Below are 72,089 nucleotides of genomic sequence, written 5' to 3'. Positions count from 1 at the left end.
TTTCTATGATTTGAACCACTCCTCTGAGTCCAGTTTAAGTTTCCGATGCTTCACTTCAGGTTTACTGTATCCGTTGGACCTTCTTATTGACGATGAAACACAGAAATTGCATCCGAATTTAATACAAAAGGCAGAATGCCGACTTAAGTACCAGAGGACAGACACTCTCACTTTCTTTGATTTGAACCTCTCCTGTGATTCCAGTTTTAGATTCCAATGCTTCACTTCAGGTTTTCTTTATCCCTTGGACCTTCTTCTTCACGATGAAATACAGAAATTGCATCCGAATTTAATACAAAAGGCACAATGCCGACTTAAGTACAAGAGGACTGACACTCTAATTTTCTATGATTTGAACCTCACCTGTGAGCCCACTTTTAGATTCCGATGCTTCACTTCAGGTTTACTGTATACCTTGGACCTTCTTATTGACGATGAAACACAGAAATTGCATCCGAATTTATTACAAAAGGCACAATGCCGACTTAAGTACAAGAGGACTGACACTCTAACTTTCTATGATATGAACCTCTCCTGTGAGTACAATTTTAGATTCCGATGCTTCACTTCAGGTTTACTTCATCCCTTGGACCTTCTTATTGACGATGAAACACAGAAATTGCATCCGAATTTAACACAAATCGCACAATGCCGACTTAAGTACTAGAGGACTGACACTCAAACGTTCTATGATTTGAACCTCTCCTGTGAGACCAAATTTTGATTCCGATGCTTCACTTCAGGTTTACTGTATCCCTTGGACCTTCTTATTGACGATGAAAGACAGAAATTGCATCCGAATTTAATACAAAAGGCACAATGCCGACTTAAGTACAAGAGGACTGACACTCTAACTTTCTCTGTTTTGAACCTCTCCTGTGAGTCCAGTTTTAGATTCCGATGCTTCACTTCAGGTTTACTGTATCCCTTGGAACTTCTTATTGACGATGAAAAACAGAAATTGCATCGGAATTAAATACAAAAGGCACAATGCCGACTTAAGTACAAGAAGACTGCCTCTTCTTACTGTCTATGTTTTGAACATTTCCTGTCACACTTGTTTTAGATTCCAAAGCTTCACTTCATGTTTACTGTATCCCTAGGACCTAGTTATTTACTTTGAAATACAGAGATCACATCGAAATTGAGTACAAAAGGCACAATGCCGACTTAAGTATAAGAAGACTGACTCTTCTTACATTCTATGATTTGCACCTTTCCTGTGAGACCTGTTTTAGATTCCGATGCATCACTTCCGGTTTACTGTATCCCGTGGACCTTCTTATTGATGATGAAGCACAGAAATTGCATCGGAATTTAAAAAAAAATGCACAATGATGACCTAAGTACAAGAAGACTGACTCCTCTTTCTGTCTATTTTTTGAACCTTTCCGGTGAGACCAGTTTTTGATTCCGCTGCTTCACTTCAAGTTTATTGTATTCCTTGGCCCTTCTTATTGACGACGAAACACAGAAATAGCATCGGAACTAAATACAAAGGCACAATGATAACTTATGTACAAGAAGACTGACTCGTCTTACATTCTATGATTTGAGCCTTTCCTGTGAGACCAGTTTTAGATATCGAAGCTTCACTTCAGGTTTACTGTATCCCTGGGATCTTCTTATTGACGATGAAACAGGTAAATATCGGAATTAAATACAAAAGGCACAATGCCGACTTAGGTACAAGAAATGGCTTCGGAAGCAAATACAAAAGGCACAATGCCTTCTCAAGTACAAGAAGACTGACTCTTCTTACATACTATGATTTGAACCTTTCCTGCGAGACCAGTTTTAGATTCCGATGCATCACTTCAGGTTTAATGTATCCCTTGGACCTTCTTATTGACGATGAAACACAGAAATTGCATCGGAATTAAATACAAAAGACACAAGGCCGACTTAAGTACAAGAAGACTGACTCTTCATACTGTCTATGATTTGAACCTTTCCATTGAACCAGTTTTAGATTCCGATGCCTCACTTCAGGTTTACTGTATCCCTTGGACCTTCTTATTGACGATGAAACACAGAAATTGCATCCGAATTTAATGCAAAAGGCACAATGCCGACTTAAGTACAAAAGGACTGACACTCTAACTATCTATGATTTGAACCTCTCCTGTGAGTCCAGTTTTACATCCGATGCTTGACTTCAGGTTTGCAGTATACCTCGGACCTTCTTATTGACGATGAAACACAGATATTGCATCCGAATTTAATACAAAAGGCACAATGCTGACTTAAGTACAAGAGGACTGACACTCTAACTTTCTATGATTTGAACCACTCCTCTGAGTCCAGTTTAAGTTTCCGATGCTTCACTTCAGGTTTACTGTATCCCTTGGACCTTCTTATTGACGATGAAACACAGAAATTGCATCCGAATTTAATACAAAAGGCAGAATGCCGACTTAAGTACAAGAGGACTGACACTCTAACTTTCTTTGATTTGAACCTCTCCTGTGATTCCAGTTTTAGATTCCAATGCTTCACTTCAGGTTTACTGTATACCTTGGACCTCCTTATTAACGATGAAACACAGAAATTGCATCCGAATTTATTACAAAAGGCACAATGCCGACTTAAGTACAAGAGGACTGACACTCTAACTTTCTATGATATGAATCTCTCCTGTGAGTCGAATTTTAGATTCCGATGCTTCACTTCAGGTTTACTGCATCCCTTGGACCTTCTTATTGACGATGAAACACAGAAATTGCACCCGAATTTAATACAACAGGCACAATTCCGACTTAAGTACAAGAGGACTGACACTCTAACTTTCTATGATTTGAACCACTCCTGTGAGTCCAGTTATAGATTCCGATCCTTCACGTCAGGTTTACTGTATCCCTTCGACCTTCTTATTGACGATGAAACACAGAAATTGCATCCGAATTTAATACAACAGGCACAATGCCGACTTAAGTACAAGGGGACTGACACTCTAACTTTCTACGATTTGAACCACTCCTGTGAGTCCAGTTATAGATTCCGATCCTTCACGTCAGGTGTACTGTATCCCTTCGACCTTCTTATTGACGATGAAACACAGAAATTGCATCCGAATTTAATACAAAAGGCACAATGCCGACTTAAGTTCAAGAGGACTGACACTCAAACTTTCTATGATTTGAACCTCACCTGTGAGTCCAGTTATAGATTTCAATGCTTCACTTCAGGTTTACTGAATCCCTTGTACCTTCTTATTGACAATGAGACACAGAAATTGGATCCGAATTTAATACAAAAGTCACAATGCCGACTTAAGTACAAGAGGATTGACACTCTAAGTTTCTCTGATTTGAACCTCTCCTGTGCGTCCAGTTTTAGATTCCGATGCCTCACTTCAGGTTTACTGTATCCCTTGGACCTTCTTATTGACGATGAAGCACAGAAATTGCATCCGATTTTAATACAAAAGGCACAATGCCGACTTAAGTACAAAAGGACTGACACTCTAATTTTCTATGATTTGAACCTCTCCTGTGAGTCCAGTTTTAGATATCGAAGCTTCACTTCAGGTTTAATGTATCCCTTGGACCTTCTTACTGACGATGAAACACAGAAATTGCATCGGAATTAAATACAAAAGACACAAGGCCGGCTTAAGTACAAGAAGACTGACTCTTCTTACTGTCTATGATTTGAACCTTTCCATTGAGACCAATTTTAGATTCCGATGCCTCACTACAGGTTAACTGTATCCCTTGGACCTTCTTATTGACGATGAAACACAGAAATTGCACCCGAATTTAATACAATAGGCACAATGCCGACTTAAGTACAAAAGGACTGACACTCTAACTATCTATGATTTGAACCTCTCCTGTGAGTCCAGTTTTACATTCCGATGCTTGACTTCAGGTTTGCAGTATACCTCGGACCTTCTTATTGACGATGAAACACAGATATTACATCCGAATTTAATACAAAAGGCACAATGCTGACTTAAGTACAAGAGGACTGACACTCTAACTTTCTGTGATTTGAACCACTCCTGTGAGTCCAGTTTAAGATTCCGATGCTTCACTTCAGGTTTACTGTATCCCTTCGACCTTCTTACTGACGATGAAACACAGAAATTGCATCCGAATTTAATACAAAAGGCACAATGCCGACTTAAGTACAAGAGGACTGACACTCTAACTTTCTATGATTTAAACCTCTCCTGTGAGTCCAGTTTTAGATTCCGATGCTTCACTTCTGGTTTACTGTATCCCTTGGACGTTCTTATTGACGATGAAACACAGAAATTGCATCCGAATTTAATACAAAAGGCACAATGCCGACTTAAGTACAAGAGGACTGACACTCTAACTTTCTCTGTTTTGAACCTCTCCTGTGAGTCCAGTTTTAGATTCCGATGCTTCACTTCAGGTTTACTGTATCCCTTGGACCTTCTTATTGACGATGAAACACAGAAATTGCATCCGAATTTAACACAAATTGCACAATGCCGACTTAAGTACTAGAGGACTGACACTCAAACGTTCTATGATTTGAACCTCTCCTGTGAGTCCAGATTTAGATTCCGATGCTTCACTTCAGGTTTACTGTATCCCTTGGACCTTCTTATTGACGATGAAACACAGAAATTGCATCCGAATTTAATACAAAAGACACAATGAAGACTTAAGTACAAGAGGACTGACACTCTAACTTTCTCTGTTTTGAACCTCTCCTGTGAGTCCAGTTTTAGATTCCGATGCTTCACTTCAGGTTTACTGTATCCCTTGGACCTTCTTATTGACGATGAAAAACAGAAATTCCATCGGAATTAAATACAAAAGGCACAATGCCGACTTAAGTACAAGAAGACTGCCTCTTCTTACTGTCTATGTTTTGAACATTTCCTGTCACACTTGTTTTAGATTCCAAAGCTTCACTTCAAGTTTACTGTATCCCTAGGACCTACTTATTTACTTTGAAATACAGAGATCACATCGTAATTAAATACAAAAGGCACAATGCCGACTTAAGTATAAGAGGACTGACTCTTCTTACATTCTATGATTTGCACCTTTCCTGTGAGACCTGTTTTAGATTCCGATGCTTCACTTCCGGTTTACTTTATCCCGTGGACCTTCTTATTGATAATGAAGCACAGAAATTGCATCGGAATTTAAAAAAAAAAGCACAATGATGACCTAAGTACAAGAAGACTGACTCCTCTTTCTGTCTATTTTTTGAACCCTTCCGGTGAGACCAGTTTTTGATTCCGCTGCTTCACTTCAAGTTTATTGTATTCGTTGGCCCTTCTTATTGACGATGAAACACAGAAATACCATCGGAATTAAATACAAAGGCACAATGATAACTTATGTACAAGAAGACTGACTCGTCTTACATTCTATGATTTGAGCCTTTCCTGTGAGACCAGTATTAGATATCGAAGCTTCACTTCAGGTTTACTGTATCCCTGGGATCTTCTTATTGACGATGAAACAGATAAATATCGGAATTAAATACAAAAGGCACAATGCCGACTTAGGTACAAGAAAAGGCTTCGGAATTAAATACAAAAGGCACAATGCCTTCTTCAGTACTGAGCCTTTCCTGTGAGACCAGTATTAGATATCGAAGCTTCACTTCAGGTTTACTGTATCCCTGGGATCTTCTTATTGACGATGAAACAGATAAATATCGGAATTAAATACAAAAGGCACAATGCCGACTTAGGTACAAGAAAAGGCTTCGGAATTAAATACAAAAGGCACAATGCCTTCTTAAGTACAAGAAGACTGACTCTTCTTATATACTATGATTTGAACCTTTCCTGCGAGACCAGTTTTAGATTCCGATGCATCACTTCAGGTTTAATGTATCCCTTGGACCTTCTTATTGACGATGAAACACAGAAATTGCATCGGAATTAAATACAAAAGACACAAGGCCGTCTTAAGTACAAGAAGACTGACTCTTCATACTGTCTATGATTTGAACCTTTCCATTGAACCAATTTTAGATTCCGATGCCTCACTTCTGGTTTACTGTATCCCTTGGACCTTCTTATTGACGATGAAACACAGAAATTGCATCCCAATTTAATACAAAAGGCACAATGCCGACTTAAGTACAAAAGTACTGACACTCTTACTATCTATGATTTGAACCTCTCCTGTGAGTCCAGTTTTACATTCCGATGCTTGACTTCTGGTTTGCAGTATTCCTCGGACCTTCTTATTGACGATGAAACACAGATATTGCATCCGAATTTAATACAAAAGGCACAATGCTGACTTAAGTACAAGAGGACTGACACTCTAACTTTCTATGATTTGAACCACTCCTGTGAGTCCAGTTTAACATTCCGATGCTTCACTTCAGGTTTACTGTATCCCTTGGACCTTCTTATTGACGATAAAACACAGAAATTGCATCAGAATTTAATACCAAAGGCAGAATGCCGACTTAAGTACAAGAGGACTGACACTCTAACGTTCTTTGATTTGAACCTCTCCTGTGATTCCAGTTTTAGATTCCAATGCTTCACTTCAGGTTTACTGTATACCTTGGACCTCCTTATTGACGATGAAACACAGAAATTGCTTCCGAATTTATTACAAAAGGCACAATGCCGACATAAGTACAAGAGGACTGACACTCTAACTTTCTATGATATGAATCTCTCCTGTGAGTCGAATTTTAGATTCCGATGCTTCACTTCAGGTTTACTGCATCCCTAGGACCTTCTTATTGATGATGAAACACAGAAATTGCACCCGAATTTAATACAACAGGCACAATTCCGACTTAAGTACAAGAGGACTGACACTCTAACTTTCTATGATTTGAACCACTCCTGTGAGTCCAGTTATAGATTCCGATCCTTCACGTCAGGTTTACTGTATCCCTTCGACCTTCTTATTGACGATGAAACACAGAAATTGCATCCGAATTTAATACAACAGGCACAATGCCGACTTAAGTACAAGAGGACTGACACTCTAACTTTCTATGATTTGAACCACTCCTGTGAGTCCAGTTATAGATTCCGAACCTTCACGTCAGGTGTACTGTATCCCTTCGACCTTCTTATTGACGATGAAACACAGAAATTGCATCCGAATTTAATACAAAAGGCACAATGCCGACTTAAGTACAAGAGGACTGACACTCAAACTTTCTATGATTTGAACCTCACCTGTGAGTCCAGTTATAGATTTCGATGCTTCACTTCAGGTTTACTGAATCCCTTGTACCTTCTTATTGACAATGAAACACAGAAATTGCATCCGAATTTAATACAAAAGTCACAATGCCGACTTAAGTACAAGAGGATTGACACTCTAAGTTTCTCTGATTTGAACCTCTCCTGTGCGTCCAGTTTTAGATTCCGATGCCTCACTTCAGGTTTACTGTATCCCTTGGAGCTTCTTATTGACGATGAAGCACAGAAATTGCATCCGATTTTAATACAAAAGGCACAATGCCGACTTAAGTACAAAGGAACTGACACTCTAATTTTCTATGATATGAACCTCTCCTGTGAGTCTAGTTTTAGATGCCGAGGCTTCACTTCAGGTTTACTGTATCCCTTGGACCTTCTTATTGACGATGAAACACAGAAATTGCATCCGAATTTAATACAAAAGGCACAATGCCGACTTAAGTACAAGAGGACTGACACTCTAACTTTCTATGATTTGAACCTCTCCTGTGAGTCCAGTTTTAGTTTCCGATGCTTCACTTCAGTTTCACTGTATCCCTTGGACCTTCTTATTGACAATGAAACACAGAAATTGCATCCGAATTTAATACAAAAGGCACAATGCCGACTTAAGTACAAGAGGACTGACACTCTAACATTCTATGATTCGAATCACTCCTGTGAGTCCAGTTTTTGATTCCGATGCTTAACTTCCGGTTTACTGTATCCCTTGGACCTTCTTATTGAGGATGAAACACAGAAATTGCATCCGAATTTAATACAAAAGGCACAATGCCGACTTAAGTACAAGAGGACTGACACTCTAACTTTCTCTGTTTTGAACCTCTCCTGTGAGTCCAGTTTTAGATTCCGATGCTTCACTTCAGGTTTACTGTATCCGTTGGACCTTCTTATTGACGATGATGCACAGAAATTGCATCCGATTTTAATACAAAAGTCACAATGCCGACTTCAGTACAAGAGGACTAACACTCTAACTTTCTATGATTTGAACCTCTCCTGTGAGGCCAGTTTCAGATGCCGTGGCTTCACTTCAGGTTTACTGTATCCCTTGGACCTTCTTATTGACGATGAAAAAACAGAAATTGCATCGGAATTAAATACAAAAGGCACAATGCCGACTTAAGTACAAGAAGACTGCCTCTTCTTACTCTCTATCTTTTGAACATTTCCTGTCACACCTGTTTTAGATTCCAAAGCTACACTTCAAGTTTACTGTATCCCTAGGACTTTCTTATTTACTTTGAAATACAGAGATCACATCGTAATTAAATACAAAAGGCACAATGCCGACTTAACTACAAGAGGACTGACTCTTCTTACATTCCATGATTTGCACCTTTCCTGTGAGACCTGTTTTAGATTCCGATGCTTCACTTCCGGTTTACTGTATCCCGTGGACCTTCTTATTAATGATGAACCACAGAAATTGCATCGGAATTAAAAAAAATGCACAATGATGACCTAAGTACAAGAAGACTGACTCCTCTTTCAGTCTATTTTTTGAACCTTTCCGTTGAGACCAGTTTTTGATTCCGCTGCTTCATTTCAAGTTCACTGTATTCCTTGGCCCTTCTTATTGACGATGAAACACAGAAATAGCATCGGAATTAAATACAAAGGCACAATGATAACTTACGTACAAGAGGACTGACTCGTCTTACATTCTATGATTTGAGCCTTTCCTGTGAGACCAGTTTTAGATATCGAAGCTTCACTTCAGTGTTATTATATCCCTGGGATCTTCTTATTGACGATGAAACAGATAAATATCGGAATTAAATACAAAAGGCACAATGCCGACTTAGATACAAGAAATGGCTTCGGAATTAAATACAAAATGCACAATGCCTTCTTAAGTACATGAAGACTGACTCTTCTTACATTCTATGATTTGAACCTTTCCTGCGAGACCAGTTTTAGATTCCGATGCATCACTTCAGGTTTAATGTATCCCTTGGACCTTCTTATTGACGATGAAACACAGAAATTGCATCGGAAATAAATACAAAAGACACAAGGCCGACTTACGTACAAGAAGACTGACTCTTCATACTGTCTATGATTTGAACCTTTCCATTGAACCAGTTTTAGATTCCGATGCCTCACTTCAGGTTTACTGTATTCCTTGGACCTTCTTATTGACGATGAAACACAGAAATTGCATCCGAATTTAATACAAAAGGCACAATGCCGACTTAAGTACAAAAGGACTGACACTCTAACTATCTATGATTTGAACCTCTCCTGTGAGTCCAGTTTTACATTCCGATGCTTGACTTCAGGTTTGCAGTATACCTCGGACCTTCTTAATGACGATGAAACACAGATATTGCATCCGAATTTAATACAAAAGGCACAATGCTGACTTAAGTACAAGAGGACTGACACTCTAACTTTCTATGATTTGAACCACTCCTCTGAGTCCAGTTTAAGATTCCGATGCTTCACTTCAGGTTTACTGTATCCCTTGGACCTTCTTATTCACGATGAAACACAGAAATTGCATCCGAATTTAATACAAAAGGCACAATGCCGACTTAAGTACAAGAGGACTGATACTCTAACTTTCTTTGATTTAAACCTCTCCTGTGATTCCAGTTTTAGATTCCAATGCTTCACTTCAGGTTTACTGTATACCTTGGACCTCCTTATTGACGATGAAACACAGAAATTGCATCCGAAATTATTACAAAAGGCACAATGCCGACTTAAGTACAAGAGGACTGACACTCTAACTTTCTATGATTTGAACCACTCCTGTGAGTCCAGTTATAGATTCCGATCCTTCACGTCAGGTTTACTGTATCCCTTCGACCTTCTTATTGACGATGAAACACAGAAATTGCATCCGAATTTAATACAACAGGCACAATGCCGACTTAAGTACAAGGGGACTGACACTCTAACTTTCTATGATTTGAACCACTCCTGTGAGTCCAGTTATAGATTCCGATCCTTCACGTCAGGTGTACTGTATCCCTTCGACCATCTTATTGACGATGAAACACAGAAATTGCATCCGAATTTAATACAAAAGGCACAATGCCGACTTAAGTACTAGAGGACTGACACTCAAACTTTCTATGATTTGAACCTCACCTGTGAGTCCAGTTATAGATTTCAATGCTTCACTTCAGGTTTACTGAATCCCTTGTACCTTCTTATAACAATGAAACACAGAAATTGGATCCGAATTTAATACACAAGTCACAATGCCGACTTAAGTACAAGAGGATTGAGACTCTAAGTTTCTCTGATTTGAACCTCTCCTGTGCGTCCAGTTTTAGATTCCGATGCCTCACTTCAGGTTTACTGTATCCCTTGGACCTTCTTATTGACGATGAAGCACAGCAATTGCATCCGATTTTAATACAAAAGGCACAATGCCGACTTAAGTACAAAAGGACTGACACTCTAATTTTCTATGATTTGAACCTCTCCTGTGAGTCCAGTTTTAGATATCGAAGCTTCACTTCAGATTTAATGTATCCCTTGGACCTTCTTATTGACGATGAAACACAGAAATTGCATCGGAATTAAATACAAAAGACACAAGGCCGGCTTAAGTACAAGAAGACTGACTCTTCTTACTGTCTATGATTTGAACCTTTCCATTGAGACCAATTTTAGATTCCGATGCCTCACTACAGGTTAACTGTATCCCTTGGACCTTCTTATTGACGATGAAACACAGAAATTGCACCCGAATTTAATACAATAGGCACAATGCCGACTTAAGTACAAAAGGACTGACACTCTAACTATCTATGATTTGAACCTCTCCTGTGAGTCCAGTTTTACATTCCGATGCTTGACTTCAGGTTTGCAGTATACCTCGGACCTGCTTATTGACGATGAAACACAGATATTACATCCGAATTTAATACAAAAGGCACAATGCTGACTTAAGTACAAGAGGACTGACACTCTAACTTTCTATGATTTGAACCACTCCTGTGAGTCCAGTTTAAGATTCCGATGCTTCACTTCAGGTTTACTGTATCCCTTCGACCTTCTTACTGACGATGAAACACAGAAATTGCATCCGAATTTAATACAAAAGGCACAATGCCGACTTAAGTACAAGAGGACTGACACTCTAAATTTCTATGATTTAAACCTCTCCTGTGAGTCCAGTTTTAGATTCCAATGCTTCACTTCAGGTTTACTGTATCCCTTGGACGTTCTTATTGACGATGAAACACAGAAATTGCATCCGAATTTAATACAAAAGGCACAATGCCGACTTAAGTACAAGAGGACTGACACTCTAACTTTCTCTGTTTTGAACCTCTCCTGTGAGTCCAGTTTTAGATTCCGATGCTTCACTTCCGGTTTACTTTATCCCGTGGACCTTCTTATTGATAATGAAGCACAGAAATTGCATCGGAATTTAAAAAAAAAAGCACAATGATGACCTAAGTACAAGAAGACTGACTCCTCTTTCTGTCTATTTTTTGAACCTTTCCGGTGAGACCAGTTTTTGATTCCGCTGCTTCACTTCAAGTTTATTGTTTTCGTTGGCCCTTCTTATTGACGATGAAACACAGAAATACCATCGGAATTAAATACAAAGGCACAATGATAACTTATGTACAAGAAGACTGACTCGTCTTACATTCTATGATTTGAGCCTTTCCTGTAAGACCAGTATTAGATATCGAAGCTTCACTTCAGGTTTACTGTATCCCTGGGATCTTCTTATTGACGATGAAACAGATAAATATCGGACTTAAATACAAAAGGCACAATGCCGACTTAGGTACAAGAAATGGCTTCGGAATTAAATACAAAAGGCACAATGCCTTCTTAAGTACAGGAAGACTGACTCTTCTTACATACTATGATTTGAACCTTTCCTGCGAGACCAGTTTTAGATTCCGATGCATCACTTCAGGTTTAATGTATCCCTTGGACCTTCTTATTGACGATGAAACACAGAAATTGCATCGGAATTAAATACAAAAGACACAACATGCCGACTTAAGTACAAGAAGACTGACTCTTCATACTGTCTATGATTTGAACCTTTCCATTGAACCAATTTTAGATTCCGATGCCTCACTTCTGGTTTACTGTATCCCTTGGACCTTCTTATTGACGATGAAACACAGAAATTGCATCCCAATTTAATACAAAAGGCACAATGCCGACTTAAGTACAAAAGTACTGATACTCTAACTATCTATGATTTGAACCTCTCCTGTGAGTCCAGTTTTACATTCCGATGCTTGACTTCAGGTTTGCAGTATACCTCGGACCTTCTTATTGACGACGAAACACAGATATTGCATCCGAATTTAATACAAAAGGCACAATGCTGACTTAAGTACAAGAGGACTGACACTCAAACTTTCTATGATTTGAACCACTCCTGTGAGTCCAGTTTAACATTCCGATGCTTCACTTCAGGTTTACTGTATCCCTTGGACCTTCTTATTGACGATAAAACACAGAAATTGCATCCGAATTTAATACCAAAGGCAGAATGACGACTTAAGTACAAGAGGACTGACACTCTAACTTTCTTTGATTTGAACCTCTCCTGTGATTCCAGTTTTAGATTCCAATGCTTCACTTCAGGTTTACTGTATACCTTGGACCTCCTTATTGACGATGAAACACAGAAATTGCATCCCAATTTATTACAAAAGGCACAATGCCGACATAAGTACAAGAGGACTGACACTCTAACTTTCTATGATATGAATCTCTCCTGTGAGTCGAATTTTAGATTCCGATGCTTCACTTCAGGTTTACTGTATCCCTTCGACCTTCTTATTGACGATGAAACACAGAAATTGCATCCGAATTTAATACAACAGGCACAATGCCGACTTAAGTACAAGAGGACTGACACTCTAACTTTCTATGATTTGAACCACTCCTGTGAGTCCAGTTATAGATTCCGATCCTTCACGTCAGGTGTACTGTATCCCTTCGACCTTCTTTTTGACGATGAAACACAGAAATTGCATCCGAATTTAATACAAAAGGCACAATGCCGACTTAAGTACAAGAGGACTGACACTCAAACTTTCTATGATTTGAACCTCACCTGTGAGTCCAGTTATAGATTTCGATGCTTCACTTCAGGTTTACTGAATCCCTTGTACCTTCTTATTGACAATGAAACACAGAAATTGCATCCGAATTTAATGCAAAAGTCACAATGCCGACTTAAGCACAAGAGGATTGACACCCTAAGTTTCTCTGATATGAACCTCTCCTGTGCGTCCAGTTTTAGATTCCGATGCCTACTTCAGGTTTACTGTATCCCTTGGAGCTTCTTATTGACGATGAAGCACAGAAATTGCATCCGATTTTAATACAAAAGGCACAATGCCGACTTAAGTACAAAAGAACTGACACTCTAATTTTCTATGGTATGAACCTCTCCTGTGAGTCTAGTTTTAGATGCCGAGGCTTCACTTCAGGTTTACTGTATCCCTTGGACCTTCTTATTGACGATGAAACACAGAAATTGCATCCGAATTTAATACAAAAGGCACAATGCCGACTTAAGTACAAGAGGACTGACACTCTAATTTTTTATGATTTGAACCTCTCCTGTGAGTCCAGTTTTAGATTCCGATGCTTCACTTCAGTTTCACTGTATCCCTTGGACCTTCTTATTGACAATGAAACACAGAAATTGCATCCGAATTTAATACAAAAGGAACAATGCCGACTTAAGTACAAGAGGACTGACACTCTAACTTTCTATGATTCGAATCACTCCTGTGAGTCGAGTTTTTGATTCCGATGCTTAACTTCCGGTTTACTGTATCCCTTGGACCTTCTTATTGAGGATGAAACACAGAAATTGCATCCGAATTTAGTACAAAACGCACAATGCCGACTTAAGTACAAGAGGACTGACACTCTAACTTTCTCTGTTTTGAACCTCTCCTGTGAGTCCAGTTTTAGATTCCGATGCTTCACTTCAGGTATACTGTATCCGTTGGACCTTCTTATTGACGATGATGCACAGAAATTGCATCCGATTTTAATACAAAAGTCACAATGCCGACTTCAGTACAAGAGGACTGAAACTCTAACTTTTTATGATTTGAACCTCTCCTGTGAGGCCAGTTTCAGATGCCGTGGCTTCACTTCAGGTTTACTGTATCCCTTGGACCTTCTTATTGACGATGAAAAAACAGAAATTGCATCGGAATTAAATACAAAAGGCACAATGCCGACTTAAGTACAAGAAGACTGCCTCTTCTTACTCTCTATCTTTTGAACATTTCCTGTCACACCTGTTTTAGATTCCAAAGCTGCACTTCAAGTTTACTGTATCCCTAGGACTTTCATATTTACTTTGAAATACAGAGATCACATCGTAATTAAATACAAAAGGCACAATGCCGACTTAAGTACAAGAGGACTGACTCTTCTTACATTCCATGATTTGCACCTTTCCGATGAGTCCAGTTTTTGATTCCGCTGCTTCATTTCAAGTTTACTGTATTCCTTGGCCCTTCTTATTGACGATGAAACACAGAAATAACATCGGAATTAAATACAAAGGCACAATGATAACTTATGTACAAGAGGACTGACTCGTCTTACATTCTGTGATTTGAGCCTTTCCTGTGAGACCAGTTTTAGATATCGAAGCTTCACTTCAGGTTTACTATATCCCTGGGATCTTCTTAGTGACGATGAAACAGATAAATATCGGAATTAAATACAAAAGGCACAATGCCGACTTAGATACAAGAAATGGCTTCGGAATTAAATACAAAATGCACAATGCCTGCTTAAGTACATGAAGACTGACTCTTCTTACATTCTATGATTTGAACCTTTCCTGCGAGACCAGTTTTAGATTCCGATGCATCACTTCAGGTTTAATGTATCCCTTGGACCTTCTTATTGACGATGAAACACAGAAATTGCATCGGAAATAAATACAAAAGACACAAGGCCGACTTAAGTACAAGAAGACTGACTCTTCTTACTGTCTATGGTTTGAACCTTTCCATTGAGACCAATTTTAGATTCCGATGCCTCACTTCAGGTTTACTGTATCCCTTGGACCTTATTATTGACGATGAAACACAGAAATTGCATCCGAATTTAATACAAAAGGCACAATGCCGACTTAAGTACAAAAGGACTGACTCTCTAACTATCTATGATTTGAACCTCTCCTGTGAGTCCAGTTTGACATTCCGATGCTTGACTTCAGGTTTGCAGTATACCTCGGACCTTCTTATTGACGATGAAACACAGATATTGCATCCGAATTTAATACAAAAAGCACAATGCCGACTTAAGTAAAAGAGGACTGACACTCTAACTTTCTATGATTTGAACCACTCCTGTGAGTCCAGTTTAAGAATCCGATGCTTCACTTCAGGTTTACTGTATACCTTGGACCTTCTTATTGACGATGAAACACAGAAATTGCATCCGAATTTAATACAAAAGGCACAATGCCGACTTAAGTACAAGAGGACTGACACTCTAACTTTCTATGATTAGAACCTCTCCTGTGAGTACAATTTTAGATTCCGATGCTTCACTTCAGGTTTACTGCATCCCTTACACCTTCTTATTGACGATGAAACACAGATATTGCATCCGAACTTAATACAAAAGGCACAATGCCGACTTAAGTACAAGAGGACTGACACTCTCACTTTCTATGATTTGAACCACTCCTGTGAGTCCAGTTTAAGATTCCGATGCTTCACTTCAGGTTTACTGTATCCCTTGGACCTTCTTATTGACGATGATGCACAGAAATTGCATCCGTTTTTAATACAAAAGTCACAATGCCGACTTCAGTACAAGAGGACTGACACTCTAACTTTCTATGATTTGAACCTCTAATGTGAGGCCAGTTTCAGATGCCGAGGCTTCACTTCAGGTTTACTGTATCCCTTGGACATTCTTGTTGACGATGAAAAACAGAAATTGCATCGGAATTAAATACAAAAGGCACAATGCCGACTTAAGTACAAGAAGACTGCCTCTTCTTACTCTCTATCTTTTGAACATTTCCTGTCACACCTGTTTTAGATTCCAAAGCTTCACTTAAAGTTTACTGTATCCCTAGGACTTTCTTATTTACTTTGAAATACAGAGATCACATCGTAATTAAACACAAAAGGCACAATGCCGACTTAAGTACAAGAGGACTGACTCTTCTTACATTCTATGAATAGCACCTTTCCCGTGAGACCTGTTTTAGATTCCGATGCTTCACTTCCGGTTTACTGTATCCCGTGGACTTTCTTATTGATGATGAAGCACAGAAATTGCATCGGAATTAAAAAAAATGCACAATGATGACCTAAGTACAAGAAGAATGACTCCTCTTTCAGTCTATTTTTTGAACCTTTGCGATGAGACCAGTTTTTGATTCCGCTGCTTCACTTCAAGTTTACTGTATTCCTTGGCCCTTCTTATTGACGATGAAATACAGAAATAGCATCGGAATTAAATACAAAGGCACAATGATAACTTATGTACAAGAGGACTGACTAGTCTTACATTCTATGATTTGAGCCTTTCCTGTGAGACCAGTTTCAGATATCGAAGCTTCACTTCAGTTTTACTATATCCCTGGGATCTTCTTATTGATGATGAAACAGATAAATATCGGAATTAAATACAAAAGGCACAATGCCGACTTAGGTACAAGAAATGGCTTCGGAATTAAATACAAAAGGCACAATGCCTTCTTAAGCACAAGAAGACTGACTCTTCTTACATTCTATGATTTGAACCTTTCCTGCGAGACCAGTTTTAGATTCCGATGCATCACTTCAGGTTTAATGTATCCCTTGGACCTTCTTATTGACGATGAAACACAGAAATTGCATCGGAAATAAATACAAAAGACACAAGGCCGACTTAAGTACAAGAAGACTGACTCTTCTTACTGTCTATGGTTTGAACCTTTCCATTGAGACCAATTTTAGATTCCGATGCCTCACTTCAGGTTTACTGTATCCCTTGGACCTTCTTATTGACGATGAAACACAGAAATTGCATCTGAATTTAATACAAAAGCCACAATGCCGACTTAAGTACAAAAGGACTGACTCTCTAACTATCTATGATTTGAACCTCTCCTGTGAGTCCAGTTTTACATTCCGATGCTTGATTTCAGGTTTGCAGTATACCTCGGACCTTCTTATTGACGATGAAACACAGATATTGCATCCGAATTTAATACAAACGGCACAATGGCGACTTAAGTAAAAGAGGACTGACTCTCTAACTTTCTATGATTTGAACCACTCCTTTGAGTCCAGTTTAAGATTCCGATGCTTCACTTCAGGTTTACTGTATACCTTGGACCTTCTTATTGACGATGAAACACAGAAATTGCATCCGAATTTATTACAAAAGGCACAATGCCGACTTAAGTACAAGAGGGCTGACTATCTAACTTTCTATGATATGAACCTCTCCTGTGAGTACAATTATAGATTCCGATGCTTCACTTCAGGTTTACTCCATCCCTTGGACCTTCTTACTGACGATGAAACACAGAAATTGCATCAGAATTTAATACAAAAGGCACAATGCCGACTTAAGTACAAGAGGACTGACACTCTAACTTTTTATGATTTGAACCACTCATGTGAGTCCAGTTATACATTCCGATGCTTCACTTCAGGTTTACTGTATCCCTTGGACCTTCTTATTGACGATGAAACACAGAAATTGCATCAGAATTTAATACAAAAGGCACAATGCCCACTTAAGTACAGGAGGACTGACACTCAAACTTTCTATGATTTGAACCTCACCTGTGAGTCCAGTTTTATATTTCGATGCTTCACTTCAGGTTTACTGAATCCCTTGTACATTCTTATTGACAATGAAACACAGAAATTGCATCCGAATTTAATACAAAAGGCACATTACCGACTTAAGTACAAGAGGACTGACACTCTAAGTTTCTCTGATTTGAACCTCTCCTGTGAGTCCAGTTTTAGATTCCGATGCTTCACTTCAGGTTTACTGTATCCCTTGGACCTTCTTATTGACGATGAAGCACAGAAATTGCATCCGATTTTAATATAAAAGGCACAATGCCGACTTAAGTACAAAAGGACTGACACTCTAATTTTCTATGATTTGAACCTCTTCTGTGAGTCCAGTTTTAGATGCCGAGGCTTCACTTCAGGTTTACTGTATCCCTTGGACCCTCTTATTATCGATGAAACACAGAAATGGCATCCGAATTTAATACAAAAGGCAAAATGCTGACTTAAGTACAAGAGGACTGACACTCTAACTTTCTATGATTTGAAACCACTTCTGTGAGTCCCGTGTTAGATTCCGATGCTTCACTTCAGGTTTACTGTATCCCTTGGACCTTCTTATAAACGATGAAACACAGAAATTACATCCGAATTTAATACAAAAGGCACAATGCCGACCTAAGTACAAGAGGACTGACACTCTAAATTTCTATGATTTGAACCTCTCCTGTGAGTCCAGTTTTAGATTCCGATGCTTCACTTCAGGTTTACTGTATCCCTTGGACCTTCTTATTGACGATGAAACACAGAAACTGTATCCGAATTTAATACAAAAGGCACAATGCCGACTTAAGTACAAGAGGACTGACACTCTAACTTTCTATGGTTTAAACCTCTCCTGTGAGTCCAGTTTTAGATTCCGATGCTTCACTTCAGGTTTACTGTATCCCTTGGACCTTCTTATTGACGATGAAACACAGAAATTGCATCCGAATTTAATACAAAAGGCACAATGCCGACTTAAGTACAAGAGGACTGACACTCTGGCACTCTAACTTTCTTTGATTTGAACCTGTCCTGTGATTCCAGTTATAGATTCCGATGCTTCACTTCAGGTTTTCTGTATCCCTTGGACCTTCTTATTGACGATGAAACACAGAAATTGCATCCGAATTTAATACAAAAGGCACAATGCCGACTTAAGTACAAGAGGACTGACACTCTAACTTTCTATGATTTAAACCTCACCTGTGAGTTCAGTTTAAGAATCCTATGCTTCACTTCAGGTTTACTGTATACCTTGGACCTTCTTATTGACGATGAAACACAGAAATTGCATCCGAATTTAATACAAAAGGCACAATGCCGACTTAAGTACAAGAGGACTGACACTCTAACTTTCTATGATAAGAATCTCTCCTGTGAGTACAATTTTAGATTCCGATGCTTCACTTCAGGTTTACTGCATCCCTTACACCTTCTTATTGACGATGAAACACAGATATTGCATCCGAATTTAATACAAAAGGCACAATGCCGACTTAAGTACAAGAGGACTGACACTCTAACTTTCTATGATTTGAACCACTCCTGTGAGTCCAGTTTAAGATTCCGATGCTTCACTTCAGGTTTACTGTATCCCTTGGACCTTCTTATTGACGATGAAACACAGAAATTGCATCCAAATTTAATACAAAATGCACAATGCCGACATAAGTACAAGAGGACTGACACTCTAACTTTCTATGATTTGAACCTCACCTGTGAGTCCAGTTTTAGATTCCGATGCTTCACTTCAGGTTTATTGTATATCTTGGACCTTCCTATTGACGATGAAACACAGAAATTGCATCCGAATTTATTACAAGAGGCACAATAACGACTTAAGTACAAGAGGACTGACACTCTAACATTCCATGATATGAACCTCTCCTGTGAGTACAATTTTAGATTCCGATGCTTCACTTCAGGTTTACTGCATCCCTTGGACCTTCTTATTGTGGATGAAACACAGAAATTGCATCCGAATTTAATACAACAGGCACAATGCCGACTTAAGTACAAGAGGACTGACACTCTAACTTTTTATGATTTTAACCACTCCTGTGAGTCCAGTTATAGATTCCGATGCTTCACTTCAGGGTTTACTGTATCCCTTGGACCTTCTTATTGACGATGAAACACAGAAATTGCATCCGAATTTAATACAAAATGCACAATGCCCACTTAAGTACAAGAGGACTGACACTCAAACTTTCTATGATTTGAACCTCAGCTGTGAGTCCAGGTTTAGATTTTGATGCTTCACTTCAGGTTTACTGAATTCCTTGTACCTTCTTATTGACAATGAAACACAGAAATTGCATCTGAATTTAATACAAAAGGCACATTGCCGACTTAAGTACAAGAGGACTGACACTCAAAGTTTCTAGGATTTGAACCACTCCTGTGAGTCCCGTGTTAGATTCCGATGCTTCACTTCAGGTTTACTGTATCCCTTGGACCTTCTTATATACGATGAAACACAGAAATTACATCCGAATTTAATACAAAACGCACAATGCCGACCTAAGTACAAGTGGACTGACACTCTGACACTCTAACTTTCTTTGATTTGAACCTCTCCTGTGATTCCAGTTGTAGATTCCGATGCTTCACTTCAGGTTTTCTGTATCGCTTGGACCTTCTTATTTACGATGAAACACAGAAATTGCATCCGAATTTAATACAAAAGGCACAATGCCGACTTAAGTACAAGAGGACTGACACTCTAACTCTCTATGATTTGAACCTCACCTGTGAGTCCAGTTTAAGATTCCGATGCTTCACTTCAGGTTTACTGTATAACTTGGACCTTCTTATTGACGATGAAACACAGAAATTGCATCCGAATTTAATACAAAAGGCACAATGCCGACTTAAGTACAAGAGGACTGACACTCTAACTTTCTATGATAAGAACCTCTCCTGTGAGTACAATTTTAGATTCCGATGCTTCACTTCAGGTTTTCTGCATCCCTTACACCTTCTTATTGACGATGAAACACAGATATTGCATCCGAATTTAATACAAAAGGCACAATGCCGACTTAAGTACAAGAGGACTGACACTCTAACTTTCTATGATTTGAACCACTCCTGTGAGCCCAGTTTAAGATTCCGATGCTTCACTTCAGGTTTACTGTATCCCTTGGACCTTCTTATTGACGATGAAACACAGAAATTGCATCCGAATTTAATACAAAAGGCACAATGCCGACTTAAGTACAAGAGGACTGACACTCTAACTTTCTATGATTTGAACCTCACCTGTGAGTCCAGTTTTAGATTCCGATGCATCACTTCAGGTTTATTGTATATCTTGGACCTTCTTATTGACGATGAAACACAGAAATTGCACCCGAATTTATTACAAAAGGCACAATGCCGACTTAAGTACAAGAGGACTGACACTCTAACATTCCATGATATGAACCTCTCCTGTGAGTACAATTTTAGATTCCGATGCTTCACTTCAGGTTTACTGCATCCCTTGGACCTTCTTGTTGACGATGAAACACAGATATTGCATCCGAATTAAATACAACAGGCACAATGCCGACTGAAGTACAAGAGGACTGACACTCTAACTTTCTATGATTTGAACCACTACTGTGAGTCCAGTTATAGCTTCCGATGTTTCACTTCAGGTTTACTGTATCCCTTCGACCTTCTTATTGACGATGAAACACAGAAATTACATCCGAATTTAATACAAAAGGCACAATGCCGACTTAAGTACAAGAGGACTGACACTCAAACTTTCTATGATTTGAACCTCACCTGTGAGTCCAGTTTTAGATTTCGATGCTTCACTTCAGGTTTACTGAATCCCTTGTACCTTCTTATTGACAATGAAACACAGAAATTGCATCCGAATTTAATACAAAAGGCACAATGCCGACTTAAGTACAAGAATACTGACACTCTAAGTTTCTCTGATTTGAACCTTTCCTGTGAGTCCAGTTTTAGATGCCGAGGCTTCACTTCAGGTTTACTGCATCCCTTGGACCTTCTTATTGTCGATGAAACACAGAAATTGCATCCGAATTTAATACAAAAGGCACAATGCTGACTTAAGTACAAGAGGACTGACACTCTAACTTTCTATGATTTGAACCACACCCGTGAGTCCCGTGTTAGATTCCGATACTTCACTTCAGGTTTACTGTATCCCTTGGACCTTCTTATAAACGATGAAACACAGAAATTACATCCGAATTTAATACAAAATGCACAATGCCGACCTTAGTACAAGAGGACTGACACTATAACTTTCTATGATTTGAACCTCTCCTGTGAGTCCAGTTTTAGATTGCGATGCTTCACTTCAGGTTTACTGTATCCCTTGGACCTTCTTATTGACGATGAAACACAGAAACTGCATCAGAATTTAATACAAAAGGCACAATGCCGACTTAAGTACAAGAGGACTGACACTCTAACTTTCTATGGTTTAAACCTCTCCTGTGAGTCCAGTTTTAGATTCCGATGCTTCACTTCAGGTTTACTGTATCCCTTGGACCTTCTTATTGACGATGAAACACAGAAATTGCATCCGAATTTAATACAAAAGGCACAATGCCGACTTAAGTACAAGAGGACTGACACTCTAACTTTCTATGATAAGAACGTCTCCTGTGAGTTCAATTTTAGATTCCGATGCTTCACTTCAGGTTTACTGCATCCCTTACACCTTCTTATTGACGATGAAACACAGATATTGCATCTGAATTTAATACAAAAGGCACAATGCCGACTTAAGTACAAGAGGACAGACACTCTAACAATCTATGATTTGAACCACTCCTTTGAGTCCAGTTTAAGATTCCGATGCTTCACTTCAGGTTTACTGTATCCCTTGGACCTTCTTATTGACGATGAAACACAGAAATTGCATCCGAATTTAATACAAAAGGCACAATGCCGACTTAAGTACAAGATGACTGACACTCTAACTTTCTATGATTTGAACCTCACCTGTGAGTCCAGTTTTAGATTTTGATGCTTCACGTCAGGTTTATTGTATATCTTGGACCTTCCTATTGACGATGAAACACAGAAATTGCATCCAAATTAATTACAAAAGGCACAATGCCGACTTAAGTACAAGAGGACTGACACTCTAACATTCAATGATATGAACCTCTCCTGTGAGTACAATTTTAGATTCCGATGCTTCACTTCAGGTTTACTGCATCCCTTGGACTTTCTTATTGATGATGAAACACAGAAATTGCATCCAAATTTAATACAACAGGCACAATGCCGACTTAAGTACAAGAGGACTGACACTCTAACTTTTTATGATTTTAACCACTCCTGTGAGTCCAGTTATAGATTCCGATGCTTCACTTCAGGTTTACTGTATCCCTTGGACCTTCTTATTGACGATGAAACACAGAAATTGAATCCGAATTTAATACAAAAGGCACAATGCCCACTTAAGTACAAGAGGACTGACACTCAAACTTTCTATGATTTGAACCTCACCTGTGAGTCCAGTTTTAGATTTCGATGCTTCACTTCAGGTTTACTGAATCCCTTGTACCTTCTTATTGACAATGAAACACAGAAATTGCATCCGAATTTAATACAAAAGGCACAATGCTGACTTAAGTACAAGAGGACTGACACTCTAACTTTCTGTGATTTGAACCACTCCTGTGACTCCCGTGTTAGATTCCGAAGCTTCACTTCAGGTTTACTGTATCCCTTGGACCTTCTTATAAACGATGAAACACAGAAATTACATCCGAATTTAATACAAAAGGCACAATGCCGACCTAAGTACAAGAGGACTGATACTCTAACTTTCTATGATTTGAACCTCTCCTGTGAGTCCAGTTTTAGATTCCGATGCTTCACTTCAGGTTTACTATATCCCTTGGACCTTCTTATTGACGATGAAACACAGAATTTGCATCCGAATTTAATACAAAAGGCACAATGCCGACTTAAGTACAAGAGGACTGACACTCTAACTTTCTATGATTTGAACCTCTCCTGTGAGTCCAGTTTTCGATTCCGATGCTTCACTTCAGGTTAACTGTATCCCTTGGACCTTCTAATTGATGATGAAACACAGAAATTGCATCCGAATTTAATACAAAAGGCACAATTCCGACTTAAGTACAAGAGGCCTGACACTACAACTTTCTTTGATTTGAACCTCTCCTGTGATTCCAGTTTTAGATTCCGATGCTTCACTTCAGGTTTTCTGTATCCCTTGGACCTTCTTATTGACGATGAAACACCGAAATTGCATCCGAATTTAATACAAAAGGCACAATGCCGACTTAAGTACAAGAGGACTGACAATCTAACTTTCTATGATTTGAACCTCACATGTGAGTCCAGTTTAAGATTCCGATGCTTCACTTCAGGTTTACTGTATACCTTGGACCTTCTTATTGACGATGAAACACAGAAATTACATCCGAATTTAATACAAAAGGCACAATGGCGACTTAAGTACAAGAGGACTGAAACTCTAACTGTCTATGATAAGAACCTCTCCTGTGAGTACAATTTTAGATTCCGATGCTTGACTTCAGGTTTACTGCATCCCCTAAAACCTTCTTATTGACGATGAAACACAGATATTGCATCCGAATTTAATACAACTGGCACAATGCCTACTTAAGTACAAGAGGACTGACACTCTAACTTTCTATGATTTGAACCACTCCTGTGAGTCCAGTTTAAGATTCCGATGCTTCACTTCAGGTTTACTGTATCCCTTGGACCTTCTTATTGACGATGAATCACAGAAATTGCATCCGAATTTAATACAAAAGGCACAATGCCGACTTAAGTACAAGAGGACTGACACTCTAACTTTCTATGATAAGAACCTCTCCTGTGAGTACAATTTTAGATTCCGATGCTTCACTTCAGGTTTTCTGCATCCCTTACACCTTCTTATTGACGATGAAACACAGATATTGCATCCGAATTTAATACAAAAGGCACAATGCCGACTTAAGTACAAGAGGACTGACACTCTAACTTTCTATGATTTGAACCACTCCTGTGAGCCCAGTTTAAGATTCCGATGCTTCACTTCAGGTTTACTGTATCCCTTGGACCTTCTTATTGACGATGAAACACAGAAATTGCATCCGAATTTAATACAAAAGGCACAATGCCGACTTAAGTACAAGAGGACTGACACTCTAACTTTCTATGATTTGAACCTCACCTGTGAGTCCAGTTTTAGATTCCGATGCATCACTTCAGGTTTATTGTATATCTTGGACCTTCTTATTGACGATGAAACACAGAAATTGCACCCGAATTTATTACAAAAGGCACAATGCCGACTTAAGTACAAGAGGACTGACACTCTAACATTCCATGATATGAACCTCTCCTGTGAGTACAATTTTAGATTCCGATGCTTCACTTCAGGTTTACTGCATCCCTTGGACCTTCTTGTTGACGATGAAACACAGAAATTGCATCCGAATTAAATACAACAGGCACAATGCCGACTGAAGTACAAGAGGACTGACACTCTAACTTTCTATGATTTGAACCACTACTGTGAGTCCAGTTATAGCTTCCGATGTTTCACTTCAGGTTTACTGTATCCCTTCGACCTTCTTATTGACGATGAAACACAGAAATTACATCCGAATTTAATACAAAAGGCACAATGCCGACTTAAGTACAAGAGGACTGACACTCAAACTTTCTATGATTTGAACCTCACCTGTGAGTCCAGTTTTAGATTTCGATGCTTCACTTCAGGTTTACTGAATCCCTTGTACCTTCTTATTGACAATGAAACACAGAAATTGCATCCGAATTTAATACAAAAGGCACAATGCCGACTTAAGTACAAGAATACTGACACTCTAAGTTTCTCTGATTTGAACCTTTCCTGTGAGTCCAGTTTTAGATGCCGAGGCTTCACTTCAGGTTTACTGCATCCCTTGGACCTTCTTATTGTCGATGAAACACAGAAATTGCATCCGAATTTAATACAAAAGGCACAATGCTGACTTAAGTACAAGAGGACTGACACTCTAACTTTCTATGATATGAACCACACCCGTGAGTCCCGTGTTAGATTCCGATACTTCACTTCAGGTTTACTGTATCCCTTGGACCTTCTTATAAACGATGAAACACAGAAATTACATCCGAATTTAATACAAAATGCACAATGCCGACCTTAGTACAAGAGGACTGACACTATAACTTTCTATGATTTGAACCTCTCCTGTGAGTCCAGTTTTAGATTGCGATGCTTCACTTCAGGTTTACTGTATCCCTTGGACCTTCTTATTGACGATGAAACACAGAAACTGCATCAGAATTTAATACAAAAGGCACAATGCCGACTTAAGTACAAGAGGACTGACACTCTGACTTTCTATGGTTTAAACCTCTCCTGTGAGTCCAGTTTTAGATTCCGATGCTTCACTTCAGGTTTACTGTATCCTTTGGACCTTCTTATTGACGATGAAACACAGAAATTGCATCCGAATTTAATACAAAAGGCACAATGCCGACTTAAGTACAAGAGGACTGACACTCTAACTTTCTATGATAAGAACGTCTCCTGTGAGTTCAATTTTAGATTCCGATGCTTCACTTCAGGTTTACTGCATCCCTTACACCTTCTTATTGACGATGAAACACAGATATTGCATCTGAATTTAATACAAAAGGCACAATGCCGACTTAAGTACAAGAGGACAGACACTCTAACAATCTATGATTTGAACCACTCCTTTGAGTCCAGTTTAAGATTCCGATGCTTCACTTCAGGTTTACTGTATCCCTTGGACCTTCTTATTGACGATGAAACACAGAAATTGCATCCGAATTTAATACAAAAGGCACAATGCCGACTTAAGTACAAGATGACTGACACTCTAACTTTCTATGATTTGAACCTCACCTGTGAGTCCAGTTTTAGATTTTGATGCTTCACGTCAGGTTTATTGTATATCTTGGACCTTCCTATTGACGATGAAACACAGAAATTGCATCCAAATTAATTACAAAAGGCACAATGCCGACTTAAGTACAAGAGGACTGACACTCTAACATTCAATGATATGAACCTCTCCTGTGAGTACAATTTTAGATTCCGATGCTTCACTTCAGGTTTACTGCATCCCTTGGACTTTCTTATTGATGATGAAACACAGAAATTGCATCCAAATTTAATACAACAGGCACAATGCCGACTTAAGTACAAGAGGACTGACACTCTAACTTTTTATGATTTTAACCACTCCTGTGAGTCCAGTTATAGATTCCGATGCTTCACTTCAGGTTTACTGTATCCCTTGGACCTTCTTATTGACGATGAAACACAGAAATTGAATCCGAATTTAATACAAAAGGCACAATGCCCACTTAAGTACAAGAGGACTGACACTCAAACTTTCTATGATTTGAACCTCACCTGTGAGTCCAGTTTTAGATTTCGATGCTTCACTTCAGGTTTACTGAATCCCTTGTACCTACTTATTGACAATGAAACACAGAAATTGCATCCGAATTTAATACAAAAGGCACAATGCTGACTTAAGTACAAGAGGACTGACACTCTAACTTTCTGTGATTTGAACCACTCCTGTGACTCCCGTGTTAGATTCCGAAGCTTCACTTCAGGTTTACTGTATCCCTTGGACCTTCTTATAAACGATGAAACACAGAAATTACATCCGAATTTAATACAAAAGGCACAATGCCGACCTAAGTACAAGAGGACTGATACTCTAACTTTCTATGATTTGAACCTCTCCTGTGAGTCCAGTTTTAGATTCCGATGCTTCACTTCAGGTTTACTGTATCCCTTGGACCTTCTTATTGACGATGAAACACAGAATTTGCATCCGAATTTAATACAAAAGGCACAATGCCGACTTAAGTACAAGAGGACTGACACTCTAACTTTCTATGATTTGAACCTCTCCTGTGAGTCCAGTTTTCGATTCCGATGCTTCACTTCAGGTTAACTGTATCCCTTGGACCTTCTAATTGATGATGAAACACAGAAATTGCATCCGAATTTAATACAAAAGTCACAATTCCGACTTAAGTACAAGAGGCCTGACACTCCAACTTTCTTTGATTTGAACCTCTCCTGTGATTCCAGTTTTAGATTCCGATGCTTCACTTCAGGTTTTCTGTATCCCTTGGACCTTCTTATTGACGATGAAACACCGAAATTGCATCCGAATTTAATACAAAAGGCACAATGCCGACTTAAGTACAAGAGGACTGACAATCTAACTTTCTATGATTTGAACCTCACATGTGAGTCCAGTTTAAGATTCCGATGCTTCACTTCAGGTTTACTGTACACCTTGGACCTTCTTATTGACGATGAAACACAGAAATTACATCCGAATTTAATACAAAAGGCACAATGGCGACTTAAGTACAAGAGGACTGAAACTCTAACTGTCTATGATAAGAACCTCTCCTGTGAGTACAATTTTAGATTCCGATGCTTGACTTCAGGTTTACTGCATCCCCTAAAACCTTCTTATTGACGATGAAACACAGATATTGCATCCGAATTTAATACAACTGGCACAATGCCTACTTAAGTACAAGAGGACTGACACTCTAACTTTCTATGATTTGAACCACTCCTGTGAGTCCAGTTTAAGATTCCGATGCTTCACTTCAGGTTTACTGTATCCCTTGGACCTTCTTATTGACGATGAATCACAGAAATTGCATCCGAATTTAATACAAAAGGCACAATGCCGACTTAAGTACAAGAGGACTGACACTCTAACTTTCTATGAATTGAACCTCACCTGTGAGTCCAGTTTTAGATTCCGATGCTTCACTTCAGGTTTATTGTATATCTTGGACTTTCTTATTGACGATGAAACACAGAAATTGCATCCGAATTTATTACAAAAGGCACAATGCCGACTTAAGTACAAGAGGACTGACACTCTAACATTCCATGATATGAACCTCTCCTGTGAGTACAATTTTAGATTCCGATGCTTCACTTCAGGTTTACTGCATCCCTTGGACCTTCTTATTGACGATGAAACACAGAAATTGCATCCGAATTTAGTACAAAAGGCACAATGCCGACTTAAGTACAAGAGGACTGACACTCTAACTTTCTATGATTTGAACCACTCCTGTGACTCCAGTTATAGATTCCGATGTTTCACTTCAGGTTTACTGTATCCCTTCGACCTTCTTATTGACGATGAAACACAGAAATTGCATCCGAATTTAATACAAAAGGCACAATGCCGACTTAAGTACAAGAGGACTGACACTCAAACTTTCTATGATTTGAACCTCACCTGTGAGTCCAGTTTTAGATTCCGATGCTTCACTTCAGGTTTACTGTATCCCTTGGACCTTCTTATTGACGATGAAACACAGAAATTGCATCCGAATTTAATACAAAAGGCACAATGCCCACTTAAGTACAAGAGGACTGACACTCAAACTTTCTATGATTTGAACCTCACCTGTGGGTCCAGTTTTAGAATTCGATGCTTCACTTCAGGTTTACTGAATACCTTGTACCTTCTTATTGACAATGAAACACAGAAATTGCATCCGAATTTAATACAAAAGGCACATTGCCGACTTAAGTAGAAGAGGACTGCCACTCTAACTTTCTCTGTTTTGAACCTCTCCTGTGAGTCCAGTTTTAGATTCCGATGCTTCACTTCAGGTTTACTGTATCCCTTGGACCTTCTTATTGACGATGAAACACAGAAATTGCATCCGAATTTAATACAAAAGGCACAATGCCCACTCAAGTACAAGAGGACTGACACTCTAACTTTCTATGATTTGAACCTCTCCTGTGAGGCCAGTTTCAGATGCCGAGGCTTCACTTCAGGTTTACTGTATCTCTTGGACCTTCTTATTGACGATGAAAAACAGAAATTGCTTCGGAAATAAATACAAAAGGCACAATGCCGACTTAAGTACAAGAAGACCGCCTCTTCTTACTCTCTATCTTTTGAACATTTCCTGTCACACCTGTTTTAGATTCCAAAGCTTAACTTCAAGTTTACTGTATCCCTAGGACTTTCTTATTTACTTTGAAATACAGAGATCACATCGTAAATAAATACAAAAGGCACAATGCCGACTTAAGTACAAGAGGACTGACTCTTCTTACATTCTATGATTTGCACCTTTCCTGTAAGACCTGTTTTAGATTCCGATGCGTCACTTCCGGTTTACTGTATCCCGTGGACCTTCTTATTGATGATGAAGCACAGAAATTGCATCGGAATTAAAAAAAATGCACAATGATGACCTAAGTACAAGAAGACTGACTCCTCTTTCAGACTATTTTTTGAACCTTTCCGATGAGACCAGTTTTTGATTCCGCTGCTTCACTTCAAGTTTACTGTATTCCTTGGCCCTTCTTATTGACGATGAAACACAGAAATAGCATCGGAATTAAATACAAAGGCACAATGATAACTTATGTACAAGAGGAGTGACTCGTCTTACATTCTATGATTTGAGCCTTTCCTGTGAGGCCAGTTTTAGATATCGAAGCTTTACTTCAGGTTTACTATATCCCTGGGATCTTCTTAGTGACGATGAAACAGATAAATATCGGAATTAAATACAAAAGGCACAATGCCGACTTAGGTACAAGAAATGGCTTCGGAATTAAATACAAAAGGCACAATGCCTTCTTAAGTACAAGAAGACTGACTCTTCTTACATTCTATGATTTGAACCTTTCCTGCGAGACCAGTTTTAGATTCCGATGCATCACTTCAGGTTTAATGTATCCCTTGGACCTTCTTATTGACGATGAAACACAGAAATTGCATCGGAAATAAATACAAAAGACACAAGTCCGACTTAAGTACAAGAAGACTGACTCTTCTTACTGTCTATGGTTTGAACCTTTCCATTGAGACCAATTTTAGATTCCTATGCCTCACTTCAGGTTTACTGTATCCCTTGGACCTTCTTATTGACGATGAAACACAGAAATTGCATCCGAATTTAATACAAAAGGCACAATGCCGACTGAAGTACAAAAGGACTGACTCTCTAACTATCTATGAATTGAACCTCTCCTGTGAGTCCAGATTTACATTCCGATGCTTGACTTCAGGTTTGCAGTATACCTCGGACCTCCTTATTGACGATGAAACACAGATATTGCATCCGAATTTAATACAAAAGGCACAATGCCGACTTAAGTAAAAGAGGACTGACACTCTAACTTTCTATGATTTGAACCACTCCTGTGAGTCCAGTTTAAGATTCCGATGCTTCACTTCAGGTTTACTGTATCCCTTGGACCTTCTTATTGACGATGAAACACAGAAATTGCATCCGAATTTAACACAAAAGTCACAATGCCGACTTAAGTACAAGAGGACTGACACTCTAACTTTCTATGATTTAAACATCTCCTGTGAGTCCAGTTTTATATTTCGATGCTTCACTTCAGGTTTACTGAATCCCTTGTACCTTCTTATTGACAATGAAACACAGAAATTGCATCCGAATTTAATACAAAAGGCACATTGCCGACTAAAGTACAAGAGGACTGACACTCTAAGTTTCTCTGATTTGAACCTCTCCTGTGAGTCCAGTTTTAGATTCCGATGCTTCACTTCAGGTTTACTGTATCCCTTGGGCCTTCTTATTGACGATGAAGCACTGAAATTGCATCCGATTTTAATATAAAAGGCACAATGCCGACTTAAGTACAAAAGGACTGACACTCTAATTTTCTACGATTTGAACCTCTCCTGTGAGTCCAGTATTAGATGCCGAGGCTTCACTTCAGGTTTACTGTATCCCTTGGACCTTCTTATTGACGATGAAACACAGAAATTGCATCCGAATTTAATACAAAAGGCACAATGCCGACTTAAGTACAAGAGGACTGACACTCTAACTTTCTATGATAAGAACCTCTCCTGTGAGTACAATTTTAGATTCCGATGCTTCACTTCAGGTTAACTGCATCCCTTACACCTTCTTATTGACGATGAAACACAGATATTGCATCCGAATTTAATACAAAAGGCACAATGCCGACTAAAGTACAAGAGGACTGACACTCTAACTTTCTATGATTTGAACCACTCCTGTGAGTCCAGTTTAAGATTCCGATGCTTCACTTTAGGTTTACTGTATCCCTTGGACCTTGTTATTGACGCTGAAACACAGAAATTGCATCCGAATTTAATACAACAGGCACAAAGCCGACTTAAGTACAAGAGGACTGACACTCTAACTTTCTATGATTTGAACCTCACCTGTGAGTCCAGTTTTAGATTCCGATGCTTCACTTCAGGTTTATTGTATATCTTGGACCTTCTTATTGACGATGAAACACAGAAATTGCATCCGAATTTATTACAAAAGGCACAATGCCCACTTAAGTACAAGAGGACTGCCTCTTCTTACTCGCTATCTTTTGAACATTTCCTGTCACACCTGTTTTAGATTCCAAAGCTTAACTTCAAGTTTACTGTATCCCTAGGACTTCCTTATTTACTTTCAAATACAGAGATCACATCGTAATTAAATACAAAAGGCACATTGCCGACTTAAGTACAAGAGGACTGACTCTTCTTACATTCTATGATTTGCACCTTTCCTGTAAGACCTGTTTTAGATTCCGATGCTTCACTTCCGGTTTACTGTATCCCGTGGACCTTCTTATTGATGATGAAGCACAGAAATTGCATCGGAATTAAAAAAAATGCACAATGATGACCTAAGTACAAGAAGACTGACTCCTCTTTCAGACTATTTTTTGAACCTTTCCGATGAGACCAGTTTTTGATTGCGCTGCTTCACTTCAAGTTTACTGTATTCCTTGGCCCTTCTTATTGACGATGAAACACAGAAATAGCATCGGAATTAAATACAAAGGCACAATGATAACTTATGTACAAGAGGAGTGACTCGTCTTACATTCTATGATTTGAGCCTTTCCTGTGAGACCAGATTTAGATATCGAAGCTTTACTTCAGGTTTACTATATCCCTGGGATCTTCTTATTGACGATGAAACAGATAAATATCGGAATTAAATACAAAAGGCACAATGCCGACTTAGGTACAAGAAATGGCTTCGGAATTAAATACAAAAGGCACAATGCCTTCTTAAGTACAAGAAGACTAACTCTTCTTACATTCTATGATTTGAACCTTTCCTGCGAGACCAGTTTTAGATTCCGATGCATCACTTCAGGTTTAATGTATCCCTTGGACCTTCTTATTGACGATGAAACACAGAAATTGCATCGGAAATAAATACAAAAGACACAAGGCCGACTTAAGTACAAGAAGACTGACTCTTCTTACTGTCTATGGTTTGAACCTTTCCATTGAGACCAATTTTAGATTCCTATGCCTCACTTCAGGTTTACTGTACCCCTTGGACCTTCTTATTGACGATGAAACACAGAAATTGCATCCGAATTTAATACAAAAGGCACAATGCCGACTGAAGTACAAAAGGACTGACTCTCTAACTATCTATGATTTGAACCTCTCCTGTGAGTCCAGTTTTACATTCCGATGCTTGACTTCAGGTTTGCAGTATACCTCGGACCTCCTTATTGACGATGAAACACAGAAATTGCATCCGAATTTAATACAAAAGGCACAATGCCGACTTAAGTAAAAGAGGACTGACACTCTAACTTTCTATGATTTGAACCACTCATGTGAGTCCAGTTTAAGATTCCGATGCTTCACTTCAGGTTTACTGTATCCCTTGGACCTTCTTATTGACGATGAAACACAGAAATTGCATCCGAATTTAATACAAAAGTCACAATGCCGACTTAAGTACAAGAGGACTGACACTCTAACTTTCTATGATTTAAACCTCTCCTGTGAGTCCAGTATTATATTTCGATGCTTCACTTCAGGTTTACTGAATCCCTTGTACCTTCTTATTGACAATGAAACACAGAAATTGCATCCGAATTTAATACAAAAGGCACATTGCCGACTAAAGTACAAGAGGACTGACACTCTAAGTTTCTCTGATTTGAACCTCTCCTGTGAGTCCAGTTTTAGATTCCGATGCTTCACTTCAGGTTTACTGTATCCCTTGGGCCTTCTTATTGACGATGAAGCACTGAAATTGCATCCGATTTTAATATAAAAGGCACAATGCCGACTTAAGTACAAAAGGACTGACACTCTAATTTTCTACGATTTGAACCTCTCCTGTGAGTCCAGTTTTAGATGCCGAGGCTTCACTTCAGGTTTACTGTATCCCTTGGACCTTCTTATTGACGATGAAACACAGAAATTGCATCCGAATTTAATACAAAAGGCACAATGCCGACTTAAGTACAAGAGGACTGACACTCTGACACTCTAACATTCTTTTTATTTGAACCTCTCCTTTGATTCCAGTTTTAGATTCCGATGCTTCACTTCAGGTTTTCTGTATCCCTTGGACCTTCTTATTGACGATGAAACACAGAAATTGTATCCGAATTTAATACAAAAGGCACAATGCCGACTTAAGTACAAGAGGACTGACACTCTAACTTTCTTTGATTTGAACCTCACCTGTGAGTCCAGTTAAAGAATCCGATGCTTCACTTCAGGTTTACTGTATACCTGGGACCTTCTTATTGACGATGAAACACAGAAATTGCATCCGAATTTAATACAAAAGGCACAATGCCGACTTAAGTACAAGAGGACTGACACTCTAACTTTCTATGATAAGAACCTCTCCTGTGAGTACAATTTTAGATTCCGATGCTTCACTTCAGGTTAACTGCATCCCTTACACCTTGTTATTGACGATGAAACACAGATATTGCATCCGAATTTAATACAAAAGGCACAATGCCGACTTAAGTACAAGAGGACTGACACTCTAACTTTCTATGATTTGAACCACTCCTGTGAGTCCAGTTTAAGATTCCGATGCTTCACTTCAGGTTTACTGTATCCCTTGGACCTTCTTATTGACGCTGAAACACAGAAATTGCATCCGAATTTAATACAAAAGGCACAATGCCGACTTAAGTACAAGAGGACTGACACTCTAACTTTCTATGATAAGAACCTCTCCTGTGAGTACAATTTTAGATTCCGATGCGTCACTTCAGGTTAACTGCATCCCTTACACCTTCTTATTGACGATGAAACACAGAAATTGCATCCGAATTAATTACAAAAGGCACAATGCCGACTTAAGTACAAGAGGACTGACACTCTAACATTCAATGATATGAACCTCTCCTGTGAGTACAATTTTAGATTCCGATGCTTCACTTCAGGTTTACTGCATCCCTTGGACTTTCTTATTGACGATGAAACACAGAAATTGCATCCAAATTTTATACAACAGGCACAATGCCGACTTAAGTACAAGAGGACTGACACTCTAACTTTTTATGATTTGAACCACTCCTGTGAGTCCAGTTATAGATTCCGATGCTTCACTTCAGGTTTACTGTATCCCTTGGACCTTCTTATTGACAATGAAACACAGAAATTGCATCCGAATTTAATACAAAAGCACATTGCCGACTTAAGTACAAGAGGACTCACACTCTAAGTTTCTGTGATTTGAAACTCTCCTGTGAGTCCAGTTTTAGATTCCGATGCTTCACTTCAGGTTTACTGTATCCCTTGGACCTTCTTATTGACGATGAAACACAGAAATTGCATCCGATTTTAATATAAAAGGCACAATGCCGACTTAAGTACAAAAGGACTGACACTATAAATTTGTATGATTTGAACCTCTCCTGTGAGTCCAGTTTTAGCTGCCGAGGCTTCACTTCAGGTTTACTGTATCCCTTGGACCTTCTTATTGTCGATGAAACACAGAAATTGCATCCGAATTTAATACAAAAGGCACAATGCCGACCTAAGTACAAGAGGCCTGACACTCTAACTTTCTATGATTTGAACCTCTCCTGTGAGTCCAGTTTTAGATGCCGATGCTTCACTTCAGGTTTACTGTATCCCTTGGACCTTCTTATTGACGATGAAATACAGAAATTGCATCCGAATTTAATACAAAAGGCACAATGCTGACTTAAGTACAAGAGGACTGACACTCTAACTTTCTGTGATTTGAACCACTCCTGTGAGTCCCGTGTTAGATTCCGATGCTACACTTCAGGTTTACTGTATCCCTTGGACCTTCTTATAAACGATGAAACACAGAAATTGCATCCGAATTTAATACAAAAGGCACAATGCCGACCTAAGTACAAGAGGACTGATACTCTAACTTTCTATGATCTGAACCTCTCCTGTGAGTCCAGTTTTAGATTCCAATGCTTCACTTCAGGTTTACTGTATCCCTTGGACCTTCTTATTGACGATGAAACACAGAAATTGCATCCGAATTTAATACAGAAGGCACAATTCCGACTTAAGTACAAGAGGCCTGACACTCCAACTTCCTTTGATTTGAACCTCTCCTGTGATTCCAGTTTTAGATTCCGATGCTTCACTTCAGGTTTTCTGTATCCCTTGGACCTTCTTATTGACGATGAAACACAGAAATTGCATCCGAATTTAATACAAAAGCCACAATGCCGACTTAAGTACAAGAGGACTGACACTCTAACTTTCTATGATTTGAACCTCACCTGTGAGTCCAGTTTAAGATTCCGATGCTTCACTTCAGGTTTACTGTATACCTTGGACCTTCTTATTGACGATGAAACACAGAAATTTCATCCGAATTAATTACAAAAGGCACAATGCCGACTTAAGTACAAGAGGACTGACACTCTAACTTTCTATGATAAGAACCTCTCCTGTGAGTACAATTTTAGATTCCGATGCTTCACTTCAGGTTTACTGCATCACTTACACCTTCTTATTGACGATGAAACACAGATATTGCATCCGTATTTAATACAACTGGCACAATGCCTACTTAAGTACAAGAGGACTGACACTCTAACTTTCTATGATTTGAACCACTCCTGTGAGTCCAGTTTAAGATTCCGATGCTTCACTTCAGGTTTACTGTATCCCTTGGACCTTCTTATTGACGATGAAACACAGAAATTGCATCCGAATTTAATACAAAAGACACAATGCCGACTTAAGTACAAGAGGACTGACACTCTAACTTTCTATGATTTGAACCACTCCTGTTACTCCAGTTATAGATTCCGATCTTTCACTTCAGGTTTACTGTATCCCTTCGACCTTCTTATTGACGATGAAACACAGAAATTGCATCCGAATTTAATACAAAAGGCACAATGCCGACTTAAGTACAAGAGGACTGACACTCAAACTTTCTATGATTTGAACCTCACCTGTGAGTCCAGTTTTAGATTTCGATGCTTCACTTCAGGTCTACTAAATCCCTTGTACCTTCTTATTGACAATGAAACACAGAAATTGCATCCGAATTTAATACAAAAGGCACAATGCCGACTTAAGTACAAGAGGACTGACACTCTAAGTTTCTCTGATTTGAACCTTTCCTGTGAGTCCAGTTTTATATTCCGATGCTTCACTTCAGATTTACTGTATCCCTTGGACCTTCTTATTGAGGATGAAACACAGAAATTGCATCCGAATTTAATACAAAAGGAACAATGCCCACTTAAGTACAAGAAGACTGACACTCAAATTTTCTATGATTTGAACCTCACCTGTGAGTCCAGTTTTAGATTTCGATGCTTCACTTCAGGTTTACTGAGTCCCTTGTACCTTCTTATTGACAATGAAACACAGAAATTGCATCCGAATTTAATACAAAATGCACATTGCAGACTTAAGTACAAGAGGACTGATACTCTAAGTTTCTGTGATTTGAACCTCTCCTGTGAGTCCAGTTTTAGATTCCGATGCTTCACTTCAGGTTTACTGTATCCCTTGGACCTTCTTATTGACGATGAAGCACAGAAATTGCATACGATTTCAATATAAAAGGCACAATGCCGACTTAAGTACAAAAGGACTGACACTCTAATTTTCTATGATTTGAACCTCTCCTGTGAGTCCAGTTTTAGATGCCGAGGCTTCACTTCAGGTTTACTGCATCCCTTGGACCTTCTTATTGACGATGAAACACAGAAATTGCATCCGAATTTAATACAAAAGGCACAATGCCGACTTAAGTACAAGAGGACTGACACTCTAACTTTCTATGATTCGAACCACTCCTGTGACTCCAGTTATAGATTCCGATCTTTCACTTCAGGTTTACTGTATCCCTTCGACCTTCTTATTGACGATGAAACACAGAAATTGCATCCGAATTTAATACAAAAGGCACAATGCCGACTTAAGTACAAGAGGACTGACACTCTAACTTTCTATGATTTGAACCTCTCCTGTGAGTCCAGTTTTAGATGCCGATGCTTCACTTCAAGTTTACTGTATCCCTTGGACCTTCTTATTGACGATGAAACACAAAAATTGCATCTGAATTTAATACAAAAGGCACAATGCTGACTTAAGTACAAGAGGACTGACACTCTAACTTTCTGTGATTTGAACACTCCTGTGAGTCCCGTGTTAGATTCCGATGCTTCACTTCAGGTTTACTGTATCCCTTGGACCTTCTTATAAACGATGAAACACAGAAATTACATCTGAATTTAATACAAAAGGCACAATGCCGACCTAAGTACAAGAGGACTGATACTCTAACTTTCTATGATATGAACCTCTCCTGTGAGTCCAGTTTTAGATTCCGATGCTTCACTTCAGGTTTACTGTATCCCTTGGACCTTCTTATTGACGATGTAACACAGAATTTGCATCCGAATTTAATACAAAAGGCACAATGCCGACTTAAGTACAAGTGGACTGACACTCTAACTTTCTATGATTTGAACCTCTCCTGTGAGTCCAGTTTTCGATTCCGATGCTTCACTTCGGGTTAACTGTATCCCTTGGACCTTCTTATTGACGATGAAACACAGAAATTGCATCCGAATTTAATACAAAAGGCACAATTCAGACTTAAGTACAAGAGGCCTGACACTCCAACTTTCTTTGATTTGGACCTCTCCTGTGATTCCAGTTTTAGATTCCGATGCTTCACTTCAGGTTTTCTGTATCCCTTGGACCTTCTTATTGACGATGAAACACAGAAATTGCATCCGAATTTAATACAAAAGGCACAATGCCCACTTAAGTACAAGAGGACTGACACTCTAACTTTCTATGATTTGAACCTCACCTGTGAGTCCAGTTTAAGATTCCGATGCTTCACTTCAGGTTTACTGTATACCTTGGACCTTCTTATTGACGATGAAACACAGAAATTGCATCCGAATTTAATACAAAAGGCACAATGCCGACTAAGGTACAAGAGGAGTGACACTCTAACTTTCTATGATAAGAACCTCTCCTGTGAGTACAATTTTAGATTCCGATGCTTCACTTCAGGTTTACTGCATCCCTTACACCTTCTTATTGACGATGAAACACAGATATTGCATCCGAATTTAATACAAAAGGCACAATGCCGACATAAGTATAAGAGGACTAACACTCTAACTTTCAATGATTTGAACCACTCCTGTGAGTCCAGTTTAAGATTCCGATGCTTCACCTCAGGTTTACTGTATCCCTTGGACCTTCTTATTGGCGATGAAGCACAGAAATTGCATCCGATTTTAATATAAAAGGCACAATGCCGACTTAAGTACAAAAGGAATGACACTCTAATTTTCTATTATTTGAACCTCTCCTGTGAGTCCAGTTTTAGATGCCGAGGCTTCACTTCAGGTTTACTGTGTCCCTTGAACCTTCTTATTGTCGATGAAACACAGAAATTGCATCCGAATTTAATACAAAAGGCACAATGCCGACTTAAGTACAAGAGGACTGACACTCTAACTTTCTATGATTTGAACCTCTCCTGTGAGTCCAGTTTTAGATGCCATGCTTCACTTCAGGTTTACTGTATCCCTTGGACCTTCTTATTGACGATGAAACACAGAAATTGCATCCGAATTTAATACAAAAGGAACAATGCTGACTTAACTACAAGAGGACTGACACTCTAACTTTCTGTGATTTGAACCACTCCTGTGAGTCCCGTGTTAGATTCCGATGCTTCACTTCAGGTTTACTGTATCCCTTGGACCTTCTTATAAACGATGAAACACAGAAATTACATCCGAATTTAATACAAAAGGCGCAATGCCGACCTAAGTACAAGAGGACTGATACTCTAACTTTCTATGATTTGAACCTCTCCTGTGAGTCCAGTTTTAGATTCCGATGCTTCACTTCAGGTTTACTGTATCCCTTGGACGTTCTTATTGACGATGAAACACAGAATTTGCATCCGAATTTAATACAAAAATCACAATGCCGACTTAAGTACAAGAGGACTGACACTCTAACTTTCTATGATTTGAACCTCTCCTGTGAGTCCAGTTTTCGATTCCGATGCTTCACTTCAGGTTAACTGTATCCCTTGGACCTTCTTATTGACGATGAAACACAGAAATTGCATCCGAATTTAATACAAAAGGCACAATTCCGACTTAAGTACAAGAGGCCTGACACTCCAACTTTCTTTGATTTGAACCTCTCCTGTGATTCCAGTTTTAGATTCCGATGCTTCACTTCAGGTTTTCTGTATCGCTTGGACCTTCTTATTGACGATGAAACACAGAAATTGCATCCGAATTTAATACAAAAGGCACAATGCCGACTTAAGTACAAGAGGACTGACACTCTAACTTTCTATGATTTGAACCTCATCTGTGAGCCCAGTTTAAGATTCCGATGCTTCACTTCAGGTTTACTGTATACCTTGGACCTTCTTATTGACGATGAAACACAGAAATTGCATCCGAATTTAATACAACAGGCACAATGCCGACTTAAGTACAAGAGGACTGACACTCGCACTTTTTATGATTTGAACCACTCCTGTGAGTCCAGTTATAGATTCCGATGCTTCACTTCAGGTTTACTGTATCCCTTCGACCTTCTTATTGACGATGAAACAAAGAAATTGCATCCGAATTTAATACAAAAGGCACAATGCCTACTGAAGTACAAGAGGCCTGACACTCAAACTTTCTATGATTTGAACCTCACCTGTGAGTCCAGTTTTAGATTTCGATGCTTCACTTCAGGTTTACTGAATCCCTTGTACCTTCTTATTGACAATGAAACACAGAAATTGCATCCGAATTTAATACAAAAGGCTCATTGCCGACTTAAGTACAAGAGGACTGACACTCTAAGTTTCTGTGATTTGAACCTCTCCTGTGAGTCCAGTTTTAGATTCCGATGCTTCACTTCAGGTTTACTGTATACCTTGGACTTTCTTATTGACGATGAAGCACAGAAATTGCATCCGATTTTAATATAAAAGGCACAATGCCGACTTAAGTACAAAAGGACTGACACTCTAATTTTCTATGATTTGAACCTCTCCTGTGAGTCCAGTTTTAGATGCCGAGGCTTCACTTCAGGTTTACTGTATCCCTTGGACCTTCTTATTGTCGATGAAACACAGAAATTGCATCCGAATTTAATACAAAAGGCACAATGCCGACTTAAGTACAAGAGGACTGACACTCTGACTTTCTATGATTTGAACCTCTCCTGTGAGTCCAGTTTTAGATGCCGATGCTTCACTTCAAGTTTACTGTATCCCTTGGACCTTCTTATTGACGATGAAACACAAAAATTGCATCTGAATTTAATACAAAAGGCACAATGCTGACTTAAGTACAAGAGGACTGACACTCTAACTTTCTGAGATTTGAACCACTCCTGTGAGTCCCGTGTTAGATTCCGATGCTTCACTTCAGGTTTACTGTATCCCTTGGACCTCCTTATAAACGATGAAACACAGAAATTACATCTGAATTTAATACAAAAGGCACAATGCCGACCTAAGTACAAGAGGACTGATACTCTAACTTTCTATGATTTGAACCTCTCCTGTGAGTCCAGTTTTAGATTCCGATGCTTCACTTCAGGTTTACTGTATCCCTTGGACCTTCTTATTGACGATGTAACACAGAATTTGCATCCGAATTTAATACAAAAGGCACAATGCCGACTTAAGTACAAGTGGACTGACACTCTAACTTTCTATGATTTGAACCTCTCCTGTGAGTCCAGTTTTCGATTCCGATGCTTCACTTCGGGTTAACTGTATCCCTTGGACCTTCTTATTGACGATGAAACACAGAAATTGCTTCTGAATTTAATACAAAAGGCACAATTCCGACTTAAGTACAAGAGGCCTGACACTCCAACTTTCTTTGATTTGGACCTCTCCTGTGATTCCAGTTTTAGATTCCGATGCTTCACTTCAGGTTTTCTGTATCCCTTAGACCTTCCTATTGACGATGAAACACAGAAATTGCATCCGAATTTAATACAAAAGGCACAATGCCCACTTAAGTACAAGAGCACTGACACTCTAACTTTCTATGATTTGAACCTCACCTGTGAGTCCAGTTTAAGATTCCGATGCTTCACTTCAGGTTTACTGTATACCTTGGACCTTCTTATTGACGATGAAACACAGAAATTGCATCCGAATTTAATACAAAAGGCACAATGCCGACTTAAGTACAAGAGGACTGACACTCTAAGTTTCTGTGATTTGAACCTCTCCTGTGAGTCCAGTTTTAGATTCCGATGCTTCACTTCAGGTTTACTGTCTACCTTGGACTTTCTTATTGACGATGAAGCACAGAAATTGCATCCGATTTTAATATAAAAGGCACAATGCCGACTTAAGTACAAAAGGACTGACACTCTAATTTTCTATGATTTGAACCTCTCCTGTGAGTCCAGTTTTAGATGCCGAGGCTTCACTTCAGGTTTACTGTATCCCTTGGACCTTCTTATTGTCGATGAAACACAGAAATTGCATCCGAATTTAATACAAAAGGCACAATGCCGACTTAAGTACAAGAGGACTGACACTCTAACTTTCTATGATAAGAACCTCTCCTGTGAGTCCAGTTTTAGATGCCGATGCTTCACTTCAAGTTTACTGTATCCCTTGGACCTTCTTATTGACGATGAAACACAAAAATTGCATCTGAATGTAATACAAAAGGCACAATGCTGACTTAATTGCAAGAGGACTGACACTCTAACTTTCTGTGATTTGAACCACTCCTGTGAGTCCCGTGTTAGATTCCGATGCTTCACTTCAGGTTTACTGTATCCCTTGGACCTTCTTATAAACGATGAAACACAGAAATTACATCCGAATTTAATACAAAAGGCACAATGCCGACCTAAGTACAAGAGGACTGATACTCTAACTTTCTATGATTTGAACCTCTCCTGTGAGTCCAGTTTTAGATTCCGATGCTTCACTTCAGGTTTACTGTATCCCTTGGACCTTCTTATTGACGATGAAACACAGAATTTGCATCCGAATTTAATACAAAAGGCACATTGCCGACTTAAGTACAAGAGGAGTGACACTCTAACTTTCCATGATTTGAACCTCTCCTGTGAGTCCAGTTTTCGATTCCGATGCTTCACTTCAGGTTAACTGTATCCCTTGGACCTTCTTATTGACGATGAAACACAGAAATTGCATCCGAATTTAATACAAAAGGCACAATTCCGACTTAAGTACAAGAGGCCTGACACTCCAACTTTCTTTGATTTGAACCTCTCCTGTGATTCCAGTTTTAGATTCCGATGCTTCACTTCAGGTTTTCTGTATCCCTTGGACCTTCTTATTGACGATGAAACACAGAAATTGCATCCGAATTTAATACAAAAGGCACAATGCCGACTTAAGTACAAGAGGACTGACACTCTAACTTTCTATGATTTGAACCTCATCTGTGAGCCCAGTTTAAGATTCCGATGCTTCACTTCAGGTTTACTGTATACCTTGGACCTTCTTATTGACGATGAAACACAGAAATTGCATCCGAATTTAATACAACAGGCACAATGCCGACTTAAGTACAGGAGGACTGACACTCGCACTTTTTATGATTTGAACCACTCCTGTGAGTCCAGTTATAGATTCCGATGCTTCACTTCAGGTTTACTGTATCCCTTGGACCTTCTTATTGACGATGAAACGCAGAAATTGCATCCGAATTTAATACAAAAGGCACAATGCCCACTGAAGTACAAGAGGACTGACACTCAAACTTTCTATGATTTGAACCTCACCTGTGAGTCCAGTTGTAGATTTCGATGCTTCACTTCAGGTTTACTGAATCCCTTGTACCTTCTTATTGACAATGAAACACAGAAATTGCATCCGAATTTAATACAAAAGGCTCATTGCCGACTTAAGTACAAGAGGACTGACACTCTAAGTTTCTGTGATTTGAACCTCTCCTGTGAGTCCAGTTTTAGATTCCGATGCTTCACTTCAGGTTTACTGTATACCTTGGACTTTCTTATTGCCGATGAAGCACAGAAATTGCATCCGATTTTAATATAAAAGGCACAATGCCGACTTAAGTACAAAAGGACTGACACTCTTATTTTCTATGATTTGAACCTCTCCTGTGAGTCCAGTTTTAGATGCCGAGGCTTCACTTCAGGTTTACTGTATCCCTTGGACCTTCTTATTGTCGATGAAACACAGAAATTGCATCCGAATTTAATACAAAAGGCACAATGCCGACTTAAGTACAAGAGGACTGACACTCTAACTTTCTATGATTTGAACCTCTCCTGTGAGTCCAGTTTTAGATGCCGATGCTTCACTTCAAGTTTACTGTATCCCCTGGACCTTCTTATTGACGATGAAACACAAAAATTGCATCTGAATTTAATACAAAAGGCACAATGCTGACTTAAGTACAAGAGGACTGACACTCTAACTTTCTGTGATTTGAACCACTCCTGTGAGTCCCGTGTTAGATTCCGATGCTTCACTTCAGGTTTACTGTATCCCTTGGACCTTCTTATAAACGATGAAACACAGAAATTACATCTGAATTTAATACAAAAGGCACAATGCCGACCTAAGTACAAAAGGACTGATACTCTAACTTTCTATGATTTGAACCTCTCCTGTGTGTCCAGTTTTAGATTCCGATGCTTCACTTCAGGTTTACTGTATCCCTTGGACCTTCTTATTGACGATGTAACACAGAATTTGCATCCGAATTTAATACAAAAGGCACAATGCCGACTTAAGTACAAGTGGACTGACACTCTAACTTTCTATGATTTGAACCTCTCCTGTGAGTCCAGTTTTCGATTCCGATGCTTCACTTCGGGTTAACTGTATCCCTTGGACCTTCTTACTGACGATGAAACACAGAAATTGCATCCGAATTTAATACAAAAGGCACAATTCCGACTTAAGTACAAGAGGCCTGACACTCCAACTTTCTTTGATTTGGACCTCTCCTGTGATTCCAGTTTTAGATTCCGATGCTTCACTTCAGGTTTTCTGTATCCCTTGGACCTTCTTATTGACGATGAAACACAGAAATTGCATCCGATTTAATACAAAAGGCACAATGCCCACTTAAGTACAAGAGCACTGACACTCAAACTCTCTATGATTTGAACCTCAACTGTGAGTCCAGTTTAAGAATCCGATGCTTCACTTCAGGTTTACTGTATACCTTGGACTTTCTTATTGACGATGAAACACAGAAATTGCATCCGAATTTAATACAAAAGGCACAATGCCGACTTAAGTACAAGAGGACTGACACTCTAACTTTCGATGATAAGAACCACTCCTGTGAGTACAATTTTAGATTCCGATGCTTCACTTCAGGTTTACTGCATCTCTTACACCTTCTTATTGACGATGAAACACAGATATTGCATCCGAATTTAATACAAAAGGCACAATGCCGACTTAAGTACAAGAGGACTAACACTCTAACTTTCAATGATTTGAACCACTCCTGTGAGTCCAGTTTAAGATTCCGATGCTTCACTTCAGGTTTACTGTATCCCTTGGACCTTCTTATTGACGATGAAGCACAGAAATTGCATCCGATTTTATTATAAAAGGCACAATGCCGACTTAAGTACAAAAGGACTGACACTCTAATTTTCTATGATTTGAACCTCTCCTGTGAGTATAGTTTTAGATGCCGAGGCTTCACTTCAGGTTTACTGTATCCCTTGAACCTTCTTATTGTCGATGAAGCACAGAAATTGCATCCGAATTTAATACAAAAGGCACAATGCCGACTTAAGTACAAGAGGACTGACACTCTAACTTTCTATGATTTGAACCTCTCCTGTGAGTCCAGTTTTAGATGCCATGCTTCACTTCAGGTTTACTGTATCCCTTGGACCTTCTTATTGACGATGAAACACAGAAATTGCATCCGAATTTAATACAAAAGGCACAATGGTGACTTAACTACAAGAGGACTGACACTCTAACTTTCTGTGATTTGAACCACTCCTGTGAGTCCCGTGTTAGATTCCGATGCTTCACTTCAGGTTTACTGTATCCCTTGGACCTTCTTATAAACGATGAAACACAGAAATTACATCCGAATTTAATACAAAAGGCACAATGCCGACCTAAGTACAAGAGGACTGATACTCTAAATTTCTATGATTTTAACCTCTCCTGTGAGTCCAGTTTTAGATTCCGATGCTTCACTTCAGGTTTACTGTATCCCTTGGACCTTCTTATTGACGATGAAACACAGAATTTGCATCCGAATTTAATACAAAAGGCACAATGCCGACTTAAGTACAAGAGGACTGACACTCTAACTTTCTATGAATTGAACCTCTCCTGTGAGTCCAGTTTTCGATTCCGATGCTTCACTTCAGGTTAACTGTATCCCTTGGACCTTCTTATTGACGATGAAACACAGAAATTGCATCCGAATTTAATACAAAAGGCACAATTCCGACTTAAGTACAAGAGGCCTGACACTCCAACTTTCTTTGATTTGAACCTCTCCTGTGATTCCAGTTTTAGATTCCGATGCTTCACTTCAGGTTTACTGTATCCCTTGGACCTTCTTATTGACGATGAAACACAGAATTTGCATCCGAATTTAATACAAAAGGCACAGTGCCGACTTAAGTACAAGAGGACTGACACTCTAACTTTCTATGAATTGAACCTCTCCTGTGAGTCCAGTTTTCGATTCCGATGCTTCACTTCAGGTTTACTGTATCCCTTGGACCTTCTTATAAACGATGAAACACAGAAATTACATCCGAATTTAATACAAAAGGCACAATGCCGACTTAAGTACAAGAGGAGTGACACTCTAACTTTCTATGATAAGAACCTCTCCTGTGAGTACAATTTTAGATTCCGATGCTTCACTTCAGGTTTACTGTATATCTTGGACCTTCTTATTGACGATGAAACACAGAAATTGCATCCGAATTAATTAAAAAGGCACAATGCCGACTTAAGTACAAGAGGACTGACACTCTAACATTCAATGATATGAACCTCTCCTGTGAGTACCATTTTAGATTCCGATGCTTTACTTCAGGTTTACTGCATCCCTTGGACTTTTTTATTGACGATGAAACACAGAAATTGCATCCAAATTTAATACAACAGGCACAATGCCGACTTAAGTACAAGAGGACTGACACTCGCACTTTTTATGATTTGAACCACTCCTGTGAGTCCAGTTATAGATTCCGATGCTTCACTTCAGGTTTACTGTATCCCTTGGACGTTCTTATTGACGATGAAACGCAGAAATTGCATCCGAATTTAATACAAAAGGCACAATGCCCACTGAAGTACAAGAGGACTGACACTCAAACTTTCTATGATTTGAACCTCACCTGTGAGTCCAGTTTTAGATTTCGATGCTTCACTTCAGGTTTACTGAATCCCTTGTACCTTCTTATTGACAATGAAACACAGAAATTGCATCCGAATTTAATACAAAAGGCTCATTGCCGACTTAAGTACAAGAGGACTGACACTCTAAGTTTCTGTGATTTGAACCTCTCCTGTGAGTCCAGTTTTAGATTCCGATGCTTCACTTCAGGTTTACTGTATCCCTTGGACTTTCTTATTGACGATGAAGCACAGAAATTGCATCCGATTTTAATATAAAAGGCACAATGCCGACTTAAGTACAAAAGGACTGACACTCTAATTTTCTATGATTTGAACCTCTCCTGTGAGTCCAGTTTTAGATGCCGAGGCTTCACTTCAGGTTTACTGTATCCCTTGGACCTTCTTATTGTCGATGAAACACAGAAATTGCATCCGAATTTAATACAAAAGGCACAATGCCGACTTAAGTACAAGAGGACTGACACTCTAACTTTCTATGATTTGAACCTCTCCTGTGAGTCCAGTTTTAGATGCCGATGCTTCACTTCAAGTTTACTGTATCCCTTGGACCTTCTTATTGACGATGAAACACAAAAATTGCATCTGAATTTAATACAAAAGGCACAATGCTGACTTAAGTACAAGAGGACTGACACTCTAACTTTCTGTGATTTGAACCACTCCTGTGAGTCCCGTGTTAGATTCCGATGCTTCACTTCAGGTTTACTGTATCCCTTGGACCTTCTTATAAACGATGAAACACAGAAATTACATCTGAATTTAATACAAAAGGCACAATGCCGACCTAAGTACAAGAGGACTGATACTCTAATTTTCTATGATTTGAACCTCTCCTGTGAGTCCAGTTTTAGATTCCGATGCTTCACTTCAGGTTTACTGTATCCCTTGGACCTTCTTATTGACGATGTAACACAGAATTTGCATCCGAATTTAATACAAAAGGCACAATGCCGACTTAAGTACAAGTGGACTGACACTAACTTTCTATGATTTGAACCTCTCCTGTGAGTCCAGTTTTCGATTCCGATGCTTCACTTCAGGTTAACTGTATCCCTTGGACCTTCTTATTGACGATGAAACACAGAAATTGCATCCGAATTTAATACAAAAGGCACAATTCCGACTTAAGTACAAGAGGCCTGACACTCCAACTTTCTTTGATTTGGACCTCTCCTGTGATTCCAGTTTTAGATTCCGATGCTTCACTTCAGGTATTCTGTATCCCTTGGACCTTCTTATTGACGATGAAACACAGAAATTGCATCCGAATTTAATACAAAAGGCTCAATGCCCACTTAAGCACAAGAGGACTGACACTCTAACTTTCTATGATTTGAACCTCACCTGTGAGTCCAGTTTAAGATTCCGATGCTTCACTTCAGGTTTACTGTATCCCTTGGACCTTCTTATTGACGATGAAACACAGAATTTGCATCCGAATTTAATACAAAAGGCACAATGCCGACTTAAGTACAAGAGGACTGACACTCTAACTTTCTATGAATTGAACCTCTCCAGTGAGTCCAGTTTTCGATTCCGATGCTTCACTTCAGGTTAACTGTATCCCTTGGACCTTCTTATTGACGATGAAACACAGAAATTGCATCCGAATTTAATACAAAAGGCACAATTCCGACTTAAGTACAAGAGGCCTGACACTCCAACTTTCTTTGATTTGAACCTCTCCTGTGATTCCAGTTTTAGATTCCGATGCTTCACTTCAGGTTTTCTGTATCCCTTGGACCTTCTTATTGACGATGAAACACAGAAATTGAATCCGAATTTAATACAAAAGGCACAATGCCGACTTAAGTACAAGAGGACTGACACTCTAACTTTCTATGATTTGAACCTCACCTGTGAGTCCAGTTTAAGATTCCGATGCTTCACTTCAGGTTTACTGTATACCTTGGACCTTCTTATTGACGATGAAACACAGACATTGCATCCGAATTTAATACAAAAGGCACAATGCCGACTTAAGTACAAGAGGAGTGACACTCTAACTTTCTATGATAAGAACCTCTCCTGTGAGTACAATTTTAGATTCCGATGCTTCACTTCAGGTTTACTGCATCCCTTGGACTTTTTTATTGACGATGAAACACAGAAATTGCATCCAAATTTAATACAACAGGCACAATGCCGACTTAAGTACAAGAGGACTGACACTCGCACTTTTTATGATTTGAACCACTCCTGTGAGTCCAGTTATAGATTCCGATGCTTCACTTCAGGTTTACTGTATCCCTTGGACGTTCTTATTGACGATGAAACCCAGAAATTGCATCCGAATTTAATACAAAAGGCACAATGCCCACTGAAGTACAAGAGGACTGACACTCTAACTTTCTATGATTTGAACCTCACCTGTGAGTCCAGTTTTAGATTTCGATGCTTCACTTCAGGTTTACTGAATCCCTTGTACCTTCTTATTGACAATGAAACACAGAAATTGCATCCGAATTTAATACAAAAGGCTCATTGCCGACTTAAGTACAAGAGGACTGACACTCTAAGTTTCTGTGATTTGAACATCTCCTGTGAGTCCAGTTTTAGATTCCGATGCTTCACTTCAGGTTTACTGTATCCCTTGGACTTTCTTATTGACGATGAAGCACAGAAATTGCATCCGATTTTAATATAAAAGGCACAATGCCGACTTAAGTACAAAAGGACTGACACTCTAATTTTCTATGATTTGAACCTCTCCTGTGAGTCCAGTTTTAGATGCCGAGGCTTCACTTCAGGTTTACTGTATCCCTTGGACCTTCTTATTGTCGATGAAACACAGAAATTGCATCCGAATTTAATACAAAAGGCACAATGCCGACTTAAGTACAAGAGGACTGACACTCTAACTTTCTATGATTTGAACCTCTCCTGTGAGTCCAGTTTTAGATGCCGATGCTTCACTTCAAGTTAACTGTATCCCTTGGACCTTCTTATTGACGATGAAACACAAAAATTGCATCTGAATTTAATACAAAAGGCACAATGCCGACCTAAGTACAAGAGGACTGATACTCTAACTTTCTATGATTTGAACCTCTCCTGTGAGTCCAGTTTTAGATTCCGATGCTTCACTTCAGGTTTACTGTATCCCTTGGACCTTCTTATTGACTATGTAACACAGAATTTGCATCCGAATTTAATACAAAAGGCACAATGCCGACTTAAGTACAAGTGGACTGACACTAACTTTCTATGATTTGAACCTCTCCTGTGAGTCCAGTTTTCGATTCCGATGCCTCACTTCAGGTTAACTGTATCCCTTGGACCTTCTTATTGACGATGAAACACAGAAATTGCATCCGAATTTAATACAAAAGGCACAATTCCGACTTAAGTACAAGAGGCCTGACACTCCAACTTTCTTTGATTTGAACCTCTCCTGTGATTCCAGTTTTAGATTCCGATGCTTCACTTCAGGTTTACTGTATCCCTTGGACCTTCTTATTGACGATGAAACACAGAATTTGCATCCGAATTTAATACAAAAGGCACAATGCCGACTTAAGTACAAGAGGACTGACACTCTAACTTTCTATGAATTGAACCTCTCCTGTGAGTCCAGTTTTCGATTCCGATGCTTCACTTCAGGTTTACTGTATCCCTTGGACCTTCTTATAAACGATGAAACACAGAAATTACATCCGAATTTAATACAAAAGGCACAATGCCGACTTAAGTACAAGAGGAGTGACACTCTAACTTTCTATGATAAGAACCTCTCCTGTGAGTACAATTTTAGATTCCGATGCTTCACTTCAGGTTTACTGTATATCTTGGACCTTCTTATTGACGATGAAACACAGAAATTGCATCCGAATTAATTAAAAAGGCACAATGCCGACTTAAGTACAAGAGGACTGACACTCTAACATTCAATGATATGAACCTCTCCTGTGAGTACCATTTTAGATTCCGATGCTTTACTTCAGGTTTACTGCATCCCTTGGACTTTTTTATTGACGATGAAACACAGAAATTGCATCCAAATTTAATACAACAGGCACAATTTCGACTTAAGTACAAGAGGACTGACACTCGCACTTTTTATGATTTGAACCACTCCTGTGAGTCCAGTTATAGATTCCGATGCTTCACTTCAGGTTTACTGTATCCCTTGGACGTTCTTATTGACGATGAAACGCAGAAATTGCATCCGAATTTAATACAAAAGGCACAATGCCCACTGAAGTACTAGAGGACTGACACTCAAACTTTCTATGATTTGAACCTCACCTGTGAGTCCAGTTTTAGATTTCGATGCTTCACTTCAGGTTTACTGAATCCCTTGTACCTTCTTATTGACAATGAAACACAGAAATTGCATCCGAATTTAATACAAAAGGCTCATTGCCGACTTAAGTACAAGAGGACTGACACTCTAAGTTTCTGTGATTTGAACCTCTCCTGTGAGTCCAGTTTTAGATTCCGATGCTTCACTTCAGGTTTACTGTATCCCTTGGACTTTCTTATTGACGATGAAGCACAGAAATTGCATCCGATTTTAATATAAAAGGCACAATGCCGACTTAAGTACAAAAGGACTGACACTCTAATTTTCTATGATTTGAACCTCTCCTGTGAGTCCAGTTTTAGATGCCGAGGCTTCACTTCAGGTTTACTGTATCCCTTGGACCTTCTTATTGTCGATGAAACACAGAAATTGCATCCGAATTTAATACAAAAGGCACAATGCCGACTTAAGTACAAGAGGACTGACACTCTAACTTTCTATGATTTGAACCTCTCCTGTGAGTCCAGTTTTAGATGCCGATGCTTCACTTCAAGTTTACTGTATCCCTTGGACCTTCTTATTGACGATGAAACACAAAAATTGCATCTGAATTTAATACAAAAGGCACAATGCTGACTTAAGTACAAGAGGACTGACACTCTAACTTTCTGTGATTTGAACCACTCCTGTGAGTCCCGTGTTAGATTCCGATGCTTCACTTCAGGTTTACTGTATCCCTTGGACCTTCTTATAAACGATGAAACACAGAAATTACATCTGAATTTAATACAAAAGGCACAATGCCGACCTAAGTACAAGAGGACTGATACTCTAATTTTCTATGATTTGAACCTCTCCTGTGAGTCCAGTTTTAGATTCCGATGCTTCACTTCAGGTTTACTGTATCCCTTGGACCTTCTTATTGACGATGTAACACAGAATTTGCATCCGAATTTAATACAAAAGGCACAATGCCGACTTAAGTACAAGTGGACTGACACTAACTTTCTATGATTTGAACCTCTCCTGTGAGTCCAGTTTTCGATTCCGATGCTTCACTTCAGGTTAACTGTATCCCTTGGACCTTCTTATTGACGATGAAACACAGAAATTGCATCCGAATTTAATACAAAAGGCACAATTCCGACTTAAGTACAAGAGGCCTGACACTCCAACTTTCTTTGATTTGGACCTCTCCTGTGATTCCAGTTTTAGATTCCGATGCTTCACTTCAGGTATTCTGTATCCCTTGGACCTTCTTATTGACGATGAAACACAGAAATTGCATCCGAATTTAATACAAAAGGCTCAATGCCCACTTAAGTACAAGAGGACTGACACTCTAACTTTCTATGATTTGAACCTCACCTGTGAGTCCAGTTTAAGATTCCGATGCTTCACTTCAGGTTTACTGTATCCCTTGGACCTTCTTATTGACGATGAAACACAGAATTTGCATCCGAATTTAATACAAAAGGCACAATGCCGACTTAAGTACAAGAGGACTGACACTCTAACTTTCTATGAATTGAACCTCTCCAGTGAGTCCAGTTTTCGATTCCGATGCTTCACTTCAGGTTAACTGTATCCCTTGGACCTTCTTATTGACGATGAAACACAGAAATTGCATCCGAATTTAATACAAAAGGCACAATTCCGACTTAAGTACAAGAGGCCTGACACTCCAACTTTCTTTGATTTGAACCTCTCCTGTGATTCCAGTTTTAGATTCCGATGCTTCACTTCAGGTTTTCTGTATCCCTTGGACCTTCTTATTGACGATGAAACACAGAAATTGAATCCGAATTTAATACAAAAGGCACAATGCCGACTTAAGTACAAGAGGACTGACACTCTAACTTTCTATGATTTGAACCTCACCTGTGAGTCCAGTTTAAGATTCCGATGCTTCACTTCAGGTTTACTGTATACCTTGGACCTTCTTATTGACGATGAAACACAGACATTGCATCCGAATTTAATACAAAAGGCACAATGCCGACTTAAGTACAAGAGGAGTGACACTCTAACTTTCTATGATAAGAACCTCTCCTGTGAGTACAATTTTAGATTCCGATGCTTCACTTCAGGTTTACTGTATATCTTGGACCTTCTTATTGACGATGAAACACAGAAATTGCATCCGAATTAATTAAAAAGGCACAATGCCGACTTAAGTACAAGAGGACTGACACTCTAACATTCAATGATATGAACCTCTCCTGTGAGTACCATTTTAGATTCCGATGCTTTACTTCAGGTTTACTGCATCCCTTGGACTTTTTTATTGACGATGAAACACAGAAATTGCATCCAAATTTAATACAACAGGCACAATGCCGACTTAAGTACGAGAGGACTGACACTCGCACTTTTTATGATTTGAACCACTCCTGTGAGTCCAGTTATAGATTCCGATGCTTCACTTCAGGTTTACTGTATCCCTTGGACGTTCTTATTGACGATGAAACCCAGAAATTGCATCCGAATTTAATACAAAAGGCACAATGCCCACTGAAGTACAAGAGGACTGACACTCTAACTTTCTATGATTTGAACCTCACCTGTGAGTCCAGTTTTAGATTTCGATGCTTCACTTCAGGTTTACTGAATCCCTTGTACCTTCTTATTGACAATGAAACACAGAAATTGCATCCGAATTTAATACAAAAGGCTCATTGCCGACTTAAGTACAAGAGGACTGACACTCTAAGTTTCTGTGATTTGAACATCTCCTGTGAGTCCAGTTTTAGATTCCGATGCTTCACTTCAGGTTTACTGTATCCCTTGGACTTTCTTATTGACGATGAAGCACAGAAATTGCATCCGATTTTAATATAAAAGGCACAATGCCGACTTAAGTACAAAAGGACTGACACTCTAATTTTCTATGATTTGAACCTCTCCTGTGAGTCCAGTTTTAGATGCCGAGGCTTCACTTCAGGTTTACTGTATCCCTTGGACCTTCTTATTGTCGATGAAACACAGAAATTGCATCCGAATTTAATACAAAAGGCACAATGCCGACTTAAGTACAAGAGGACTGACACTCTAACTTTCTATGATTTGAACCTCTCCTGTGAGTCCAGTTTTAGATGCCGATGCTTCACTTCAAGTTAACTGTATCCCTTGGACCTTCTTATTGACGATGAAACACAAAAATTGCATCTGAATTTAATACAAAAGGCACAATGCCGACCTAAGTACAAGAGGACTGATACTCTAACTTTCTATGATTTGAACCTCTCCTGTGAGTCCAGTTTTAGATTCCGATGCTTCACTTCAGGTTTACTGTATCCCTTGGACCTTCTTATTGACTATGTAACACAGAATTTGCATCCGAATTTAATACAAAAGGCACAATGCCGACTTAAGTACAAGTGGACTGACACTAACTTTCTATGATTTGAACCTCTCCTGTGAGTCCAGTTTTCGATTCCGATGCCTCACTTCAGGTTAACTGTATCCCTTGGACCTTCTTATTGACGATGAAACACAGAAATTGCATCCGAATTTAATACAAAAGGCACAATTCCGACTTAAGTACAAGAGGCCTGACACTCCAACTTTCTTTGATATGGACCTCTCCTGTGATTCCAGTTTTAGATTCCGATGCTTCACTTCAGGTATTCTGTATCCCTTGGACCTTCTTATTGACGATGAAACACAGAAATTGCATCCGAATTTAAAACAAAAGGCTCAATGCCCACTTAAGTACAAGAGGACTGACACTCTAACTTTCTATGATTTGAACCTCACCTGTGAGTCCAGTTTAAGATTCCGATGCTTCACTTCAGGTTTACTGTATACCTTGGACCTTCTTATTGACGATGAAACACAGAAATTGCATGCGAATTTAATACAAAAGGCACAATGCCGACTTAAGTACAAGAGGACTGACACTCTAACTTTCTATGTATGAACATCCCCTGTGGGTACAATTTTAGATTCCAATGCTTCACTTAAGGTTTACAGCATCCCTTGGACCTTCTTATTGACGATGAAACACAGAAATTGCATCCGAATTTAATACAACAGGCACAATGCCGACTTAAGTACAAGAGGACTGACACTCTAACTTTCTATGATTTGAACCTCTCCTGTGAGTCCAGTTTTAGATTTCGAGGCTTCACTTCAGATTTACTGTATACCTTGGACCTTCTTATTGACGATGAAACACAGAAATTGCATCGGAATTTAATACAAAAGGCACAATGCCGACTTAAATACAAGAGGACTGACACTTTAACTTTCTATGATTTGAACCACTCCTGTGAGTCCCGTGTTAGATTCCGATGCTTCACTTCAGGTTTACTCTATCACTTGGACCTCCTTATAAACGATGAAACACAGAAATTACATCCGAATTTAATACAAATGGCACAATGCCGACCTAAGTACAAGAGGACTGACACTCTAACTTTCTATGATTTGAACCTCTCCTGTGAGTCCAGTTTTAGATTCCGATGCTTCACTTCAGGTTTACTGTATCCCTTGGACCTTCTTATTGACGATGACACACAGAAACTGCATCCGAATTTAATACAAAAGGCACAATGCCGACTTAAGTACAAGAGGACTGACACTCTAACTTTCTATGATTTGAACCTCTGCTGTGAGTCCAGTTTTCGATTCCGATGCTTCCCTTCAGGTTTACTGTATCCCTTGGACCTTCTTATTGACGATGAAACACAGAAATTCCATCCGAATTTAATACAAAAGGCACATTGCCGACTTAAGTACAGGAGGACCGACACTCTAACTTTCTATGTTTTGAACCACTCCTGTGAGTCCAGTTTAAGATTCCGATGCTTCACTTCTGGTTTACTGTATCCCTTGCACCTTCTTATTGACGATGAAACACAGAAATTGCATCCGAATTTAATACAAAAGGCACAATACCGACTTAAGTACAAGAGGACTGACATTCTATCTTTCTATGATTTGAACCTCTCCTGTTAGTCCAGTTTTAGATTCCGATGCTTCACTTCAGGTTTACTGTATCCCTTGGACCTTCTTATTGGCGATGAAACACAGAAATGGCATCCGAATTTAATACAAAAGGCACAATGCCGACTTAAGTACAAGAGGACTGACACTCCAACTTTCTTTGATTTGAACCTCTCCTGTGATTCCAGTTTTAGATTTCGATGCTTCACTTCAGGTTTTCTGTATCCTTGGACCTTCTTATTGACGATGAAACACAGAAATTGCATCCGAATTTAATACAACAGGCACAATGCCGACTTAAGTACAAGAGGACTGACACTATAACTTTCTATGATTTGAGCCACTCCTGTGAGTCCAGTTATAGATTCCGATGCTACACTTCAGGTTTACTGTATCCCTTCGACCTTCTTATTGACGATGAAACACAGAATTTGCATACGAATTTAATACAAAAGGCACAATGCCGACTTAAGTACAAGAGGACTGACACTTTAACTTTCTATGATTTGAACCTCTCCTGTGAGTCCAGTTTTAGATGCCGATGCTTCACTTCAAGTTTACTGTATCCCTTGGACCTTCTTATTGACGATGAAACACAAAAATTGCATCTGAATTTAATACAAAAGGCACAATGCTGACTTAAGTACAAGAGGACTGACACTCTAACTTTCTGTGATTTGAACCACTCCTGTGAGTCCCGTGTTAGATTCCGATGCTTCACTTCAGGTTTACTGTATCCCTTGGTCCTTCTTATAAACGATGAAACACAGAAATTACATCTGAATTTAATACAAAAGGCACAAAGCTGACCTAAGTACAAGAGGACTGATACTCTAACTTTCTATGATTTGAACCTCTCCTGTGAGTCCAGATTTAGATTCCGATGCTTCACTTCAGGTATTCTGTATCCCTTGGACCTTCTTATTGACGATGAAACACAGAAATTGCATCCGAATTTAATACAAAAGGCACAATGCCCACTTAAGTACAAGAGGACTGACACTCTAACTTTCTATGATTTGAACCTCACCTGTGAGTCCAGTTTAAGATTCCGATGCTTCACTTCAGGTTTACTGTATACCTTGGACCTTCTTATTGACGATGAAACACAGAAATTGCATCCGAATTTAATACAAAAGGCACAATTCCGACTTAAGTACAAGAGGCCTGACACTCCAACTTTCTTTGATTTGGACCTCTCCTGTGATTCCAGTTTTAGATTCCGATGCTTCACTTCAGGTATTCTGTATCCCTTGGACCTTCTTATTGACGATGAAACACAGAAATTGCATCCGAATTTAATACAAAAGGCACAATGCCCACTTAAGTACAAGAGGACTGACACTCTAACTTTCTATGATTTGAACCTCACCTGTGAGTCCAGTTTAAGATTCCGATGCTTCACTTCAGGTTTACTGTATACCTTGGACCTTCTTATTGACGAAGAAACACAGAAATTGCATCCGAATTTAATACAAAAGGCACAATGCCGACTTAAGTACAAGAGGACTGACACTCTAACTTTCTATGTATGAACATCCCCTGTGGGTACAATTTTAGATTCCAATGCTTCACTTCAGGTTTACAGCATCCCTTGGACCTTCTTATTGACGATGAAACACAGAAATTGCATCCGAATTTAGTACAACAGGCACAATGCCGACTTAAGTACAAGAGGACTGACACTCTAACTTTCTATGATTTGAACCTCTCCTGTGAGTCCAGTTTTAGATTTCGAGGCTTCACTTCAAATTTACTGTATCCCTTGGACCTTCTTATTGACGATGAAACACAGAAATTGCATCCGAATTTAATACAAAAGGCACAATGCCGACTTAAATACAAGAGGACTGACACTCTAACTTTCTATGATTTGAACCACTCCTGTGAGTCCCGTGTTAGATTCCGATGCTTCACTTCAGGTTTACTCTATCACTTGGACCTCCTTATAAACGATGAAACACAGAAATTACATCCGAATTTAATACAAATGGCACAATGCCGACCTAAGTACAAGAGGACTGACACTCTAACTTTCTATGATTTGAACCTCTCCTGTGAGACCAGTTTTAGATTCCGATGCTTCACTTCAGGGTTACTGTATCCCTTGGACCTTCTTATTGACGATGACACACAGAAACTGCATCCGAATTTAATACAAAAGGCACAATGCCGACTTAAGTACAAGAGGACTGACACTCTAACTTTCTATGATTTGAACCTCTGCTGTGAGTCCAGTTTTCGATTCCGATGCTTCCCTTCAGGTTTACTGTATCCCTTGGACCTTCTTATTGACGATGAAACACAGAAATTGCATCCGAATTTAATACAAAAGGCACATTGCCGTCTTAAGTACAGGAGGACCGACACTCAAACTTTCTATGTTTTGAACCACTCCTGTGAGTCCAGTTATAGATTCCGATGCTTCACTTCAGGTTCACTGTATCCCTTCGACCTTCTTATTGACGATGAAACACAGAAATTGCATCCGAATTTAATACAAAAGGCACTATGCCGACTTAAGTACAAGAGGACTGACACTTTAACTTTCTATGATTTGAACCTCACCTGTGAGTCCAGTTTTAGATTTCGATGCTTCACTTCAGGTTTACTGAATCCCTTGGACCTTCTTATTGACGATGAAACACAAAAAATTGCATCCGAATTTAATACAAAATGCACTATGCCGACTTAAGTACAAGAGGACTGACACACTATCTTTCTACGATTTGAACCTCTCCTGTGAGTCCAGTTTTAGATTCCGATGCTTCACTTCAGGTTTACTGTATCCCTTGGATCTTCTTATTGACGATGAAACACAGAAATTGCATACGAATGTAATAGAAAAGGCACAATGCCGACTTAAGTACAAGAGGACTGACACTCTAACTTTCTATGATTTGAACATCTCCTGTGAGTCCACTTTTAGATTCCGATGCCTCACTTCAGGTTTACTGTATCCCTTGGACCTTCTTATTGACGATGAAACACAGAAATTGCATCCGAATTTAATACAAAAGGCACAATGCTGACTTAAGTACAAGAGGACTGACACTCTAACTTTCTATGATTTGAACCTCTCCTGTGAGTCCAGTTTTAGATGCCGAGGTTTCACTTCAGGTTTACTGTATCCCTCGGACCATCTTATTGACGATGAAACACAGAAATTGCATCCGAATTTAATACAAAAGCACAATGCCGACATAAGTACAAGAGGACTGACACTCTAACTTTCTATGATTTGAACAACTCCTGTGAGTCCAGTTTAAGATTCCGATGCTTCACTTCAGGTTTACTGTATCCCTTGGACCTTCTTATTGACGATGAAACACAGAAATTGCATCCGAATTTAATACAAAAGGCACAATACCGACTAAAGTACAAGAGGACTGACATTCTAACTTTCTATGATTTGAACCTCTCCTGTTAGTCCAGTTTTAGATTCCGATGCTTCACTTCAGGTTTACTGTATCTCTTACACCTTCTTATTGACGATGAAACACAGATATTGCATCCGAATTTAATACAAAAGGCACAATGCCGACTTAAGTACAAGAGGACTGACACTCTAACTTTCTATGATTTGAACCAATCCTGTAAGTCCAGTTTAAGATTCCGATGCTTCACTTCAGGTTTACTGTATCCCTTGGACCTTCATATTGACGATGAAACACAGAAATTGCATTCGAATTTAATACAAAAGGCACAATGCCGACTTAAGTACAAGAGGACTGACACTCTAACTTTCTATGATTTGAACCTCACCTGTGAGTCCAGTATTAGATTCCGATGCTTCACTTCAGATTATTGTATATCTTGGACCTTCTTATTGACGATGAAACACAGAAATTACATCCGAATTTATTACAAAAGGCACAATGCCGACTTAAGTACAAGAGGACTGACACTCTAACATTCCATGCTATGAACCTCTCCTGTGAGTACAATTTTAGATTCCGATGCTTCACTTCAGGATTACTGCATCCCTTGGACCTTCTTATTGACGATGAAACACAGAAATTGCATCCGAATTTAATACAACAGGCACAATGCCGACTTAAGTACCAGAGGACTAACACTCTAACTTTTTATGATTTGAACCACTCCTGTGAGTCCAGTTATAGGTTCCGATGCTTCACTTCAGGTTTACTGTATCCCTTAGACCTTCTTATTGACGATGAAACACAGAAATTGCATCCTAATTTAATACAAAAGGCACAATGCCCACTTAAGTACAAGAATACTGACACTCAAACTTTCTATGATTTGAACCTCACCTGTGAGTCCAGTTTTAGATTTCGATGCTTCACTTCAGGTTTACTGAATCCCTTGTACCTTCTTATTGACAATGAAACACAGAAATTGCATCCGAATTTAATACAAAAGGCACATTGCCGACTTAAGTACAAGAGGACTGACACTCTAAGTTTCTGTGATTTGAACCTCTCCTGTGAGTCCAGTTTTAGATTCCGATGCTTCACTTCAGGTTTACTGTATCCCTTGGACCTTCTTATTGTCGATGAAACACAGAATTTGCATCCGAATTTAATATAAAAGGCACAATGCCGACTTAAGTACAAGAGGACTGACACTCTAACTTTCTATGGTTTAAACCTCTCCTGTGAGTCCAGTTTTAGATTCCGATGCTTCACTTCAGGTTTACTGTATCCCTTGGACCTTCTTATTGACGATGAAACACAGAAATTGCATCCGAATTTAATACAAAAGGCACAATGCCGACTTAAGTACAAGAGGACTGACACTCTGACACTCTAACTTTCTTTGATTTGAACCTCTCCTGTGATTCCAGTTTTAGATTCCGATGCTTCACTTCAGGTTTTCTGTATCCCTTGGACCTTCTTATTGACGATGAAACACAGAAATTGTATCCGAATTTAATACAAAAGGCACAATGCCGACTTAAGTACAAGAGGACTGACACTCTAACTTTCTATGATAAGAACCTCTCCTGTGAGTACAATTTTAGATTCCGATGCTTCACTTCAGGTTTACTGCATCCCTTACACCTTCTTATTGACGATGAAACACAGATATTGCATCCGAATTTAATACAAAAGGCACAATGCCGACTTAAGTACAAGAGGACTGACACTCTAACTTTCTATGATTTGAACCTCTCCTGTGAGTCCAGTTTTAGATTCCGATGCTTCACTTCAGGTTCACTGTATCCCTTGGACCTTCTTATTGACGATGACACACAGAAACTGCATCCGAATTTAATACAAAAGGCACAATGCCGACTTAAGTACAAGAGGACTGACACTCTAACTTTCTATGATTTGAACCTCTCCTGTGAGTCCAGTTTTCGATTCCGATGCTTTCCTTCAGGTTTACTGTATCCCTTGCACCTTCTTATTGACGATGAAACACAGAAATTGCATCCGAATGTAATACAAAAGGCACAATACCGACTTAAGTACAAGAGGACTGACATTCTATCTTTCTATGATTTGTACCTCTCCTGTTAGTCCAGTTTTAGATTCCGATGCTTCACTTCAGGTTTACTGTATACCTTGGACCTTCTTATTGACGATGAAACACAGAAATTGCATCCGAATTTAATACAAAAGGCACAATTCCGACTTATGTACAAGAGGACTGACACTCCAACTTTCTTTGATTTGAACCTCTCCTGTGATTCCAGTTTTAGATTCCGATGCTTCACTTCAGGTTTTTTGTATCCCTTGGACCTTCTTATTGACGATGAAACACAGAAATTGCATCCGAATTTAATACAAAAGGCACAATGCTGACTTAAGTACAAGAGGACTGACACTCTAACTTTCCATGATTTGAACCTCACCTGTGAGTCCAGTTTAAGATTCCGATGCTTCACTTCAGGTCTACTGTATACCTTGGACCTTCTTATTGACGATGGAACACAGAAATTGCATCCGAATTTAATACAAAAGGCACAATGCCGACTTAAGTACAAGAGGACTGACACTCTAACTTTCTATGTATGAACATCCCCTGTGAGTACAATTTTAGATTCCGATGCTTCACTTCAGGTTTACAGCATCCCTTGGACCTTCGTATTGACGATGAAACACAGAAATTGCATCCTAATTTAATACAACAGGCACCATGCCGACTTAAGTACAACAGGACTGACACTATAACTTTCTATGATTTGAGCCACTCCTGTGAGTCCAGTTATAGATTCCGATGCTTCACTTCAGGTTTACTGTATCCCTTCGACCTTCTTATTGACGATGAAACAAAGAATTTGCATCCGAATGTAATACAAAAGGCACAATGCCGACTTAAGTACAAGAGGACTGACACTTTAACTTTCTATGATTTGAACCTCACCTGTGCGTCCAGTTTTAGATTTCGATGCTTCCCTTCAGGTTTACTGAATCCCTTGGACCTTCTTATTGACGATGAAACACAGAAATTGCATCCGAATTTAATAAAAAATGCACAATGCCAACTTAAGTACAAGAGGACTGACACACTAACTTTCTACGGTTTGAACCTCTCCTGTGAGTCCAGTTTTAGATTCCGATGCTTCACTTCTGGTTTACTGTATACCTTTGATCTTCTTATTGACGATGAAACACAGAAATTGCATACGAATTTAATACAAAAGGCACAATGCCGACTTAAGTACAAGAGGACTGACACTCTAACTTTCTATGATTTGAACCTCACCTGTGAGTCCAGTTTTAGATTCCGATGCTTCACTTCAGGTTTACTGTATCCCTTGGACCTTCTTATTGACGATGAAACACAGAAATTGCATCCGAATTTAATACAAAAGGCGCAATGCCGACTTAAGTACAAGAGGACTGACACTCTAAGTTTCTCTGATTTGAACCTCTCCTGTGTTTCCAGTTTTAGATTCCGATGCTTCACTTCAGGTTTACTGTATCCCTTGGACCTTCTTATTGACGATGAAACACAGAAATTGCATCCGAATTTAATACAAAAGGCACAATGCCGACTTATGTACAAGAGGACTGACACTCTAACTTTCTATGATATGAACATCTCCTGTGAGCACAATTTTAGATTCCGATGCTTCACTTCAGGTTTACAGCATCCCTTGGACGTTCTTATTGACGATGATACACAGAAATTGCATCCGAATTTAATACAAGAGGCACAATGCCGACTTAAGTACAAGAGGACTGACACTATAACTTTCTATGATTTGAGCCACTCCTGTGAGTCCAGTTATAGATTCCGATGCTTCACTTCAGGTTTACTGTATCCCTTCGACCTTCTTATTGACGATGAAACACAGAAATTGCATCCGAATTTAATACAAAAGGCACTATGCCGGCTTAAGTACAAGAGTACTGACACTTTAACTTTCTATGATTTGAACCTCACCTGTGAGTCCAGTTTTAGATTTCGATGCTTCACTTCAGGTTTACTGAATCCCTTGGACCTTCTTATTGACGATGAAACACAAAAAATTGCGTCCGAATTTAATACAAAATGCACTATGCCGACTTAAGTACAAGAGGACTGACACACTAACTTCATACGATTTGAACCTCTCCTGTGAGTCCAGTTTTACATTCCGATGCTTCACTTCAGGTTTACTGTATCCCTTGGATCTTCTTATTGACGATGAAACACAGAAATTGCATACGAATGTAATACAAAAGGCACAATGCCGACTTAAGTACAAGAGGACTGACACTCTAACTTTCAATGTTTGAACATCTCCTGTGAGTCCAGTTTTAGATTCCGATCCTTCACTTCAGGTTTACTGTATCCCTTGGACCTTCTTATTGACGATGAAACACAGAAATTGCATCCGAATTTAATACAAAAGGCACAATGCCGACTTAAGTACAAGAGGACTGACACTCTAACTTTCTATGATTTGAACCTCTCCTGTGAGTCCAGTTTTAGATGCCGAGGTTTCACTTCATGTTTACTGTATCCCTCAGACCTTCTTATTGACGATGAAACACAGAAATTGCATCCGAATTTTATACAAAAGCACAATGCCGACTTAAGTACAAGAGGACTGACACTCTAACTTTCTATGATTTGAACCACTCCTGTGAGTCCAGTTTAAGATTCCGATGCTTCACTTCAGGTTTACTGTATCCCTTGGACCTTCTTATTGACGATGAAACACAAAAATTGCATCCGAATTTAATACAAAAGGCACAATACCGACTAAAGTACAAGAGGACTGACATTCTAACTTTCTATGATTTGAACCTCTCCTGTTAGTCCAGTTTTAGATTCCGATGCTTCACTTCAGGTTTACTGTATCTCTTACTCCTTCTTATTGACGATGAAACACAGAAATTGCATCCGAATTTAATACAAAAGGCACAATGCCGACTTAAGTACAAGAGGACTGACACTCTAACTTTCTTTGATTTGAACCTCACCTGTGAGTCCAGTTTAAGATTCCGATGCTTCACTTCAGGTTTACTGTATCCCTTGGACCTTCTTATTGACGACGAAACACAGAAATTGCATCCGAATTTAATACAAAAGGCACAATGCCGACTTAAGTACAAGAGGACTGACACTCTAACTTTCTATGATTTGAACCTCACCTGTGAGTCCAGTTTTAGATTCCGATGCTTCACTTCAGGTTTATTGTATATCTTGGACCTTCTTATTGACGATGAAACACAGAAATTGCATCCGAATTTATTACAAAAGGCACAATGCCGACTTAAGTACAAGAGGACTGACACTCTAACATTCCATGCTATGAACCTCTCCTGTGAGTACAATTTTAGATTCCGATGCTTCACTTCATGTTTACTGCATCCCTTGGACCTTCTTATTGACGATGAAACACAGAAATTGCATCCGAATTTAATACAACAGGCACAATGCCGACTTAAGTACAAGAGGACTAACACTCTAACTTTCTATGATTTGAACCTCTCCTGTGAGTCCAGTTTTAGATTCCGATGCTTCACTTCAGGTTCACTGTATCCCTTGGACCTTCTTATTGACGATGACACACAGAAACTGCATCCGAATTTAATACAAAAGGCACAATGCCGACTTAAGTACAAGAGGACTGACACTCTAACTCTCTATGATTTGAACCTCTCCTGTGAGTCCAGTTTTCGATTCCGATGCTTCCCTTCAGGTTTACTGTATCCCTTGGACCTTCTTATTGACGATGAAACACAGAAATTGCATCCGAATTTAATACAAAAGGCACATTGCCGACTTAAGTACAGGAGGACCGACACTCTAACTTTCTATGTTTTGAACCACTCCTGTGAGTCCAGTTTAAGATTCCGATGCTTCACTTCAGGTTTACTGTATCCCTTGCACCTTCTTATTGACGATGAAACACAGAAATTGCATCCGAATGTAATACAAAAGGCACAATACCGACTTAAGTACAAGAGGACTGACATTCTATCTTTCTATGATTTGAACCTCTCCTGTTAGTCCAGTTTTAGATTCCGATGCTTCACTTCAGGTTTACTGTATACCTTGGACCTTCTTATTGACGATGAAACACAGAAATTGCATCCGAATTTAATACAAAAGGCACAATTCCGACTTAAGTACAAGAGGACTGACACTCCAACTTTCTTTGATTTGAACCTCTCCTGTGATTCCAGTTTTAGATTCCGATGCTTCACTTCAGGTTTTTTGTATCCCTTGGACCTTCTTATTGACGATGAAACACAGAAATTGCATCCGAATTTAATACAAAAGGCACAATGCTGACTTAAGTACAAGAGGACTGACACTCTAACTTTCTATGATTTGAACCTCACCTGTGAGTCCAGTTTAAGATTCCGATGCTTCACTTCAGGTCTACTGTATACCTTGGACCTTCTTATTGACGATGGAACACAGAAATTGCATCCGAATTTAATACAAAAGGCACAATGCCGACTTAAGTACAAGAGGACTGACACTCTAACTTTCTATGTATGAACATCCCCTGTGAGTACAATTTTAGATTCCGATGCTTCACTTCAGGTTTACAGCATCCCTTGGACCTTCGTATTGACGATGAAACACAGAAATTGCATCCTAATTTAATACAACAGGCACAATGCCGACTTAAGTACAACAGGACTGACACTATAACCTTCTATGATTTGAGCCACTCCTGTGAGTCCAGTTATAGATTCCGATGCTTCACTTCAGGTTTATTGTATCCCTTCGACCTTCTTATTGACGATGAAACAAAGAATTTGCATCCGAATGTAATACAAAAGGCACAATGCCGACTTAAGTACAAGAGGACTGACACTTTAACTTTCTATGATTTGAACCTCACCTGTGCGTCCAGTTTTAGATTTCGATGCTTCCCTTCAGGTTTACTGAATCCCTTGGACCTTCTTATTGACGATGAAACATAGAAATTGCATCCGAATTTAATAAAAAATGCACAATGCCAACTTAAGTACAAGAGGACTGACACACTAACTTTCTACGGTTTGAACCTCTCCTGTGAGTCCAGTTTTAGATTCCGATGCTTCACTTCTGGTTTACTGTATACCTTTGATCTTCTTATTGACGATGAAACACAGAAATTGCATACGAATTTAATACAAAAGGCACAATGCCGACTTAAGTACAAGAGGACTGACACTCTAACTTTCTATGATTTGAACCACTCCTGTGAGTCCAGTTTAAGATTCCGATGCTTCACTTCAGGTTTACTGTATCCCTTGGACCTTCTTATTGACGATGAAACACAGAAATTGCATCCGAATTTAATACAAAAGGCACAATACCGACTAAAGTACAAGAGGACTGACATTCTAACTTTCTACGATTTGAACCTCTCCTGTTAGTCCAGTTTTAGATTCCGATGCTTCACTTCAGGTTTACTGTATCTCTTACACCTTCTTATTGACGATGAAACACAGAAATTGCATCCGAATTTAATACAAAAGGCACAATGCCGACTTAAGTACAAGAGGACTGACACTCTAACTTTCTTTGATTTGAACCTCACCTGTGAGTCCAGTTTAAGATTCCGATGCTTCACTTCAGGTTTACTGTATCCCTTGGACCTTCTTATTGACGATGAAACACAGAAATTGCATCCGAATTTAATACAAAAGGCACAATGCCGACTTAAGTACAAGAGGACTGACACTCTAACTTTCTATGATTTGAACCTCACCTGTGAGACCAGTTTTAGATTCCGATGCTACACTTCAGGTTTATTGTATATCTTGGACCTTCTTATTGACGATGAAACACAGAAATTGCATCCGAATTTATTACAAAAGGCACAATGCCGACTTAAGTACAAGAGGACTGACACTCTAACATTCCATGCTATGAACCTCTCCTGTGAGTACAATTTTAGATTCCGATGCTTCACTTCATGTTTACTGCATCCCTTGGACCTTCTTATTGACGATGAAACACAGAAATTGCATCCGAATTTAATACAACAGGCACAATGCCGACTTAAGTACAAGAGGACTAACACTCTAACTTTTTATGATTTGAACCACTCCTGTGAGTCCAGTTATAGGTTCCGATGCTTCACATCAGGTTTGCTGTATCCCTTAGACCTTCTTATTGACGATGAAACACAGAAATTGCATCCTAATTTAATACAAAATGCACAATGCCCACTTAAGTACAAGAGGACTGACACTCAAACTTTCTATGATTTGAACCTCACCTGTGATTCCAGTTTTAGATTCCGATGCTTCACTTCAGGTTTACTGTATCCCTTGGACCTTCTTATTGACGATGAAACACAGAAATTGCATCCGAATTTAATACAAAAGGCACAATGCCGACTTAAGTACAAGAGGACTGACACTCTAACTTTCAATGTTTGAACATCTCCTGTGAGTCCAGTTTTAGATTCCGATGCTTCACTTCAGGTTTACTGTATCCCTTGGACCTTCTTATTGACGATGAAACACAGAAATTGCATCCGAATTTAATACAAAAGGCACAATGCCGACTTAAGTACAAGAGGACTGACACTCTAACTTTCTATGATTTGAACCTCTCCTGTGAGTCCAGTTTTAGATGCCGAGGTTTCACTTCAGGTTTACTGTATCCCTCAGACCTTCTTATTGACGATGAAACACAGAAATTGCATCCGAATTTAATACAAAAGCACAATGCCGACTTAAGTACAAGAGGACTGACACTCTAACTTTCTTTGATTTGAACCTCACCTGTGAGTCCAGTTTAAGATTCCGATGCTTCACTTCAGGTTTACTGTATCCCTTGGACCTTCTTATTGACGATGAAACACAGAAATTGCATCCGAATTTAATACAAAAGGCACAATGCCGACTTAAGTACAAGAGGACTGACACTAACTTTCTATGATTTGAACCTCACCTGTGAGTCCAGTTTTAGATTCCGATGCTTCACTTCAGGTTTATTGTATATCTTGGACCTTCTTATTGACGATGAAACACAGAAATTGCATCCGAATTTATTACAAAAGGCATAATGCCGACTTAAGTACAAGAGGACTGACACTCTAACATTCCATGCTATGAACCTCTCCTGTGAGTACAATTTTAGATTCCGATGCTTCACTTCATGTTTACTGCATCCCTTGGACCTTCTTATTGACGATGAAACACAGAAATTGCATCCGAATTTAATACAACAGGCACAATGCCGACTTAAGTACAAGAGGACTAACACTCTAACTTTTTATGATTTGAACCACTCCTGTGAGTCCAGTTATAGGTTCCGATGCTTCACTTCAGGTTTACTGTATCCCTTAGACCTTCTTATTGACGATGAAACACAGAAATTGCATCCTAATTTAATACAAAATGCACAATGCCCACTGAAGTACAAGAGGACTGACACTCAAACTTTCTATGATTTGAACCTCACCTGTGAGTCCAGTTTTAGATTTCGATGCTTCACTTCAGGTTTACTGAATCCCTTGTACCTTCTTATTGACAATGAAACACTGAAATTGCATCCGACTTTAATACAAAAGGCACTTTGACGACTTAAGTACAAGAGGACTGACACTCTAAGTTTCTGTGATTTGAACCTCTCCTGTGAGTCCAGTTTTAGATTCCGATGCTTCAGTTCAGGTATACTGTATCCCTTGGACCTTCTTATTGACGATGAAGCACAGATATTGCATCCGATTTTAATATAAAAGGCACAATGCCGACTTAAGTACAAAAGGACTGACACTCTAATTTTCTATGATTTGAACCTCTCCTGTGAGTCCAGTTTTAGATGCCGAGGCTTCACTTCCGGTTTACTGTATCCCTTGGACCTTCTTATTGTCGATGAAACACAGAAATTGCATCCGAATTTAATACAAAAGGCACAATGCCGACTTAAGTACAAGAGGACTGACACTCTTACTTTCTATGATTTGAACCTCTCCTGTGAGTCCAGTTTTAGATTCCGAGGCTCCACTTCAGACATACTGTATCCCTTGGACCTTCTTAATGACGATGAAACACAGAAATTGCATCCGAATTTAATACAAAAGGCACTATGCTGACTTAAGTACAAGAGGACTGACACTCTAACTTTCTATGATTTGAACCAATCCTGTGACTCCCGTGTTAGATTCCGATGCTTCACTTCAGGTTTACTGTATCCCTTGGACCTTCTTATAAACGATGAAACACAGAAATTACATCAGAATTTAATACAAAAGGCACAATGCCGACTTAAGTACAAGAGGACTGACACTCTAACTTTCTATGATAAGAACCTCTCCTGTGAGTACAATTTTAGATTCCGATGCTTCACTTCAGGTTTACTGCATCCCTTACACCTTCTTATTGACGATGAAACACAGATATTGCATCCGAATTTAATACAAAAGGCACAATGCCGACTTAAGTACAAGAGGACTGACACTCTAACTTTCTATGATTCGAACCACTCCTGTGAGGCCAGTTTAAGATTCCGATGCTTCACTTCAGGTTTTCTGTATCCCTTGGACCTTCTTATTAACGATGAAACACAGAAACTGCATCCAAATTTAATACAAAAGGCACAATGCCGACTTAAGTACAAGGGGACTGACACTCTAACTTTCTATGGTTTAAACCGCTCCTGTGAGTCCAGTTTTAGAGTCCGATGCTTCACTTCAGGTTTACTGTATCCCTTGGACCTTCTTATTGACGATGAAACACAGAAATTGCATCCGAATTTAATACAAAAGGCACAATGCCGACTTAAGTACAAGAGGACTGACACTCTGACACTCTAACTTTCTTTGATTTGAACCTCTCCTGTGATTCCAGTTTTAGATTCCGATGCTTCACTTCAGGTCTTCTGTATCCCTTGGACCTTCTTATTGACGATGAAACACAGAAATTGCATCCGAATTTAATACAAAAGGCACAATGCCGACTTAAGTACAAGAGGACTGACACACTAACTTTCTATGATTTGAACCTCACCTGTGAGTCCAGTTTAAGATTCCGATGCTTCACTTCAGGTTTACTGTATACCTTGGACCTTCTTATTGACGATGGAACACAGAAATTGCATCCGAAATTAATACAAAAGGCACAATGCCGACTTAAGTACAAGAGGACTGACACTCTAACTTTCTATGATAAGAACCTCTCCTGTGAGTACAATTTTAGATTCCGATGCTTCACTTCAGGTTTACTGCATCCCTTACACATTCTTATTGACGATGAAACACAGATATTGCATCCGAATTTAATACAAAAGGCACAATACCGACTTAAGTACAAGAGGACTGACACTCTAACTTTCTATGATTTGAAACACTCCTGTGAGTCCAGTTTAAGATTCCGATGCTTCACTTCAGGTTTACTGTATCCCTTGGACCTTCTTATTGACGATGAAACACAGAAATTGCATCCGAATTTAATACAAAAGGCACAATGCCGACTTAAGTACAAGAGGACTGACACGCTAACTTTCTATGATTTGAACCTCACCTGTGAGTCCAGTTATAGATTCCGATGCTTCACTTCAGGTTTATTGTATATCTTGGACCTTCTTATTGACGATGAAACACAGAAATTGCATCCGAATTTATTACAAAAGGCACAATGCCGACTTAAGTACAAGAGGACTGACACTCTAACATTCCATGATATGAACCTCTCCTGTGAGTACAATTTTAGATTTCGATGCTTCACTTCAGGTTTACTGAATCCCTTGTACCTTCTTATTGACAATGAAACACAGAAATTGCATCCGAATTTAGTACAAAAGGCACATTGCCGACTTAAGTACAAGAGGACCGAAA

This window comes from Schistocerca serialis, unplaced genomic scaffold (genome assembly GCF_023864345.2).
Source record: "Schistocerca serialis cubense isolate TAMUIC-IGC-003099 unplaced genomic scaffold, iqSchSeri2.2 HiC_scaffold_1417, whole genome shotgun sequence".
NCBI lineage: Eukaryota > Metazoa > Arthropoda > Insecta > Orthoptera > Acrididae > Schistocerca > Schistocerca serialis.
Note: the sequence above shows the minus strand (reverse complement) of the source record.